This window comes from Anabas testudineus, chromosome 23 (genome assembly GCF_900324465.2).
Source record: "Anabas testudineus chromosome 23, fAnaTes1.2, whole genome shotgun sequence".
NCBI lineage: Eukaryota > Metazoa > Chordata > Actinopteri > Anabantiformes > Anabantidae > Anabas > Anabas testudineus.
In genome coordinates, this window is record NC_046631.1 from 12,149,158 (window position 1) to 12,210,105 (window position 60,948).

The 60,948-nt window shown below is 42.9% G+C and overlaps 1 protein-coding gene and 2 long non-coding RNA genes across 10 annotated transcripts; all 3 read right to left on the reverse strand.

Moving 5' to 3' along the window:
* Positions 1-3,988: 3,988 nt before the first annotated feature.
* Positions 3,989-5,774, reverse strand: LOC113164401. 3 transcript variants are annotated; one of them, XR_003298996.1, is made up of 4 exons: positions 5,747-5,772; positions 5,284-5,506; positions 4,813-4,932; positions 3,989-4,378 (listed from the first exon to the last, which is right to left on the reverse strand). It is a non-coding gene; the product is annotated as an uncharacterized LOC113164401 (long non-coding RNA). The 3 variants fall into 3 exon arrangements; XR_003298995.1 differs by having other exon boundaries at positions 4,813-5,631; positions 5,747-5,774; XR_003298994.1 differs by having other exon boundaries at positions 4,813-5,506.
* A 10,786-nt stretch (positions 5,775-16,560) lies between these two features.
* On the reverse strand, positions 16,561-27,351 carry gata3 (GATA binding protein 3). 6 transcript variants are annotated; one of them, XM_026363263.1, is made up of 7 exons: positions 27,058-27,351; positions 26,546-26,924; positions 25,127-25,603; positions 22,960-23,016; positions 22,757-22,803; positions 20,456-20,581; positions 16,561-18,123 (listed from the first exon to the last, which is right to left on the reverse strand). In XM_026363263.1, exons 2-7 carry the CDS (start codon positions 26,778-26,780, stop codon positions 17,833-17,835), a joined length of 1,233 nt encoding a protein of 410 aa, XP_026219048.1. In that variant the 5' UTR covers positions 26,781-26,924; positions 27,058-27,351; the 3' UTR covers positions 16,561-17,832. The 6 variants fall into 6 exon arrangements, with proteins under 6 accessions (XP_026219048.1, XP_026219045.1, XP_026219049.1 ...); XM_026363260.1 differs by having other exon boundaries at positions 25,070-25,603; XM_026363264.1 differs by lacking the exon at positions 22,960-23,016 and having other exon boundaries at positions 27,058-27,350.
* A 12,300-nt stretch (positions 27,352-39,651) lies between these two features.
* Positions 39,652-59,752, reverse strand: LOC113164123. Its single transcript, XR_003298972.1, has 4 exons — positions 49,974-59,752; positions 43,909-47,377; positions 43,259-43,346; positions 39,652-39,960 (listed from the first exon to the last, which is right to left on the reverse strand). It is a non-coding gene; the product is annotated as an uncharacterized LOC113164123 (long non-coding RNA).
* Between the last annotated feature and the right edge of the window lie 1,196 nt (positions 59,753-60,948).

Here is a 60,948-nt window from a genome sequence, read left to right on the forward strand (position 1 = left end):
GATGAGATGAAGAGGCCCCTGGGGGACAGAGAACTCTTTACCTCCTCCCTTCCTAGAAGTAGAGAGGTGAAGAAGACTGGGAGGCAGAAAAAAAAAGGAACAACTCGAAAACTCTTGAAGTTTTCTACGTCTGTGTTTGAGGGAACAACAGACAAAAGTTCAACTGTTTCAGGAAGAGCTTTACTCTCAGCTTCACTATTTTTCATGTCAAATCTTGCCTCATCTGTTGAGGAATGTGAGGAGTGTGTCCGATTTTCTAAGTGAAGCTCAGTAGTTCAACATTTTATTGCCACTTCAAAGCTGTATCGTATCATATCTGCATCAAGATACTGGATAAAACAAGATAACACACCTAATGGTATGTAATAATACACAGAGGCACACTTGCACTATATCTTTAAATCCTCACGCAGTTCATTCATTTTCCTTCTGACTGAATTACAGTAAGTGTGACTCACCTTTCACGTATTCTACACACCTGTGATGCAAGTGGATTAACATGCGTTTGTATGCATGTGGTTTGCTGAGTGTAGCTTCTAGGTTTAAAATGTAAATGCAGAATGTTAATGTTGCGAGTAGCCCGCAGCAAAGGGAACAAAATCAACCAATGACTCCTCTCTCTCTAAATGAACAGTTGAGCATTCCTTCATGCAATAGCGAGTACTTGTCTCTCCAGCATACATACACACCAACACACACCCGTCTTCAGTTTTCCCAGGTGTTCCTGTCTCTCTGTAGCGGCACAAAAAGGTCATAACAGGGCATTTCTACATTCCTTTTACTTGTTTAGATCAATGCAGTGGCTCTGAGATTTAATCATCTTTGCTCTGGTTTGAAATGCACAAGCTATGTGCTAACATGGATACAGGTAACCTGAATCAGGCCCACGCACCTGCACTGCAGGCCCTTCCCATTTACACCTGTCGCCACAGTGGCAGTAGGCAGGTAATGGTATGCATCAGCGGTGGTGATCGAGTTTTAACTACCGGCTTACGGTCTAGGTTGTGTGAACCTTGGCGTGACCCCCAGTGACCCCTCCACTGCAGTTCACAGCTCCTCAGAGCTGGCTCGGGCATCGCCCTGAATGCGGCTTTAAATGAAGGCCATTATCCAGTTGCACAACCTCCCAAACTGAAGTCCCACTGGATCTCCCCTTAGGGGCTGACAGGGGTGTCCATTATGGGTCTTCAGCCAGGAGTTAGAGGGGGAAGGGGGCATTCATTACGGCTCTGGGGGATGTAATGTCCAGATGGCCAGGTGCTACAGAGGAACCTGTCCCACCCCACAACAATCCCAGCTTTCATCCCCAGGCCACCTCAACCCTCCACCGACCCAGACCTGGTGGTTACACCGGGCTGGTCAAGCAGAGAGACGAGTGGAACTGTGAGGTGTTTCACTGATTTAAAGTAGATTTAAACCTCATGGTTGTGGACTGGCTGTGAAAATAATTTGCTTCGCAATGAGCTGGCTGCGAATTCTCATAAAATTATGTAAGGAATCTGTGGCAGTGTCAACAGTACATATAGAGATGTTCCTGGATCTTCAGTCTGTCAACAAGTCTATGTGCGGCACACTGACAGATAGCTGTTTAAATATACGACTTGCTACATCATCTTAAACAGTCATCCTGCTTCTCTTTGAGACTGGAATTACCCGAAGCAAAGGTAGAGGGAAAAGAAAATCTATTTTCGATTCCCTGTTGCTCAAGAGCTTGGCAAGTATAAAGCATGATACGCTCTCATTCCAACCCTTCACCACTCATGCAAATGCATACATACATTCACAAACTCGCACACTTCCCACCCACACGCATACAAATCCCACCCCAAAACACACAGGCCCTTTGTGAAGCCACAAAACAGAAACAACAAGCCGCTCAAAAAACACCCAGGGGACTCGCAATTCACTGCTCAATCAATCTAACCACTGTGCGAGCAGACGCACACGCTCACTCTCACAGACACTTAAGGCACATTTAAATGCAACAAATATGTTTTATGACAAATGAATGAAAAACATGCGCACACACATAGGAGCACTACACTGCATTGCCCTCGAGGGACAGGCCAGCAAGTGCAGATATAGGATTACTAGAATTGACGCTTCAGACTTTCCATTGTGAACGTGAAAATCCAATGAGGGGCCTCTAAGTGGATGCACTCACACAGAGAACCTGTTCTAAGGGAGCTAATTAAATCTAAACAGGCACTGACATTGATTTGAGAGGCCATTACTGTCCCCTTACGGTCATAGAGGCCTCATATGTTTTACAACTGGTGTTTGCAAGGCAGGTCATAGCACCACAGGGTTAATAGTGGAAAGGTGGCAACAGAAATAACCATATGTGGAAGTAGAAGAGTGAAATCATAAGATGAACGTGACATCAACCTAAAATTTTTCTACCCCATGAACTTTCTCATATGATCTCAAAAAAATTTTCTCAGAGTATCATGTCCCAGTCACTGTGTCAGCAATCCATCAGGTTTTCTGTACTTCCACAGAGGGAGAGGAGTTACTTGGTAAAAACACCAAAGGAGTTCATTATGCCAGAGATGAGTAATGCTTCCACAGAAGGGCGCACTTAAGCGACTGTCATTCACCTGAGGGAGGAGCAGGTGACGTGCTACGGAGCTACAACTTTTAGTTTCAAATTAAGACAAATTTGGACATGCAGAGACATCAAATTTGCACCATTAGAGCTTAAAGCTGGAGTTAGCACAGTGTTTTATTACCAATAAATCATTCTGCCACTGACTTTGAGTTGCATTCAAGTCATTTGTAAGAAATCTGCTAACAATGACTCATTTAGGGTACAAATTAAACATATCGCATTATGAATGGGGGTATTCTCTATGACAAGAAGCATTGCATTTTAGGGGAAGTCTTTTAAAAACACAACATGACAGGTGTGAAATAAAGGTCAGCAATTGTTTCCTCCATTTTATAAATATCAACCGGGTTAAAACTCATTTAACACATTCATAACAATCAACACCTCGTCACAGGTCATTTAAATTTTAGTTTCATGTTTTCAGTGAGTGCAGGAGGGGGAGAAGAAAGGGGGAAGGGAATGTGATCAGAGACTACAGCAAAGGTGCAAGTGTCACCCACAGTTTCAGTTGCCACTCCTGTAATTACCATAACATCTGACAGCATTCAGTTAAACTGTGACTGAGCAACGGTGGGTGTCTCAACCTGCTTTACAAACCAGACAAGAGGAACAATGAAAAAAGGGGTTTTGTAAGAGGAATATGGAGGTAAAAGACGGGTCCACTGGAGTTTCACAGTGAGGAAACTCAGTGGAGTGTGATGTGTTAAAAAGCCATAAATATTCCACAACATCTCCTTCTCATCCTTCACCAGGGTTACTTGCTTCGAGGCACTGACGTGCAGGTGAAGGAAAGTTCAGCTAGGTTTGTTTTCCCTGCCAGACAATGTGCATGTGAAGAGCACACATCTGGCACAGGAAGTGCATAGTGCACAGGAGAATACATTTGTTTACATGTAGAACATTCATTTGTTGACTCTTTTGTTTGTAATTACGTTTTAGGAATTAGTTTTTCTATTAATTATTTTCTATTGTTATATTTATTACTTTTAATATTTTATGACCTAATGAAGTTCATCTTTTTAAATTTCATTTTATTTTAATTTCAGTCTATGGAAAAGTTCAGCCAGTGACAGATCTGTCTTCGGCTGCTACTCTGGATCTTGCTATGACAAATGCCACAGATAACCGTCCATTCTGGTCTTCAGAACGACAACCTACTCATCTGTAGACTCTCCTAGAAGCATTGCAGAACACGTGCAGCTCTGTTAATGCTCTCCTGGTTCATACCAACACTTAAACAAGTTTGTGTAACTATTCTTGTTTAGTGTGGCATGTGGCTTATGTTAAACAGTTAGCTTTAGCCATTTTGGTTGGTAACACTATAGAAATAAAGTAGTGGATGCCAATGCCGTCTGGTTGCTCTTGCTGGGCACACAGGTCCAAAAACTTTCTAAAAAAATGCTCTATGATCCACACAAACATCTCTATATGAGACACATAACTGGTTGGTATTTTTAATTCTTTATGAGTTCATTGCCAAAAAATGAGATGTAGTATTTACATATTTTCTCCCTGAAGTTACAGTAAACACCAAATGTAAATTACAAAGGAGTAAATAAAAAATATACAATTATAGAATTGCAGCTCAGTCCTGCTTTGACTCCGGTTTCTTCCTCTCTGGTCTTGAAGGATGGTCAGTGAACGTTGTCATGGTAATACAGGGAGGACCAGGAGTCTTCAGAGACAGCTATGTGTCAAATGTAGGTAGTGTAGCAGTGCTGGGTCAGTCTGGCAGGTAACCTCCACTGTTTCAGGTGATGTGTTGTCCTGTACAGGAAACAGCTGTTTAGTCCAACGTGCAGAAACAATCAGTGCAAAGAAAATCATTTATTTTCAGATTGAACACAGAAACACAGTTAACAGAATATTTGATGTTGAGCAGAACCTGTGTTGTGATAAATTTAATCTACTACATTCTGTAAATGTTCCAGTTTAACAATCAGCAGCTGAGGAGTTAAAAGACTAGAAGAAGCTGCAGGACGACGACAGGACAAACACTGTAAATCAGTCTAACTTTGCTTCTTTAACATCCAACCTACTAATGTCTCTAGGACATCCTGACTGTCCCACTGTGTAATTAGTCCAAACATTTCTCCTGCTTCAGTCAGAGAGGCTAACATTAGCCACATTTAGCATTAATGACTACATTTAACAGGCTGATCCGGCAAACTGACAAGACATTTTTAAAAGGAAACACTTACAAACTGTGGATGAGACCCAGGATGAGGACGCAGTCAGAATAAGTCCATCTTTGAGCTTCTTGAAGTGAATCCAGCAGCTATGGTTGAACTTCTGTGCGCTTCGCTGCTACAATTTTCCCCCTTTCACAGAGCAAGTAGAACAAAGACCGCGAGTTTTCGTGGAGTTTGAGGTGGGAGACATCAGAACCTAGTCTACGTAGTCTAGGGGAAGAACTCTGAATGGAAGAGGATTGGACTGAACAGCAAAATGTGAAAGCGGGCCGTGCATTTCTAACATACTCTATGTGTCTACATGCACCCGAGAGTCAAATGTACTGAAATATCCACAAAGTGGATTTTGCACAATAGGTGACCTTTAAAGACTGAGTGGCTCTCTGACTGCAAGATGAAGCAGAACGAGACCCAGAAATGTCCACTGCATCTCCTGTCTGTTGAGGTGGCACCCCCATCTCGTCCAGTAATTAAACTGACCTCATAATCCTTGAAGTGGGATGAAACTCTCTCTTTCGCTGCTCCTGATGCTGGAAACTGTGGAACGCACTTTAGGTCGGGCTCCGGGGTCGAGTCGAGTTGGTGGCTCCATGCAGTGACTGAAGCCTTGGTGATGCTGCCACAGTCCCAGGCTGGGGTGGGGGTTTAGAGTCTCTCTCTGGCTCCAATCACCAAATGTGAGATCCTAGTTTGGATGGATACGCTGCAGTAACATTGAAAGACCCACAAATTGATTAGACCAGAACTCCCAGGATGAAACTTCATTGTCTTTTGTTTCTTGGTTGTTTGTTTTCCATGTGCCTTTTATACGTATGTGTGGTTTATGCTCTGCAACAAGAAACAGTTGCTAAAATATGAATAAAACATACATATTAACAACAAAAACACAATTATGAACAGAAATAAAGTGTGAAATTTAAGTCAGATAATAAATGATTCTTACTTTCATGGACAGACACAACACATGGCTGCAGTGAAAGACAGAACAAAGAGAGGAAGCCAGTATATATAACCTCTGATTGATTGCACCTGTGTGGAGTTGTTCCAGGTGGGAGCGTTGGATTTATCCCTCTGCTGTTTTGGAAATGGTCAGGTGACTTGTTAGTGGTCTGATCCTGTCAATGCAATCGCTAATGCTTGATGAAAAACAGAGCTTGAAGGATACTAATGCTCTGGGTTTTTATTTTTAACTCGGAAACCAAGACATTTTTTTATTTATCTACACAGAAATCTTTGTTTTGTTTTGTCTTGTGACTTGTAAAACCATATTTAGTTTTTCATGCATCATATTCGTTTGCCAATCCGTATTGGTTTTATAACTTAGAAATCTTCTGATTTCGGGGATACTGTGTGTGTTGGGAGACTACAAAAGATTTCCCATTTCCCAGTTGTTATTTCTGTTTTTCACATTCGCATCATTACCCATCATATCTGTTTAAATGGTCTCCTGTGGTTATGAAACAGTTCACAGGTGTCAAAATGTGTAACCACATAAACTTAGTGTAGGTAGTGGCTCTTATCTGCACATTAAGTCACATTAGGTCAGGTTAAGAGATTTCCAATGATTGATATGGTCTCACTCAACTTTCACACCTGATTAATTGCCAAGTGTGAAAAATATGGCTGATAACAAACAACCCGCCGCTGCGACAAGACGAAGCAATGAAAAGAAAATGCTTTTAAAAACGTCTGGCTTGTCCAAACCCTATTTATCCAACTTCTCGTGGTATGTGGGAGTTTTTCTTTTCCTTTCTCATGGGCCAACAATTACAGGAATATTTTCATCTCCCTGGAATTTAAAACAATACCTCAGAGAGGAGAGGAGCACATAATGCAGACACGTTGTTAATGTGAGGGGAAAAGCAGAGCAGCCCTTTTTAATAGAGCAGAAAACTCATGGAGTGATGGAGATGGATGTGATAAAGACAGACAGGCACGAGAGAAAAAATACTGTTGAGATGTATGTTGTTGTTATGAAGATTCAGAAGCTTTTCCTTCTTCTCTCCGTCTTTCCTTTTCCTCCCCTCGGGCTGATCTCACTCTTGCGTGTCCAGACTGGCTCCAGTCAGTCCCAGGTAAAACTGGTCACCTGAGTCTTCCAATTCATTTTACCCCACCTCTATCTCCCCTTTTTGCTCAACTACCCTGAGGCAAACCACCCACTCCATCTGGCACCGTGAGTAAGAACAGGAGAAACCACCTGGGTGCTCTACAGCATTCTGCACTTATGAAACAGTACATAAAACAATGCCCTCACTGTTGAGCCAAAGTTTAGTATGAAACAACTTTTTTTTCTAGTTGATTTACAGAAACGTTGTTCCAAAATGAACCCATGTATGCATTTGACAATCCAAACTTTTGTTTGTCCCACTGCTCTCATCGGTTGGCGACAATAGGCCAGCTCTCGAGGTTAAGCTGCAGATGTGTTAATGTGCTAAGACCGTGTGATCGGGCTTTTTAAGAAATTTAAAGAAACAGCCGAGTGAATAGCAGAGGAAGAAAAGAAAAGGGAAAGGATGAAAGAGGAAAAAGCTCATTTCTACTGACATGGACGGGCTGCTTAAAGGGGACAGCGAGCCAGAGCAGCAGAGAGTGACAGAGCTACAATGGGAACACAATGGAGTCTCTCCTACCCCCAACGCCAGCCATCTCCCCTCACTGGGTTTTTTATCCCACTGTTGCCCCTGCCAGGCGACAACGCAGGCCAGGCCTGTTCAGCAGAGCCGCAATAAGACAACACCAATAAATGCCAACTGGGGGGAAAAACAACAAACAGCTTACACTTTCAAATTTTACACTGAACTAGTCAGGGCTAATTCCTCCTCCAATGTTTAGGGGAAAACATCAACCCTCACTAACCCCTTCCTTTTTCTGTCAAACTACCCCATTCCAACCCCAACCTGTTTATCCACTGTCAACAATACAGGGCCTGCCGTTGGAGCGAGGCACCTGCTGCTTCCTGGTTCACGGCTGGTGATTGGGAGGTGTTCAGATAAACAAATTCTGTCTTGGTTCAGGTGTTGACAGCGACACATTCCCTCTTTTCACCTGCTCTCTTCTTACGCAACCCCCATGCTGCACTGGCGTTCTGCAATGCATTTTTTGACAGATTGGTTTCCCTTTGCTTGTCTTAAGCGTACTGTATTGCTTGCATGTATACGTGTGCTTGTCTTTGTGTGCTTTTACTCTGCTTATTCTGCAGCTTAGAAATTGCTTTCGCTGGCATCATTAAGTGCAACACTCCAGAACCTTCCCTAGAGCGAAATCAAGATGAGCTGTTAATCTGTCTATTACAGTACAAACCACACCCACCCTTATATTACTATCATGCATAAGGCCAAAGAATTTCCCTTAACTCAGAAAATCAGTAAACAACTGTAGCTCGGATGAATCATCAAAGACATTAGAACATAAAGGCCTCAGGTAATCCACAAATGAAAATGACTAATGACTTTAAAGAATGTCTTTAGAAATCCGTAGGACTCCATCCAGGTCTTTCGCTCTGGGTTTAATGCTGAGGAGATACATTTGTGGCTGAAAGAAGTTATGCTGGTTGCTTTGTGTGACTGTCACTGAAGGTCAAGGTCTATTAGTAACATTCTTATCTCTCCCTCACCATTTAGACTGCACTTAAGTAAATTAGAGGCCACAGTGAACACACACACTCACACATCTCTCTCTGTTTAACCTGGACACCTTCAAGTTCGTCTACTGTCCCAGACTGCTCTCTACAACATGAGGAACAGGACACACTTCGTGATTTATTGTGAAAAATAAAGCTTACAGCCGCCTGGGGTGTATGAGTGAAAGTTGGTCACCTATAATCCTCAGTACTCAAACATCTCCTCACAGTGCTTCTTTTTTTTATTCCCATTAACCTTTCTTAATTTTCACTTTCTGTAATAGCTTTACATGGAAACTATGGTATGTCTGAGGTTAGACAAACTGCGCTTAAGGCATTATTAAGGTTAAGCAACAAGCCCACTTGGTTAACGTTGGTGAATAACTGTGGCCACAATTATTTAAAGAAAAAAAAAGCAACGTTAATTTTTAGTTGTGGGATGGGAACACCCTTATTTTCAGCTGGCACCTTCCTTCCTGCAGATGCTGCATGTTTGCATTGGATATACATGCACATCCTGAGGCATGCAATCATCCTGTATGGACAGAATTCTTTTAGTTCCTGGGTCTAAACTGTTGTGGCCCTGAAGAAAATGTCATGGTGGAGAATTGTGGATGCCAACACAAGGATTTGTACATGTCACAGGTTTAAAAGCAGCTTTTAAAATAAGCATCACTGAAAACTTTTGATTTCTTCTTGTGATTGTAGAGATACAGAATCAACTGCTACAACTGTTGAACTGCATTTATTGTGTGCATGACATAGTGCAGGAGCACATGTTAGATTTTATTGTAATACATTAAGATCAGAAACATTATTATAAACATTATAAGCTCTGTGTGCAAAATCCTTTCACATACTAACATGACTTGTTAAGCCTGCCAAAGCTTAAGGTAGTGCAGACCGGTATTTGTGGCTGCTTCAGGCAACAGTACGCACTGGGATGGCAAACAATCTGTTCAATTATTTATCCATAAATTATTTTGTCAAGATCTTTTAATTTTGGCAGATGGGTCGTATATTTTGGAGTGATACAGAGTCTGGAATACAAACATAATTAATTCATGTCAAATAATATAATGACTATCATACTCATTTGCCTGATATAATGTTTTTTAAACATTTCTTGACATGTTGTGGCCCTGCTAGTTGTATCTCCCACACATGAAATTTATGTTAGCTGCAGAGCTTGTGAAATCATGTCATAGTGCAACTATCAGCTGCTAAACATTAAACTGTAGTGCTCCATGGTGATGTGATCACAGACCATCCGTGACCACTTGCCAGAGCTGCTGCTGGTCTGTACGTGCTGTAGCGGTCAACCCAGGCCAGCATTACCTCAGGAAAGAGATTTTGCTATGAAAACACCAGCCGTCTCCGCTGGCTGCCTCCAGTACAAACACTCCCAGGGCTCCCAGAGGGAGGTAGGGTAGCTGTGGGAGCAGAGTGGGGCTAGGAGATACAGGGGAGCATTGGACAGTGGCAGGGGCTGAGGGACCGGTTGGGTCAGGGAGGGCGAAGCAGACTCCCTCTGTTGTGTTGTTGTGCAATGAGGAGCAATATAGAAACATGGCTGCTCATTGCAAAATGTGAACGAGGTACAGATTGTAGCAGTGCTGTGAGCTGTAGCTGTGAGTTTTAAACTTGCACATAAGGTCTTTTTGGCTATTTGGCATCGACTCTCAGCATTACATCATCTGATGAATATAACTGCTGCAAGTAATAACTGGAAAACAAAACTGTTGGTCAAAAATTAACTAAATGAATACAAATAATGTGGTCTGAATTGCATACCGTGTAACTATGTTGCTAAGAAGAAATGGCCTGGTTCATATTGAACTCATCAACAACACACAAACAATCATCCAGTTTTAGGATGTTTGACCGAGACATTTTTATCACAAGATCGGCTTACTTGGTTTTTCCAGCGCTTTCAGCCACATCTCAGGGCCTTTAGTGACAAATGAGCAAAGTCAGCAGCTGCTGAGGAAGCTCGGTGTTGAGGTTCAAAGCTTCAGGTAAGTTCAGTTCATTCTCCTTAACCTTACATCAGTTGTGGGCATTTATCACGTACTACATCCTCTGATTCAAGTACATTGTTAACTATGCAATAAATCCAAAGAAACAAGGAAGTGTGAGCAAATCTGAATCTCCTGACTTCTTTGCTTTTCTCATCTAAACATCATAACCAGGATTAAATTGGGTTTGTTAAGCTGCAGGACAACTGTTTGTTTATTAGTTGTCATTGGAGTTCAGTTTTTTGGACATAATAGCATGTAAGAGGCAGCGATGTTTATCAGCCAAGTTGGAAAACCCACAACTTGGAAGTTCCCTGCATCACATGAAAACACTTTGCAGATGACACCTCAGGTGCATCATGCTGGAATAAACCCATTTCCTCAGCTAAACATTCCTGTGTTTTGGTCAGTGCTTCTGCAAATCTGAACAAATCTAGAGTTTTCTACTTCTCCAAATAGCTGATTTATTATCAGTGATGCTTAAGCTCTATGAAATTCATCAGCCACAGATGATGACCGAGCCGAGAGATATCAACCGTCCAATCAAAACAGAGACAGTCACATGAATTAAGTCTCTAATGAGATACGAGGTAGATAGTCAGAGGGAGGTTGCACTTCCCTCATCATTTCTCTCTCTTCCTGGGGTGCTGCAGATAACCAGCCCAGATCCCAGTGTGCTTGCCAGCGATTGGCTGCAGCACGTTTATTTACCTAATAAGGCTTGTCTGATTGGCCCACAGGAGACAATGGCATGTGTAAACAGCCCCAGGGCTCTGGACAGCCAACCAACACAGCAATCCCTTTGTTAGTTAGGTATATACTCTAACTGTTGGCAGTCGACACTTGCATGATCACACACGCACTCACTGGTTGTAGAACTTACTTACATGGGGCTTTGAGGCCAACTGTGAAACTGGAATTATGGGTGTGCAACAATCAATATTGAGCATCTTTAAAGGTGAGCAGTATTAAGAGTTTATGTACAACACTGGTAGTGTACCGTGCACATCACTGTTCCAAAAGGCTATGTTCCAATTGATATTAGCACTATATCAATAAATATTCATTGATTTCAGTGACACTGAAGTCCTGATGCAAAGCTGCAGAGAGCCTGTGACCCAGTGCCTGCAGAGTTAGAAAATGCAATTTTATTGCTAAATGTTCAAACTCATGGATCTTTTAGTAAATCTGAACTACCTGGTTTGTATTTCATTGTCTTGTAGTGAGTGCAGCAGCACTACACACAAACAAACACCAGCACACATGACCAGCCCTCTGCTGCTACTAGTCTATGTCAGCAAGAACTGACAGCGCTCATGTGTTGGTTATGTCTGCCGCTAAAATAGTTTGAAAACTTCTAGATGGATTGAGATGCAGTTTGGTAAAAACAGAAGACTAATAATCTATTACTTACGTAATGGAGTATCTACAGTAAATGTCTAACTAATTCCTGCAAATTTAATTATATTAATTAGCTCATCAGCCACAGTTGTACTTTGTGTTTTTTACTCTAACTAACATGCTTATGACAAAAATCCAAATTAAGATGGTAAATATTATAAATCTGCATGTTAGCATGTTAATGTTAGCATTTAGCTCAAAGCCCAGTCTCACAGAGCAGCTTCCTTCCAGTTCACCTTTTTACAAAATCATAATGCAAATTTAAACCAATTTTACCTAAATACTGTAGCCTCGATCTCTGTGAAGGTCAAATCTGACTACCACATCACTACATTTATTAATTTGTCTTTGATATATTAAACGTTATTTGTCTTTTTGTCATTTGGTTCTGTGCAGACTGGGATGTGTTGACAACTGGATAATAGGACATAATTTGCTCCATTAAACTATTGCATGTAAAGCAGATATAAGAAGTCATATCAACAGATCTGCTGTGCAGTGAGGTGTACAACTCTGCATCTTAAATATGATTTGTTTTATGCCAAGAAGCAAGCAAACTAACGCCTCAGTTGAAGCTTTGCTGAGATATTGTAAAAAGAGTTTGCAATCATGGAAGAAATTGGAGTGGAAAACTCTGAAATTAGAATAGATTAATAGTAAACCCCAGAAACTAAGTGCAGCTATAAAGCTGCAACATCTGTCCCCAGTTTATTAAAAGGTGATTAACACATAACTTGGCCCAGGTATAAACGCAGTGGTATTCAGCACGCACTCTTCAAATACACCTTTACAGATGGTGCCAAGATCGTGTCATCAAACACAGCTTAGCTAATGCATGTCCCTTGGCAATGCAGCCAAATGAACAGAACACAAACACCTGTCTGCTCTACTTTTCTGTGGATTTGTGATGTGGCTAAGAGGTGCCAGTCAGCTATCAGTTGTTGTGCGGCTCGGTTGATTTGGCTGAGTGCTTGTTCGCTGTGAAGAGCAGTGAAGGCTTCGTATGGCATTGGGTAAACCAGGGTGACAGTTTGTGGATGCAGGCCCATGCAAATGTGTGAGTTTTTGACAAGTGAGGTTCAGTTTGGCCTAGGGGCTGGGAGAGACGGTTGTCCGTTACACCGTGCCAACCTGGGGACAGACAGTAAAACATGCACTGAGAGCCATGTGGAACAGCAGAATATGTGGAAATACACTCGGGGAGGTGCTGCAGGAGGTGATCTCATGGAAAAAGTTTGACATCAGAGAACATCAGATGGACAAAGAGAAATCTTTGTAATGTTTTACCTGTTCAGTCAGGTCTCAGACAGAACTAACTGCATTGTTGCTGTGTTTTAGACAGAGAGCGTAACAGTGCACTGGTAACACGGTGTATTCTTTCCTGTACTGGTGACAACGCATTTCTCTCCTGCAAACTTCCATTCTCCTCAAATAAATCCCCCCTGTACCTTTGCTTAACCCAATATTTTCCACGCCTTTCCCTCAAACACATCACCTCACGTGTCTGTCACACGCTGATGTGTGTTGTTAAAGCTTCTCCCTAAATGAACTAGTGAACCTTATGACACCTGAAGTACTCCCAGTGCTGCGCGAAGGCAATTCCTGAATGAAAAACAGATGAAAAGTTTTTCACAACCACATTCTGATCAGAGCCATGAGAGCAAGTCTGGATGCTGTTTATGTGCACACATTCACATAAATACATCTGTTGACAAATTTCAACATAGCAGCAGCCGGCTTCCAAGCCTGTTGCAAATATGTGTGTGAGAGAGAGAGAGTCTATGTGTGAGTGTGTGTGTGGGATGAGGGTTTAAGCACGTTGTCTTCTAGGCCGTCCAAGAAGCCCCAGGGCACCTCAGTAAAGGAGATAATTATCTTTTATCTGCTATGTTGTGACGGGAGATTATGGTTAAAATTAACAATTGTTAAGGAGACAATGCAACACGAGGTTGCTCTTTTGAAAGTGGCGAGGAGGGTCTCGAACAAGTGTGAGAACTCCCACAATGCCGCGGCAGATCATCCCTCATGTTTCAGGCTTGAGGTCTTTCGAAACAATCGAAAGGGACAATGCAGAACCTAAACAGCTGAGAGGACTCTGCACCGTGCATCTCATACTGGTATCAGTGTGACATCAAAGGGGATCAAAGATACAACAGAATTCAATAAATAAGAGATATTAGATTAGACGTTTTGCAGGGTTATGCACTGAATATTTCTTGATGGAGTCCTCTGATTTTGTTTTTTTATAGAGTAAACAAATCCCATATTGTGTGTTAATAGCTAAGCTTTATTGGTGCTGAGAGGCATCTTGGTTTTACTTTTAGATCGAGCCAAGTGAGAGATTTTCCTTCGTTTCTAAGCCTCATGCTAAGCTAAGCTAACCACCTCCAGCTCCACAAGTGTAAGTCTTCTCATCAAACTCCCTGCAACAACTCAAATAAAGCAATCCTCAAACACGTCGCACAAACTGGTTAAACATCGGTTAACCGATCAATGAGTGACCCAAATGTGGCCTATAACATGCACTGCTGATGAGTCAGACAGACTCGTGTCACTGACATGAACATGCTTGAATAAAATGCAGGTCTGGGTTTGTATAGTGGGACAGGAGTAGAATCATTAACCCACAACACATAACATGTTTCCACACATCTGACCACAGTGACACAGACAGGCCCATTCTTCAAACCAATATCACTAATACGCTGTGTGTGTGCAAAAAGAAACCGTAGAACACCTCAACCTAGACGTGAAATGTTTGACGGAAGCCTTTTGTAGTGTAAAGAAAACTGTGATTAGACAAAAGACATATCCTGTGCAACCATGTTTCTACTTCCTGTGGTGTGATGTTCATCATTTTTAGCACAGAGGCGAATTAATGTTTCGAATTAATGTGAAAGGGTTTTATGTTTTGCAAATATTCTGTTCTCACAGTTGCCGTAAAAGATGCTGTGACTATTTCACAGATTCATGCAGGAACTTATTTTTTAAAAAATGGAAAAATTTGCATTTCATCATTTAAATTCACTAAATTCCTCAAAGATGTTGACCCCAAATTTGACCTGACCTCTGCTGATGGTGACAGCAGCCCTGCCTGGATGAAGATGGACTATTCCTGAGAGCCGATTACACCCACACATCTGTCATCGTCCTCACCTGAAAGACGAGAGGCAGACGCAGGAAGAGCGAGAGACAGACGGAGAGAGAGACAGAAATAAGTGGTTTGTGTCATTGATGCTAATAATGATGGAGGAAAGAGGAGAAGAGATCACAGAGAGTTCGCCTGTCCGTATTCATCCTCACCTGAGCCAGTCGCTGGACATCCAGTCACCCTTGGCAGACGTCCACAGCCAAACACCAGGATAAAAGGTCAGCCAGAGGCCACGGGGTCCCATCACGGGGCAAAGCTCTTCTCAATCCCTCTATACACAGCCACACATATATGCACACTATTCCCATCCTCATTCCACATGCTCCCTTGACCTCACTATTAAAACACAGGAGCAAATCTCCTGATTGGTCACAGCAGCTCAGAAACAAATGATGCCAGATACCTGACTTCTGCGTGGCCTTTTCTGCAGGCGGCATGAGAGGCCTGCCACCGCTGGATTTGACATTCCACTTGTCCAAATGTATTCCAGTATTGGAAATGTGGTTCACAACAGTCCACATGAGTGTGGAGAAGGAGATCTGTTGGAGGAAATGTGCAGGCTACATTTCAACAGTAGCTTCCTGGATAATGTGTGTTTGATTAGAGCGCACAGACTCACTGAGATCGCCGACGTGCAGAAGAATTGGCTGTGACAGTATTAGAGATCATCTAGTTGACTTGTAGCTCAATCAAACAAAGTAAATGAAGTGACATTGCAGTGTTTACTTCTGAATGTGTTTTATTTAAAATGCTAGAAAATGTCCTTGGATCTAATGAATCCCCGACGTCTGCTCAAGCATTAGGAGGCATTATTTCTTCCTCTTGTTGGATGTCCAGGTCTCACTTTGGATTGAATTTGCATTTTTGTTTTTATTTTTCAGTGAATATTTAGATTAATGTGTGTTTTAATGTCTGCATGCACACATTAAAACTATGAATATATGATATAATAATATTAATATTAATAATAATAATAATAATATAAGATATGCTTGTGTGGTGGGGTCTTTAATTAATATTTTAAAAGTTGCTTCTAACAAATTTAGTAACAAAAGTGTTCTAATTAGGAATGTATATAGTCCAAATAAGAATTCAAAATATATTTACAATACATTTCTATAGGTTAAAAGTTAGATTATTGGTGTTGAAAAATGTGCAGGTCTTTTACCTGAGGCCACAGAGTCTTCAGCAGGCTGACCACCAGCTTATAAACCCACATGATGCTAACATAGCTTTTAGCTGTGCATGAAATACTCTCACGAGAAAACCAGTGACCACCTAAACCTGACACTATTTTAATATGCATGTTGATTGGTGTGAATGTCTGAATCACTAGGATGATACAAAAGCCCCCGAGTGGCGCCTGATTAGTTCCTGACTTGCTGCTCTTCCTGTTTGTCCTCAATTGACTGAAGGAGCTGCTTCTCCGAACGCATGTAAGAAACAGCCTTAATTAATAAATAGTGATGGGGTGTAGCTGGTTGTGGTTGTGATGGGTGGGTGCAATGTGTCAAAGATCACACAGCACAGAAGGAGACAGAAAATACATCTCTCGACCCCAACGATAACATGTCAACAGAGATTAAACTAGTTTATTATTTTCAAAGAGGAAAAAAATTACGAAACAAAAAAGCAGTCATATTTTACACTAGTGATTATTATTAAATTTTTACAACCATTCAGTCTGCATAACATAAAGAAATAATTCTACATCTTTGTTTCTTTCGTATTTTTGGTACTCTGATTTATACATACAAATAACAAATACAGGAACTTTTTTCACAATGCATATAATCTGTGGGCAGGAAGAAAGTCTTTCAGGTGATCAGGTGTGTGTGTGTGTGTGTATGTGTGTATGAGTGTGGTGTGTGTGTGTGTGTGTGTGTGTGTGTGCATCAACACAAACCAATTGCCCGAGACCTATAGCACATCCAAAAAGAAAAAAAAAAAAAACAGGAGAGAGACACCTGCAGCCGGAGCCGCTGACTCTCTGCAAACTTAATGCAACACAATTCACGCAGGCGAAAACCGAAGCCTGCCCTTTCTCAAAAGTCTCTCCTCTCGTCTTCTCACCTCCTCCTCCTCCTCCTCCTTCCCTCTTTCTTTCCTTCGGGACTCAGAGGTGTCCTCTCCTCACTCCTCCGGTGGCAAGTGTCTACACCTGCTGCGACTCGTACCCTTCTCGTCGTTAGCTGCCCAGGGGCATGTTTCCTTTTTTTTCTTACTTAATTAAAAAGTCTTCATTAAATGTACTGTATTTCATACAATTTGTACAAATATATTCAACGTCTATCTCTCCTCATCTTCTGCAAGAAAGGGTGCGGGGGTTCCTGTTATACAGGTGCGAGGTGAAGAGAGGCAGGCTGGGAAATTAAGGGAGACGGCGTCAAAGTTTTAATGTCTGTTTTTGTGGTGTCTGCGTGTGGAAAAATGGCTCTTTGTACACAAATGGAGCTCCTTATCGTGTGGATCCGCTGGGAGGTCGCCCTCAATGTGATGGCAGTGGCTGGGGGAGAGAGAGTTCTTTCTCTCCCGGGTTGGAGGAAAAAAAAATATCTTTCCCCTTGGAGGTCAGTGCGCCACTGTCGGGTCAAGTCTGCAATGCATTCACGTCGCAGAGGTACGCTTTCATTTTATAAAAATAAGATACAACTGATGACAAAGGAGCCAGAAACCTGCCGTTCTTGCACCGTGGAGCGGCGGTGAGACAGGGGAGCTTAGGTCGGGCTGAGGAGCAGTTTATTGTCTTGTAGGATGTGGAAGCAGGTCAGCAGAGGTACCGAAGGGTGTGGTGGTGGCGAGGCCGAGGGTTCATGGGTGGTGCAGCACAGGGAGCTCTAACCCATGGCTGTGACCATACTGGAAGGGTGGTGCGGGGCGAACGGGAGGCTCGAGGAAGGGTGCATCGGTGTGGGGGTGGTCAGCATGTGGCTGGAGTGCGAAAAGGGGGGGAAAGACGACATGTGGCGGGACAGGGCGGCTGGGCTGAAGGAGCTGCTCTTGTCCATCAGGCTCTTGGAGAAGTCTTCCATGTTGTCTTGAGACTTTTTGCTCTTCTTGGACTTGCTGGACATCTTCCGGTTCCTGGTCTGGATGCCTTCCTTCTTCATGGTCAGAGGTCGGTTGATCTGCTCTCGAAAGGAGACAGAAGAGATTGCACATTAGTATTTTGTCACAGTGAATTAGAGATCGTCAGACAGAAATCTTACAGGAGGAAAACATCCACTTTTAATTTTAAACAACACAATTAAAATAAACCTTAAGTTGGGGGGGGGGGGTCTAAACAAATGAGAAGAATGTGGTTCACACTGTTTAGTTGTTTTCTTACAGGCAGATTTAGGGGAAACATAATAACATGTAATGAAGTCCCATCCTGAAACAGAAGATTGTTTGTGTGTGTGTGTGTGTGTGTGTGTGTTCTGGGGTGGATTTAAATGTTGATTCCTTTAAGCTGGACTGTATCTGAGACTGCGACTGTGCCAGCAAGAAAGGGAGAGAGAAAAAGAAAAGATGGAGGGGGAATGGAGGCGAGTATGAGCAGAGCAGAGACGGAGAAGGGTCTGGCAGCTAATGTGCAGCCGGTCGACCACAGAGAGACACATGGCCGTGACGACCACCGGCGTCAGCCAAGTCCTCCTCTCCACCCTCCTCCTCAACCGCGTGGCCATCTCCTGGCCAGAATGGCCCCAGCTGCTATATTCCAGCATAGGTTTAGCTGGGAACGAGAGCTGGATGATGGAATTCCGGCTGTGGGCAGGATTATGAAGGGAGGTGGATGAGGCCGACTGGCTTCCTGATCTTTCTGAGCGGTTCTTCCCGGGGAAATGGGAACAGGGATTTCTTCATCACTCTCTCCTGCTGTCTGAGACATTGCCATTTTTTTGCTGACTCTTTAAGCAGAATGGCCTCAGTGATTAGTGGAGGGCAGAGATCTGTGCCCCTGCCCCCTGTGATGCGGTTTCATTCTCAAACATCCACACTGGGCGACTTTCTGTGCCGTGCTTCCAGCTCTGAGGAATGCTGTGCCCACCTAAAGCTAGTCAGGCCCCCGCTCTTTGATGCTGAGATGTCTACTGTCTCACAGAGGAAGTCTCGGGCCTCCGGCCACTGCCCCGGCACATCAAACAAAAAACAAGCTAAACTGTCTGAGTCACTGACCGACCGCCACGTACACAGCGCAGCCTCTCACCTCGTCTCTCCCACCACTAGCAACTAACCACCTGAAACCTCAGCCCCCATAAAAAGGCGTCAAAGCTAAACACACTGTATACTACTGAGAAATACGAAGTTGAGAAAGACAAGTTGAGAAGATGTTTCACACGTGGTGAGAAAAACCCTGATTACTAAAAGACGGTGTCTATGTTTGGGGTTTTAACACGACCTCGTGTTTGTGGCAGCTTCTATGTTTTTACAAGCTCCTTATCAGGCAACACTTGTGGGACAACATACTACTACCATCAGGTGTATTAGTAGCGTCCACACACACACACACACACATCAGGAGCACATGCAGACCAGCAGGGACTCGGCTAAATTCTCCATGAAGAATGTGGAATTTGTTTCAAAGGGAGCAAGCCCCAACAGAAGTCTGGATTTACCAAAATAAACTAATTTCCCAATTATGCCAAGGTCAGGGTCGGTTCAAATGCTAATACGTAAGCGGGAAATATTATTCTTCTCTCCTTTTAACCTTGGTCTGAATGTGTTTCTGCAGAGCCCGAGTATCAGCCAAAGGTAACATGGGAAAGTGATTTAACAGGGAGCGCTTGCGTGACAAGCAGGGTAGCAGAGCAGGACACTGTTCACCTCACACACAGGGATGTGGAATATAGGCAGCCGGTGTGTGAGGGGGAAATATTACCTACATGTGGCCTCAGAGCAGATAGTCTGGTTATTATTATTAGTTTCAGCCACAATAGCTGTTTGATTAAAAGTGACAGATTTGTGCACAGGAGAGGAGAGAGAGGGGGAGATAAGAGAGTCCCTGGGGTTTTCAGATTGAGCATGTGAAATAATGTGGTGAGGCTCCAACCAACCCAAAACGAATCAGACGGATTGGTGGTCAGAGGGGGGACTTGGAGTCCCTGGCGCGCTTGGAACCAAAAGGCTAGAATAAGAAAAAGAAATGGGCCTGGAAATTAATGGAATTTTAATTAAGCCCCTTCTTTAATATTCAAAAGCAAGGCGGCTCCGGGCTTCCTTCACTTCGCTCTTCTACATTTTAGATTCCTACTTACTGCCAATAAATCATATTAATTCTACAGTATTTGTTATCGCCGTGCCCCGGAAATTCTCTGCAGGGACAAGTCAGATAAAATATTCAGGGGAGCAGGGAAAGGTGCCCAGCAGGACGCGGGGAGGAAGAAATGAGGAGCGCAGGGAGGATGGAGCTGGAGAAATAAATATTGAAGACAAGCTGGGATGGCTCAGTGAGATATCCTATGAAGGTTTATTACTTACATTGTGCAGTTTAAAGTAGAGGCCGCAGGCGTTACACACCGGGTCCCCGTTGGCGTTTCTCCGCCACAGCGTCGTCGTTGTCGTTTGACAGTTTGCGCATGACGTCCCTGCCCGCCTGGCTGCGGACTGTACAACGACACAGAGAGACCAAAAGAGGGGGGGAACCCGTCACATGACCGCGTAATAACCCAATCAACATGAAGGTTCATTCTGACAAATTCAACACCAGGATCCAGGGCTGCCAGTTCGGAGATTCCCACCATGGAAATGTAGTTTCAAATTGAGCTGTGTGTGGACATTTGTGGACTGTGAGTGCGCAGAAGCCCTGTGGCACGGCTTCGGAGCATTTCAGCAGCATCTAAGGAGAAATGTGGGATTTTTTTAAAAAGCGTCACGATAAATGTGGCTCTTTTATGTCTTTGTGTTGACTTGGCAGCCCTGTGCACATGGCGTGTTGCATGGTGGAGGGCCACATCTCCACATGCAACACAGCGAGGACGTTTGTATCCACATTAAATGCGTTCTTTATTTCCATCTACATGCATTGTGTATTAAAACATGTGCTGAATAAAGACTTTAATATAATACAACCTCAATTTCAACCATAGGAATTCAGTTTTGCATTGAGTGCAAGATGAAAATAGTTTAAAATAAAGCGAAATCCCCAAAACAGAGCTGCTTTCACTCAGGCTATAAATAGCGTCATAGAGCACATACCTCCTGGAGAATAAATATTTACAGAGGACATAAAAGCACTGCCTTGAAATGGGAGAGCTATTGAATCTGATTAGGTTTACCCTGAAAGTGGCTGTTTGTGCCACAAGGCTTGTTTTAAATGACGTTAAACAATCGAAATGAAAAGAGAAGAGATGAGATCAGATAGGTTTGATAGGTTATGTGCTGCTTTAAATACAAGGATAATATGGAGAGAATACGTATGAAGACATGATGCAATGAAATGAACCACATGGAAACTGCACGCCAATAAAAAAAAATCATTTCAAATAAAATAAAGAAGGGAGATGTGCGCGTTGGGCCCCGCTGCAGGCTTCTACACAATTCAGTGGAAGTCGTGTCCTGTCGTGGATTCAGCTGCCTCACAGCCCAGTTTGCTGCAATGGCCTGACATTGATGTTATAATCTCTAAAAACAATCAATAAGCAGGTGACCGCAGAGGACACACTAACGTAAAGGACTGAATTATCTCTGCAGGGATTTCCAATTAGACACATGAGGCGGCCTAATAACCTTGCTGCTGTGCGCGGTGAATAACCAATCAGACAGCAGGAACACAGCTTCTTATGTCTGTTAGTGTTATTATAACTCGATATTATCCGTTTCTTCACATTTAACTTTACTGCAATTTCATTAAATATTCATTTTTGCTGTTTTCATCCATTTTATTTAAATTACGCCGCTTGTGAATTTTTTATTTTTTAACCTCTATGAATATTTTCTGCACTGTAACATTAAATATGAACAATGCAAGCGATCAGATTGGGGTGCCATGCTTTGCTCCTGCAGCTGACCCACTTTCTGCCTCCCCAATAAGATGTTTTTCCTATTTGTTCTTCATCTTTGACCCATAAATTTAAAGCATGAGGCCAAATGTCGCGTGGCAATTCCCCATAGCCGACCCTCCTCGTGTTTTAACGCAGAGATTATAACACGAAACAATCTCAAGTCGTGACTTTGTGCTGACCTGGCTCCGACTCTGCAGCCTTTATGTTTTGACTGGGGAAGCGGGCTGTGTTGTTAAAAGCGACTTATCTGCGCTGCTCAGATATCCGGCAGCTCTTTCCTGGGCAGTCGGGTTTTCACATTAGAGGCGAGCTGGAGGAGAGAAGAGGCCCAGAGCAGGACTAGACTGGACAGCCAGGTTTGCCTCGAAAGATTTGCTTTCTTTCTTTTCCAGGAGAAGATAGGGGAACTCCTCTAGAGCTCTTAAGAGATGCAGCTCTGAAGAGAGAGGGGCTTTCCCTGAATATATCTGCACAAAATAGCTCCACTAGAAGCCTAACACTTGCAAACCTACCTACAGATCAAATGTATCCTGGATACATCGGACTGGACTAAATGATAGAGCTCACTGTGTGTTTTGAATGCAGGCCTGCAGCCACACTGCAACAAACTACAGCAGAGGCAGTGATGTCTCTAATGGAGGCAATGCATCTCCAAAAATACACACGGGGCCTATTGTTGGTAACAGACTCAATGACAATTTTAGCAAATAAAAATAGCATCGTTATTGCATAAAAAAAACTGTGCAGTTTTTCTATGGTAATATCTGAAAACAGAGACCTGCACTTGTCGAGTCAATTTCCTGCAGCTAAAAGGCCTACTTCTTCCTGGATAGGGGAAAAACAGAGAGAGAGACGGAAATGTCATCAATAGAGAAATGTTTTAGAGACGTACCAGCCGCCGCTTGGGTTTGATGAGAGGGCGATTCTGCCCGTTCATCTTGTGATAGAGTCCGCAGGCGTTACACAGATAGTGACCCGTACCGTCCCGCCTCCACAGCGGAGTCGACGTGGCCCCGCAGTTCACACACTCTCTACCCTCTGCAAGAGCCAACGCACACACACGTACACACACAAAACATGGACACATCACCGGGTCAGTTGGTCCTTAAGAGTAAAAATTAATTGATAATGCATGTAGTCTGTGCTGGGAATAAAAGGGTTAGTTTAATAATACATGAAATAATAATAATAATAAAACGATTTAAATCAATAACAGCAACGATCATAATGATACAAATAGAAGAATTAATGTTACTGCAGCATTTACACACACACACACGTAACACGTGGTTAGTTCAGGTGATGATACAACAGTTGTGATAAGGTCCATGAGGCAGAAATCATCGAAATAAAACACGAAGTGGAACAAAATTATATTAATAATAGTTTGGACACTTGTTTTATTTTATGTGTGAAACAGGTCTTCTTTCTTTCATCAGCCCCTCTCTCCTTTAAATAATAATAATAATAATAATAATAATAATAATAATAATAATAATAATAATAATAATAATAATACATTCTATTTTAAACTATTTAAACGTTTGTTTTGTTTGGGAGTGAAATTATTGAGGTGTTCAGGTTTGACTGGCACTTCTCTAGTGACACCGACAGGTGAGAAGCGCACTAACAGTTTGGTTATATTATGGGGGGGGGGGTCTGAAACTGAAACAAGGGAGCTGCACTTGCAGTCTGATTATTTGAAAGCAGAGACTCACACAGGTCTTTTGTGCAAAGACGAGAGCTTTTTGCATTTTCATGCAGCCGCACTTCCCCTTTTTTTTTCGAGCTGCACAAACACTCACAGGCCGACTTCTTCTTTGCAGAGAGGGAGAGAAACGCGTCAGTCCGCGTTTTAAATGTGACAGACATGCAAGCACCTGGACAAGTGTGCGTTTCTTTCGTCTTTTCTTTCTGTTTTGGCAAGAGACGACGCAGCTGAAATCAAACAGGAACTGTGTCGGATCCAATGCATGTGACGTGAAAAAACAGGCCTCTGCAATGCAGGTTCTGTTGTGCACAGAGAGTTGAAGCTGTAGAAAAAGAAAACGCTTCAACTCTTCTCTCTGAAATATGACGTCTCCATAACGCGCGCACTGCTCTGCTAACCTCATTAGGAGGAGGATGCTCCTCACATCGGGAAATATCTTTAAATGCACTTTATCTCACATTATCCTCAAATTAAAAATCGTTATTTGCATTAATGGTTCTGTGTATGATGCTGAATAATTCAGATGATATGCATCAACTAATCCACTGTTTTCTATACTCCCATCAAAGCCGCTGATATTAATCTCATTAAGGAAAACTGCTTTTCAGCTGCGCAGCAATAACCTTCGAAATAATTACCCTCCTTACAATTTGGAAACGTCTCCACTAACTCTGTCTGCCTCTCCTCTCTCTCGGTGGTTCGTGAATTCTGCCACGGCGACGGTTCACTCGCTTTTTCCCTGTGAATGAACGAGCAGCATCCGGTGCTCTAGCGCTGGGTAAACAATGCAACTGTGGCGTGCACTGGTCTGACAGTAATGGGATTATCTTAAACATATAAACGGGGCGACACAGCCCAGAGAGCTGGCTTCCCCTCTGTCTCTCTCCCTCTGTGTTAGCGCAGAGGAAGATGAAAAAAAACCTGACCTAAATTAATCTAAGCACTCAACTCTGAACTCAGTTGCGTCATGAGGATTTTGTTTTGTTAGGAAAAAATCCAACAGAGAGTCTGAGTAATAGTTTTGTCAGTATTTAAAAATGTTGTCTTATTATTTTTTTCCGAAAACACTCCAACTGAAAGTGTTTTTATATTTAGCTATGTTAAATATGTATTCCTATCCACAGATCACATTATTATTATTATTATTATTATTATTATTATTATTATTATTATTAGGTGATGAAAGAAAGAGCTTTGAGGCACTGCTGCGCCTGTTGACCCGTGTGGCCTTTAGCCCCCAAAGGAAGCTTGTTCAGCTTTTTTTTTTTTTTTTTTTTTTTTTTTTTTTTGTGTATGAATTTAAACATTTCTGATCATTAAGGCTGCAAATCTGGGGAATAATGTTAGATTAAAAGGGAATGTAATAAAGCGCACGCCTACCTGAACAGGACCTTGTTTTTGGTCTTGTTTTGGAACCATAACTAGAAGATGACCCACCTATCAGGCTACTTGGTGGGAAGAGGCCTGGGCCGTATTCAGGGACATAGGGTGGGTATGTGGCGATGGGGTGGTGGGCAGAGGATGACCCTGCTCCGATTGATGCCACGCTCCGGCTGTGAGCTGACTCCAGTTTCATACTCTCGGCCAGGGTCACCTGGTACTTTATGCACTCTTTATCCTCCTGACGCCCGGAGCTGCTGGAGCCCGGGGTGGATATGCCGGGGTCCGGGGATACATCCTTCGGAGGGGTTGGCGGAAACGTGAAGAGGTGCGGACTGGAGTGACCAGTGGACAGGGAGGAAGAAGAGGCCGGGGGGTAGACGGACAGGCTGGCCGGGGAGCCGTGGTGCAGGGGGTTCTTTGGGAAGGGGCTCAGGTTCCAAGGAGAAGTGCTGTGGTGCGGGGGAATGCCTTTACCCCCCTCCAGCCAGGGCAGAGAGCCGTGCAGTAATGAAGGACGGCACACCTGGCTACCTGAGGCAGCACACAAACAGAAGAAAACATCACCAATCTGCATCAACAGCTAAACACACATTCATTCATTTGTCCCCGAGCAGAGTCTGCGTCAACATTTAGGCCTAAAAACACAGATCACACGTTTACGCACAGAGGCACCGAGCACGGGCAGGTCGACTTTTACATTTCTAACATGGGTTCTAACAAAGTGCTGATTTAATTTCCCTCCAGTGGCCCAATAAAAATAATTTCTTTCACCATTTTGTTGTCCTGTATAAATCTAATTTGAGCCGCTCCTGGGTTGAGTTTCATGTGCATAATTTTACTCTTCGCCCTAATGACTGCACAGGCCTTGGTATGACCACAGAACAGTGAAGAACTACAGAACAAACTGAAGCGTGATTGACTGTTCAGGAAGTTAAGGCTTAAAAATAGGAAACTCCACACATGACTATATGCACATTATAACAAATATAAATACAGTGCATGCGCTCAGAAGTGAGCACATGCGGTACCAAAATATTCCAGCTGTATCTGTGACTTCGGTGCCAGAGCATATATTTGTTTAAATCCGCAACTCGATTGATCCAGAGAACAAATTACGCACGGGCTTTTGAAAACCCTTGACATATGAGTCAGCTGAATGTCACTTTTTGTTTGTGAAGTTTAAACGGGAATAGGTAGTGATATAAGCGGTAAACAGAAACCAAAGACAAACTAGAGGCAAACCATACATATTTACGCGGTGGTTTCACAACACTTGAGCTCTCATGTTTTTTAGGCAAAGTCATTTCAGGCCAAAACCGAAACCTGGTCTGGATCACAGTCAGATAATACAAATAATTCCAAACACTGTGACAGTAATTGAATCTTTGCTGCAGGGATAAATTACGCACAGAGGTCTAAACAGGATAATGTGCACATTATTAAATAAAAGGCCTAAACAGGCCGTTTACTTACTGTGTGGAGGAGGAGGGTACCTCTGGACGGCTCGGACAGAGTTTCCATAGTAGGGAGAGACGTGGTTCCCCTGTCCATCGATATTAAACAGTACATCCACATCGTCAGCGAGGGGATACTGCGAAGGGTCCATGTATGAGTGGCTGAGGCCCGGGTGATGTGAGCCGGGATGCTGCTCGTTCAGCACCGCGGGATGATGGCTCATCCATCGTGGCTGATCCGCACTTACTTCCATAGTGCTGTTGTTTCTTTTCTCTTTCTTTCTTTAGCAAATGTTCATGCACGCAGACGAAAACCGGTACAAGTCACAAAATAAGAAATAATCAGTCCCAAATCCGCTTTTGTTAAATCCACAGGTTCCGCGCTCGCTTCCGATCACCTGGAGACAGAGAGAAGAATTTAATATCTTATTTTTTCAAACGTGTTCACACACACTACGACTGAAACAGACAGGAGGCGCAAGCTAAAGTGAATTTAGCCGTTTTTAAAGCAAATGCAAACACGAAACATACCCCACATTACAACTGCAACAAAGGTGTTGTCATATAAATACGTCCAAAATGGAATCCAGTCCCACGGAGAGTTCCTGAACTTCTTCCTCTTAGAAAAAAAATGTGAGTGTTTCAGCCCAGCTCAACAAGTAGTGGAGGTTTGTTTTCAGTGGATGGCCTCGCTGCACACTGACCAGCACCAGCAAGTTAAACTCACTGATCAAATCTGTGTTTGTGCGCAGTTGTAGCCCTCTCCATTAACTCCGCTCCTCGCTCTCTCTCTTTCCCTCTCGGTCTGTCTGGCTCTTGCTCACTCACCCTTGCTCTACCTCTCTCTTGCTCTCTCTTTCCAGCCCCTTTTTTTTTTTTTTTTTTTTTTTTTACAGTGAAGGCATTCTTTCAGGATGGCGCCAGGCAGCTCAATGCTTGCAGACAGCTGTGGCGCGACGCAACTTAAGGAGGGTCTGTCAGTGTCATCAGTTAAGGGGAGGGGCCTGCCCCTAATTGAATATAACGTGGACCAGAAGAGACGCAGAAGAGCTGCAAGATTTTTTTATTTTTTATTTTTTGGTTCAAAGAACTTGTCAAAAATATATTATATTAAAATAATATTTTAATATTTTACTGGGCCTGAGCAATATCATCACCCCGTTTTATACAGGGAAACATATTGAGGTGAAAAGTTAGAGGTGTAGGAAGTTAAAAGGGATTTAAAATAAATCTATAAAACACTAAAATGTACATAAACGATATAATCTGTAGTTAAAACATTAACAGATCGATAAAAACATTTAATAATTTACCACTTATTCTATTTAATTTTATTTTATTTATTTAAAAACTATACTTTAAGTCAAACCTCACTAAAATAATACTGCAGATGTATTTTATCTTAATGTGTGCGTTCATCACAGCCACAGACTGAAGTCAGCACTTTCTCAGAGAGTCTGCTGCAGTTCGTACACTGCAGCAGAGCCTGTTGCTCCGGGCCAATGGCAGGTTGCGGGACATTTACGCTCTTAAAATTGTGACAGTGCGTCCTCTCGCGGTGACAGGCACATTATTCTAATGGCAGATCCAAATTGAGCCGATTTCCTCACCGTGAAGCAGCCGTGGACAAGGACGCCTGGGTGACTGAGCTTCAAGTCTCCAAAAAAAAGAAAAAGAAAAAGAAAAGACAGAAAGAAAAGGAAAAATAAATATCTTAATGTGTGTTGTGCTATTATGGGCTGTGAGCTCACTTATCGCTATCTGTGCAATAACCTCCTCACTGCAGCAAGTCAAACAGACAGGCAACAATGGGTTATGTCATTATTTATTCAAAACAGTGCATTAAATGTAACTGGAGAGCGCACAGGGGGAGTGATTTACCCCGCCGCGCTATTCACCCATTTCCAAGTTTATCAAATAAGCACTTATAAGTGAGAGAGAGGAGTCTGTCCCCTGGAACTCGGAGGAATTCACCCCGTGCGTCGAGAGTCTGAAGCCGCACGTCTCTCGCGTTATTCGGCTTCACTGCGCGCCGGAGCCCGGGCTGCTCCTTGGGGACGTGTTTTGTGTCTGAGGCTTCTTCTGGGCTCCTCCATGTACTTCGAGACTGGCAGTGGGTAACAGCAGAGTGGGACGCGCGCGCCTGTGCGTGGCAGTGACGTCACCGCGGTGTAAACAGTGAGGAAATGAAGCATTTCTCCGCGCGTTGCGGCTACACGGCGGGGGCGCGCACGTCGCTGCACCAGGTAGCACTAGCCAGTGCACAGTGACACCAGGTGCGGCCCGTGTTTAATGGTAAATTCACAGGCTGCACACTAATGCGCGAGGTGGGCAGCGCGGGATCCACAGCAGCATCACCATCAGATGTAATGAGTCAATTTAGAGGCGTTAGAATGAAGAGTTCTCAGTGTGAGAACCCACAAGGCCACAGGCTCAGGTGATGACTCCATTAGTGCGCATTCGTCTATATTCTCAAATTTTCTCCTCTTTGATATCGAGGTTGTTCTCAGCCGGGCGCGTGGGAGCGCAGACTGAAAGGAACTTGGCAAAGCGTCCTGTTTTTCCTCTCCAGGATAGCCCTACCTGGAGACACACACACACACACACACACACACACAGAAAGAGGGAGCGTTCCTCACTCAGGCAAACCTGAGACTGAACTTGGATGCAAACTGCTGTAGCTGCCATTGTCAAGCTGTCAGCGGACTCGTGTAATTATCCTCTCGAAAAGTATCGCGGAGCCATTATCCACAAAGTCCCCGTTATATGTGCTCGGAGGCAACACATGACGGTAAATGTAGCCTAAAATCCCGATTATGTTTTTTTGTTTCTTGACTGGATGTATCGAAGCTTAGAGAATGGGACATGGAAGCCATCTCTTGACTTGATTCCCAAGCCTCGGTGTCAATAACGCCGGAGCTTATTCAGCACGGTATAAAACTGGCTCTCTTAACGAAAAGAAGTCATTTATAATCCCAAACTGTCGCCACGATGGGAGAAATGGTGGCTCCAGCTCGCTCTCTTCCTCTGACAGCGTGTGAGAGAATCTAAAACGAGCCCTTGCATCAGTCTATTTTTGAAGTTAATGGCCTACAAATAGCAGCGCCGCTGTGCGTAAAGGTTTGATTCATAAAAAGTGGGCGAGGGGCCAGTTTTGATGGCAGAGATAATTTCTCAGAGAGCATGTCAGACGGCTCTGATTAAAATCAAGACATGGCACAGTTTCTTTTTAGACACTGCGGTTGAGAATTTAAGACACAAATGGCTTATTCCGTCGCCAGCGTGGGGGTGAAATGTTTTAGATAACGTCTGAGTGTGTGAGTGTGTGTGTTTGTGTGTTTGTGTGGCACCGTCAGTAATTTACAATCGTTGGTTTTCTTTCTAAATAATAGTTTCCTTCCACTAAATGTTAAAAAATTAGGTCAGTGAGATAAAGTCACACAATAAAAAAAAATCCACATTACTATTATAATAATTTGCTGTAATAATAAAACAAATAATAATAATGATAAGGAGATAAAAATAATAATAAAGCACCACAGTGTGTGCATTAATTAAATTACCAGCATTATTATCCGGGTCACTCCTGCGCCACACTCACTCATTTCATCATAATTGTCAGTAAACAGCCGCCACTCGTGTCAACATTTCCTCTTAATATAAAAAAATACAAGTGTTTTTTTAAAACACACACCGAGAACTAAAAACCTGAAGAAAAACACACAGGAAATGTGTTTTAATAAATCCTTCAGAGGCTGTGCAGCCGCTCTGATGCTGCATGTGCTGCAGTGACAGTGAACAAAAGCAGGGACTGATTAAAACTGCTACAGGCCAGTCATGGTGCAATTGGGAGATATTTGACTGACTAAACGCTCATTTAGACATTTTGAAACCTGTATAGCACCGCAAGTGGACTATTTGTTACATTTCATACTGTGTGAGTCATCTGGTATCTTTCTAGTCTAGAAAGTAAAAAGCTGCTGTTCTGTTCTGTGTGTGAACCAGTTCGGCTTCTTAGAACAAAACGAGGGCGTCAAATTCTGTTTGTCAGGCCGCGACACTTGAAAACAGAAGTGGATTTCCTAGAATGATTCAAATGAGACACAAGTCGCAGAATAAATCAGCTTTTCTTCGAGTTTAAAAAGTAGAAATTCGCATTTTGTGTCATTTCTCCCGACAAGAGAAAAAAAAGACAAACACAGCGTTGTGCCAATTGACTGACTGATGCTTATCGGAGTCTCTATCGCTTCTCGCCAGACGCACTGATGTAATCTTTCCTTTAACGCACAGGGCCTCTTCACCTCTTAGCCTTCACACCCCCAACAGAAACAAAGTCATTAAGATTGTTTTTGAATTTATTCATTCTGCTATGAGCACATCTCCGAGTATTTAACGCCACAATTTCACAGGATTTAATTCTGAGAGCAGAATTAAATCCACAGTGTGAAAGTCTGTGAGACACGAACCACGGGCTCGAACGAAATCTTGACTAATGTCAAACCCAAATGAAACCACACAGTGCGCGCTGCACATCTGCACCAAGCAGAGGCCGCTTTTTAAAAAATCCTAAGATTTTTCTACTCTTACAAAATTAAACCCAGCCTGAAAACTGGGTTCAGATATTTAAAAACACACAAAACAGCCATCGGAACCAGGACGAGGGGGGTCGAGGTCTTCTCTCGTGCACTTGCTCTTGGCCCGTGACAGCGCGCGTGGTGATGCCCTTTAGTTTGGCATCGTATTCTCTCGAGCAGCGGCTCTCTCCGCGCCATGTCAACACCATGCCGACCAAAGACGAGATGGAGGCGGCTAATAACGCGGGGGAACGCAGCCTCAGCGAGCCCGACTCCTTCTCTCTGACCCGCCGGCAAGGTAATCAGATCAATTTCACGGCGTGTATGAGGTTCTGCCTGTACCACCAGGTAATAGGTCGCTGAAAACCTCATCTGCGCTATTTTGGGGGCCGGTTTTGAGGTGGGGAGCTAAATACTCTAAGTACTGCAGCTGCCTTTTACATATCAATGCAAATCGCGCTCGGCTGATGTGTGAACGTGAACGGAAAAGAAGGTGCTGATTATTACCGAAGCGATTTTCTCCTGTGGTGAATAAACAACAGCAGGTCCAGCTCATCAGCAGCTGACGACGGCGTTAAAGGCAACAATGGCGCTTGTACTGGAGCTTGTAGTCAGTATTTCAACACCGCAGCCCCCCGTTTTCAGCAAGTGCACGCAGCCGATGGGGAGAGACATGGAGGTGGAACCGCCACCCAGCTCCGTCTGTGGCTTCAACCAACCCCAACCAGAAAGAACTGCACATAAACCAAGTCTCCTCTCGTTTTTTCGATAGACTTCGTTTTATTTTCTTGTGCAGACCCGTTCGCAAAAGTTTCACATCGTTCACAGACAAGTTGCATCAGCAAGCTGTCATTTGAAGAGGCAGCCTGCTGGACGCAGAGCAAATCTAAATATTTACTGACCTGTGGTGGAGGCTGGACGGTGACGGGCGGAGGCTTTTTTTTCTGCAGATGTGAAGAAACAGTGACATAGAGATGGAAGCGCCGATGGCATTTAGAGGGAGAGAAAGAAAGAAAGAGAGGGCGAGAGTGAGAGCTGTGCTGTGCACGGCGAAGGGAAGACACACACACACACACACACTCTCACACACTCTCACACACACGCACTGTGATGGTGGCGGCGGAGGTGCACGCGCCCTCGGTCCCGGAGTCACATAATCATAACACGCGCGCACATAGGCTACCGGGCAGGCTGTGCGCGCATACGGGCCAACCAAAAGACGTCCTTTTACCGTACATACTCTATTGTGCACGTCAGCTCTTCCGGGTCTGAATGTATTACACATTTAGAGGAATGGGGAGCGACAGGGATTAATTAGAGGGTTAAAAATTAAGTTAAGTAGTAGAAGGCGGCCATGTTTACACATTTAGTGGAATTTACCGGCGGTGACTCCACATATTATTTTAGTTTTATCATATGTTTACAGGGAAAGAACAACACCTGACCATACCTGCAGGTGATGCCCTGGTCTAAATGCTTTTCTACATAATGAGAGCAATAAATTAAAAGGTGTAAAATGTTTAAAATAGATTGAATTGTTGCACTTTTTGTAGGATTAATGTGCATTTTACGCTTCAATAATACTGAATTCTGCAGGTTGTGAACGTGGTTTGTTATTTTCTACAGCTCCTTTATAGAAGAGCACAGTTCGCGCTCTGCAGATATTTGCAGAACACACACAGAAAATGTGGCACCTCCTTTTGTGTTGGAGGAGCAGCCTTTTCTCTCCTCTGCCACAAAGGACAGATGAATATAGCCATAGCTGGTGTCTAATCAGCACTAAAGATCCGCACCAACCTCCACACCAAAGAATCGAAATGTTTCCAGATCCGAATGGTGAAATGTGATCGGACCTGCACTGTGGCCCGTGGTTTTGGCAGTTGTTCTGAAAGGTTTCACATACATCCAGCACTAACCCGGAGCATATAGAGGCCTGCTAGCCTGCTTATTGACACCACGGTTGACTGAAAGAAGCACCAAGCAAATCCGATCCTTCTCTCTGTGAAATGCACTGAGGAAGAGAGAGGAGGGAGCGGATTGGAGAGGGAGGATGCTGGAGGCTTGGTATCGCTCATGTTGCGCCTTGACTCTTTGAAGGAGAATGTAAACTGATCACACCCAAATCTATCTTTGGGGGAAGGAATTCAATTAAGGTAATAAATTAAAGATAATTTGGCGCAAATCTCGTTGTATAAACTTACGAATTTTAAACCAGTGAATAATTCGGTGTTTCCACGCAGGGTGAGCGGAGCTTTTCATTTATGGAATTAGTATTTGAACATCTAAATAGAATTACAAAATAGCACATCCAGATAGTAATGATTTATTAATCTGCTTTGACGTAAATAAATTGCTTATTTGGGGAATTATTAGCTTTTCCATTCCAGTGTAAAGGTAAAGTTAATATGCGTCTGCGCGCACTGATGCCTTTGATAGAAGCTAATGGAAAAACAACGGTTTAACCAGCATTAATTAAAGCACATTACAGGTCTAATAAAAAAGATTAATTATGAGGAAAAGAACGAGAATCAATTTAGTCGTGTTGGCTGGGATAGGTTGAAGAGGAGGAAGAGGCGCGTTTGGATGAACTGTGGCCTGGCTGCTTTGTGTTTCTAGGCCACACTGTCCCACATTAGGGGTAAAGCCTCCTCTGTTTTTTATTTATTTATTTTTTATTATTCTTTGGTGAAGATCCGGGCCATAACGGGAGCGCGAGCGTGTCCAGAGTCACGCTCCTCTTCTCCCGCGTGCGCCCGCCGCCGTGAAATCGCGTGATTAATGTAGAAGTTGACGCGAGCTCCCGCGTGACAGCAGAGGCTGACAACAGCTGAGCAGAGAGCCTCCGGTACACCGGGGCCGTGACAGCAGCCGGCGGAGCCTGCGCACACCGGCCTGTGTCCCCATCAGCTCAGAGGATGTTTCCAACGCGAGCTGCGGATTGAATGAGGAGTCACAGCGTCACGTTTGTGTTCTGATTAAACACTGCAGCGTGTTTAGTCCCACGCAGCTCACCTTCTCCACCCTCTCCACCTTCTCCACCCTCACCTTCTTCGTTAAGAGTTAATTTTGCTGCTGCAGTTTGTGCAGCATCCAGCGCAGCAGCGCTTTATCCGTCTCCCACCCCTGCACCGTGGCTTTTCTGCCCCCTCAGTGCATTAACGGAGTAAATCATTTACGGTCACCCGCTTTTATAGCCTCCTGGTGGAGACTAAATTTTATTAGACACTTCCCACTCCAAATGTGAAATAAATGCTGCAGCGTATATCTCCCTTTTCTCGCTGCCTACATGATTCCTCGCTGTAAATGTCGGAGGAGATGACCCTAATTTGAGACAAAACATCTCCAAAAATGTATGGGCCACGTATTATCTATTTACTTATTTATTTTCTCCATGTGTTTTATTATTCTCGTCCTGTGCACCCTCCAAACGTTAAGCCAGTGCGTTTTCTTTTTTTACGGCGGCTTCTCCCTGCGATTTTATTTTAAAATATTAGGCCGAGGTGGGGAGAATTATAAACGACTCTGCTCTTATCTGCTCCCTTCACGTATCCAGGATCACAGAAGCTGATTAAGAAAGAAGTCACAGCCAACGCTGGATTCATAATGATTTGGAATAATGAATCCTTATCTCCCCTCTGCAGATTATCAGCCTTTCAGCTCGCCATGTTTTGTTACATGGGATAATTTATTGCATCTAATACATCACAATGAATCTGATGGGGGAAAGTGATGGCCATGTTAGAAGAGAGGCTGCTTTTTATATCCCGGGGCAATGAAATGCCTTTGCGATTTTTAATTGGTAAAATATAAGGGGGATCTGATAAAAAAAAAAAAAGAAAAAATAGAAGCACAGAGGTATAATCTTGCCTGCTAGTGTTCCAGCAGCACTCTGCTCTATAATTAGTGTGTCAATTTCAACCTGAAATTAACAGCATCGACCTGCCATCTCAGCTTACGCCGGTGGAGTCAGCTAGATCCCAATTTCGCATGATTTATTTTTCACCAAGAGGAGATAATTAATCATAAACACTGAAAACAGTGCAGTAAAGTGGAGATAACCAAATATTTGCATCTAAAAAGATTCGATGAAGCTAATTCGTTCTCACTCCACCTCTTTCCCACCTGATGTAGCCACTGCTGCAGCTCTCATGAGCACCTCCAAGATTTTTAATTTCCCATGATTAATCTTTGGGTGGCGATGTATCATTAATCACTACATGAGGTGTGGGGGAAACGGAAGCATGCGCCCCCCCCTGCGTAAATAGAGGCTACAGTGTGGGGAACTGTAATTGTTGGATTGTGGATGTGTAGCATCATGTGCACGCTGGTGTCACTGTTGTTGGGAAGCATGCCATCCTTCTTTTTTTATTTAAAGGGGTGGGAGGTGCAGCCCGGTGCTCTGAAAACCACCAGGATGTGGTGCGCGTAATAAAACCACCACCACCAACAACAACAACAACAAATAATAATAATAATAATAATAATAATAATAATAATAATAATAATAATAATAATAATAATAATAATAATAATAATAAAGGCCACTTGCTGTTGTTGTTATTATTATTATATTGAATAATCAGTCTTTGTTTGGAGTCGTCGTTGGCACTGTGCCCGCGCAGCTCTGGATTTTTGGATGGCGCTATGTTTAAACTTGGGCACGCTCACCGTGCCAGGATAAATTAGCATTTTATTTGCAGCTGTAATTAGCTGATCAGCATCTCTCTGTCTCCCCTCACTCTCTCCATCTTTCTTCTCATTATGATTTTGTATTTTCGCCGCCTCTTTCACTGCCTCTCCCCCAGCCCCTCATTTTCCAATGTCCTGGCAGCGCCACCAGATTTTATCGGCTTTATACCCAGGGACACTGCCATGTCAAACAAACCGGGGATGGACACTTACAGGCGGCTGGGTATCCAGGCAGGCCCTCCCTCCCCTCTCCACCTCCTCCTCTTTCCTGGCTGAGCAGAATAAGCCTGGACTGGGTGGCCACTGGGAGTCCAGCGAGGGTTTCATATGGAAGAAAAACAGCCAGCTCACGTTGGCTGCTGCTTAAAGAGGGCTCCAAAATAGCCTGATTTAATTCGCCATGTGAAAGGAAATCTTAATCTTTTGTATATACAGAAATAGGCCATAAAAAGGGTGGATGGGAGGCTGATGCTGCGGCCCAGATAGAGATGTGGAGATAAGCTCATAATGAGATGCACGTCTGGGGACTCGGGGGACAAACATCCAGTCAGGAGTCCTCCCAGGAGAGATCCACATAATGCAACCTGCTTGTTATCTGCACGGGAATGTACTCTCCCTTTAATGAGGAGTCGTTTATTAAAACACACAATATTTTAACCTCATAATTGAAAAATGGCTCTGCAGGAGCAGGAGCAGGAGCAGGAGCAGGAGCACAGCCCCCGCCCCCTGCCCTCCACACATGCACACTCCAGCTGTGCAGCTCCACTACAGAGGACGCAGACAGCAGCTATCTCGGTGTAAATCACCTGTGTTGCAACAATCACAATAACACGTTGGATGGTTTTGCAGAGCTCCCGCTTGGCCATGATATACAAATATTTATCCACTGATAAGGAACCGCCAGGATGGCAGATAACCTCATATTCCACTGCGTCAGGACTCTGTCTGTACAGTCTCAGCAATTACAGAATGCGCATCCTTCCCTTCCTCTTGTCACTCCATAAACTTCTCCTTGCTTTTAATTCGTTAACGCGTTATTAGGAGACTCCCTAAGCTGCTTTATTCAATGGCTGTTTGTGGGGTTGTGGAGAAAAAAGAGAAAGCAGAGGAGGAGAGAGGGGGAACCGGAGTGGGAGGAGGGTTTCCAAAAAAAAAAAAAAAGAATGAATGAAAGACTGGCTTGATTTTCCTCACAATCCACAGAACAAATAGCGAACATTTAACGTTTACACCCCGCCTGGCGACTCACTGGCGCTGCGCGGCCGAGCCGAGCCGGGCTAAAGTGTCCCGAAAGCCTTTGGAGGGGTGTAAGTCCCCGGCTATCGGGTTCTCCAGATCCCCTTTAAATGACTGTCAAAGAGGCAAATATCAAATTGCATGGGGTCTCACTCCCCTCCCACCGCCCTCTCTCCCGCGCTCTCAGCAGTCTCTGCCAGGCTGGCACCAGTAGTGCGTTACTGTAATGTGATTACTTCTCCAAAAGCAGGCTGGGAGTTTCCTGGGAATTCATTATTTATTTTCACTTTGTAAATATAGCTGTTATCAGTGAGGAGGAGCTGGAAAACAAATTCATTTTTGAAAGAATTTTATCCTATTTATCGATCTTATAATTAATCATCATCGATTTATGCGTCAAACTCCAGATGAGAAGCATTAATGTTAAAATTAAATTTAAAAACGACATTTATTGTTTTGTGTTCATGTTTGCTGTAGGTTACTACTTCTAATCCACGTCTTCTACCTTCTCTCCACAGCATTCACTAATGCTCCAACACAAATATAAACCTGAGTTTACTTTTAATCTGGTGGAATATACATCTATTCAATATTCATTTTAGCACAGTTTACCTTGAGACACACTCCCAAGTTTCCCAAACGAGACACCCCGTGGCGCTGGAAATAACACATCCCTTGAACAGTGCACAGCCTTATCTACAGAAGGCCTATGCATTGTCATTAATCTTCACCGGGCTAATTAAATTAATCCATCGCCTCTTGGCATTGGAATATAACGACCAGCACTAAATCCGCTGCAGGATAACAGATTTGTTTTTAAAACGGAGACTTCTCTGCTTTAATAGCGCGCACAAAGCGCCGGGGCCGGATTCATTATCAGCTGATTGATATGTTTTATTATTATTTCACATTTCTTTTGATTGGTTTTAAAGAAAAACACCTTTTAGGTTTCACAGTGGGTTTTTTTTTGGAGAGTTGTAGCTTTGAGTGACAGTCCATCTCCGGGATCATGTTTAATCCCTGCCTCTCTCGAGCCTGTTCAGAACTCATTTCTCCACCGCGAGATGGGGGACTCAGATGGTTGCCAGGGCAACGGCGATAGTGCTAAGCCATTTCCATTTTCTGCGAATGAAGGGTTGGGGGGGGGGGGGGGGGTGCATTTGCAACAGAGGTCGTCACAAAGTCATTCACAAACACAGCGGAGGAACGGATTACTCGTTACTTTACGCACATGGTTCACATTCATTCAGTGCACTCATCATGGGCCCTGTGCGTTACTCGTTACTTTAGTGGTGCAGGAAGTTATTTAGTTCACACTGTGAAAACAGCTGCATTCAAAAAGTTGCTGTAAACTAACTTCAACTGTAAAGTTACTTCAAGTATCACCATTAAAATTAGGCCAAATAATGCAGGATGCGTAACTAAGCAGTACTTTACTTTGAAAAGCCACTCATCATAACAACTGTATATACCAGTTCTCTAATAGATGCTGCATTTTATTTTTGTTTTATTGATTTAAATTAACTATGCACCTTTGTCTAACTTCATGCTACTCTATACTCTAAGTATAGAGTAGCATGAAGTAATGCTCAGACATGTCATATTTGTACTTATTCTTGCAGCATTATTGTTTTTTAATTGAACAATGTCAATGTGAAAACTAAAGTTTATTTACAGTAAAACCTTCTTGTAAACTGTCTGCATACTACACCGCTTTAGAATCAGTTGTAATTCTGTTACAGTCACAATAAATAATTGTAATTTGGAAATTGGTATAATTTCCAGATTTAGTTTGAATTCAGTGTTTTGCTCCAAAATCTAACAACAAAAAGAAAAATTATATAATATTATTATTATTATTATTATTAATAATAATATTATTATTAGCAGCATCTGCTAATCTAGCCATCTGAACTTAATTTTTTTAAAGTTAAGTTTTCAACAGTCGTCAGATGTGTTTGGTAAAACATGAGGGAAATTTGTACGAAGTGATGCAGAATGAATCTGGACTTGTTGCCATTTGAAACACTGGTTCCTTGGCTTCAGTATTTCACTCAGTGTAAATGTCACATAGCTGTAATGAAGAGCTGGAACAAGCGGATGCAGCGCGTGTGATGCTCTCAGTAGGACTTTAAAGATATGAAAGTTAATCAGGAGGAAACAAAAAAGAGGAAAAGTGCACGTTAGAAGGATTTAAGCTTGGTAAAACTGAGTCGTTACATTTTTGCCCCTGCACCTTATTTCCTGTCTGAGCCTTCAGAGGAACAGGCGACGGCATCATCAGCATCCAGTGACAACGTCCATGAGAAGATGAACTGGCCTTTCTGATCAAAGAGCCTCTTTATAAAGCTCTGGGCTGGCCTTCCTAGGCGGGTGTGTCACCTTTATTCAGAGGACACACACAATCTTCTTCTTCATCCCCTTACAGTGAAAAACGCCTTCGCTTTCAATCAGAGTGCACAAACCTGCCATCTTCTTCCTCTTCTTTTATTTTTTTTTTTTTGGCATTTTAAATCAACCTGCATCTGGAATCCTGCACACTTCTCCCCAGGGTGCTGCTTACATATAACCAGGTTTACAGTGTCAGCGTGCCGGCAGGGTGTTAATGCACTGCTTGTTAGTTTTAATTAAGTAGCCTATAGCGTAGTGATCAGCGAGATCAAGGGCTGTTATTTAAATAAGAAGCACACCAGGTCTTCAGGAAACTGCAGGCGAGAGCGTTGGCTCCAGTTCTGCTCCTTTTCTCCCCTCACTTGGTCTCATTAATTCCAAACGTCTTTGCCTTTCGGTTGACATGACACCACACCTGTCAGAACATAGCCCACTCTTCAGTCAGTCCTGGCATCAGTGGACTCGTAATTTTATTTCCTCAACCGACCAACTTTGCTTCTCAGCGGAGAGCCACGGGCATCTGCAGAGCTTATTTGGTCTGTGTCTACACGATAAAGAGGAAAGTTTGGTGAAGGACAACAATCTGGTAGAGGAGACCGATCAGGAGGAGTAATGATAATAAGGCTAATAAGGTATCTCTCTCCAGCACATTGTTGAAGAGTTTGCATGTTGCCTATGAGGCTGCTTAAATTAAGCCACATCCAGCAGGTTATTTTTAATATATATATACTGAATATGCAAACATATTTGACAATGAATGGTGTAATTGCAAATGATGCTTTAGGCCTGTCTTTAAAAAAAAAAAAAAAAAAGCTTTCAGAATATTCAAACTGCCCTCCTTTCACATCACATCCCTAACAGCCTTTGAAAAGCTGATGTTTGAATAGAATTGATAAAGGAGGGAGAAGATCTGCAGGCAGAGGAGATAGAAGAGTTGCTTTCAGGCCAAATACAGTCTGACGCAGTCAACACATCTGATGAAAGGTCGGGAGATTGTTTGAGGAGTAGGCAGAATAAAACTATAAGTTGGAGAAAATTAACTTTGAACTACTTTTAGAGGAACGTTTATACTAAACAGCCAAGTTCCAGAGCTCTGTCATTTAAGACCAATTATTAATTGAATTTTTATGTTGTGCCATCCAACATCTCCCTTCCTAAAACATCTTTTGAAAAGCAGGTAGACCAGGACCACACCCTCCACAGTCAGAGCAACATCCTCTAAACTGAAAACTCCCCTAGTTGAGTTTAGACCCATTGGAAGCAAGTTGAAAATTAGTGGAGTTGCCCTTTAGTGGAACGCTGTTGGGAAATATAGGGTCACCTTGACTTGAGAATTTCTCATGCTCAACATGGTTTCAAATGGTTTCTTTCTTTAAACAGGTGCCCTGTGGAATTGTTGGCCGCTAGTTTTTGTGTTACGCATGCTAATGAAGATTCATGCAAACAAAGTCGTGCACATTCTCGCCTTCGGTTTCACACTGTTCTGCAGGCAGAAGCTTTTCAACGAAAGCAGGGAAGACGACTTTCAGCACGTTTGTTACACCTCAGGTGAAGATGCATCTTAATTTAGTTCTAATTTAATCATTTCTGGCACATGCAGTAGCAGATTCAAGGCGATTCGAGCTCACATTAAGAGTCAACACATGCTATAAACCTCTATTAGTTTATTCCTCAGGTTTACAGTTGAAGTGCAAACCCCTCACAGTATTACCGACGATCAAATACACTTAGAAAACCACTCCTGAGCCAACTGAAACACATTAAGACATTATACAAAGCAGCCACTGTGATTACAGATAACATGATAAATAACTCTACTAGCAATTATTTAAATATCAATTAGAACCTTCAAATATTTCCCTTCAAACTCTGTGACTCTGCTCAGACGTTCAGGATAAACTAAGACAGACACTCAGGTCCCTCTGGATGTACTTAGTCTAATGGTTTGACTTTTCATTAGAACCTGTGCAGGGTCAGGATCAACCAAAGCAGGTCGGCGCTCATTAGACACTTTCATCTTATCTGCTTCTCTTCCTTCAAAAACATATCCATCACAAACTATTATCCACGATGAAAACAGATAATGTTGTTGTTAGATCTCCGCGACCTCGAAGTATTTCTTCCAACGAAAACAACAGGTGGAAGATGAAAAATGTGAGGTCTGATAGAGAAGCTGTTTTTGTTACCGAAATGTCCAAGAAGGACTCGATTGAAGTGTTGTCTTTTAACCTCATCAGCGGGGCACTGTGGCTTTCCTGATTACAACCGGGATTACTTCTTTTAATTCGTTTTTTATGAAAGCAGAGAGGCACATTTAGCTCCCACCTAACGGTCAGTGAACTGCTGCTGTAACCGTAACATGTACATCAGCACACAAATGTACAGGCTTAACAGATTTGGCCTGTTTCCTCGCAACAGCTAATAAACGTAAGATGAGAGGAAAATACTCAACTACAATCAGTGCTGGAGTCATGTGGAAAGCATTCCTTATCGATTCTCCAACACACAGCAGCAAACTGCTACCGTCTGTCCGCTTGGGCCAGTGTCATGTTTTGAGGAAACAGGACGAGATCTCATAAAAAAAAAATAAATAAAAGGCTGCAATTATCCTTTGATTGGTCTTATCATACACCCATCTTATCATAGAGCCATGTTCTGGCCCCATCATTAAGTCTGATCAGAGTTTGGGGATATTGCAGCCAAATGTATGAAAGGTTATGAGAGTGCAGTGATGTCATACGCTGCTGGGTTTAGTGAATGAAGGATTGGGCAATTTAGATTTATCAAAACAGCCCGAGCAACAATAAGGGAACAATTTCTGCCTCAGGTCGGCTGTTTTTGTATTCTGAGATGTCAACACACCACAGAAAAGTAGAGGGAGATGGATGAAGAAGGAGAAAGACTGAATAACTAGAAGCCCCAGAGGCGTCTGCCACTCATCTGCCACTCAGCCGATGCAGATCCAGTTTGATTTTTAACTCCTTCAAACTTGATTGTATTATATGAGGCGTGATAAAAATAAGTCACTGTTTCAGCCGAGAGCAACTAAATGTCAGTCAGAAGCCGGAGCCGAAGACTCGCTAAAAGGGTTTCTGTGCCTCTGGCACAGACAAGCAGATACGGAGCAGATTATGCTTTATTAGCTGTTCATGGAGACTTAATTGTGAGATCAAAGTTAACGGAGTTCTATTGGTGCGAGGCAGAGCAGATTTTATTAGGCTGAGAAATATCAGTGCAATAATAGAGTCATCTGCACAAACCAGGTTCAGAACTCAGGCTATCTTCATCATATTATTGAACAAACTGGAACAAGACACATGAATAGAATAATATATTAAAAACTACAAAAACACACTGTGTCTAATTGGAAATCAAACACAGTTAAAACATGCTGGGTGAAAGAGGAATGGACGATAGGAAAAACAAAGATGTGGCCCGACAATTACTCATAGATGAGCAGGTGACGGTTCTGAGAAATGAGAGCTGTCAGTAAATCAAAAGGCGTCATTACCAAAATTCTGGTAACGATACAGGAAAAGGAAAAAATATGTTCATTGACACCATCTATACTGAGAGCATGTTAGTGTGCAGCACGTTTCACGTCATGTGGCTAAAAGAACCGGTAGCAGAGAATTTGTAGCTGCAATAAGAAGTCTCCAACTCCAACTACGGCAGTTTGTAGCAGCATTAGCTTAAAATTGATAACAGATGTGGAAGCAAAGCACAGAGGTGATTCTGATGCTGACAGAAAACTGTCACTGGCACAGGTGGGTGGTCACAATGAACCTGACTGAGTCTATCAGTCTTCTAATAACACACACTGTGGATCAGCGTAGTCTTACCTTGGACCACCGTTCCTTTTCTTTACATCCTTCTCTTCAGCCGCTACAGAAAGTGGGTTCTTGAATTACACAAAGGATTTAATTCTTCCTGGAAGAGAACACACTCAGTTCAGTTCACATCATACAGAAGTAAGTTAGGTAACTTCTTTATTTGTGATGTTACATGTGCCATTGTTTAAACTATGATCCAGGTAACAGTGTGTCTGGCAGCTCACGTTCTAATATGAGCCCTTCACAGGAGGTTTGGCAGACTGCCACTGATGCTGTGGCGCTGACCCCGTGTGACCCCAGCTGTAACTGGCCGGTCTCAGATGGCCGACTCATTTTTTACGCCTTATCTGAGCGTCGACGTCCGTTTTCGCTGCCTCAAACATCACGCACATACATATCGGTTTACGCAAAACCCTACAGAACACTCAGCTCAGTGCGTCTGACAGCTTTCTGACCCACGCTGCCACTTCTCTTCATCATCGCCCGAGAGGAGTGAATGTGGGCGAGCGGGTTGCCTGTTAAGAAGCTGAACCGGTGACCCCTTGACCTCATAAAGCTGCAGGTTAACACAAGGGCTCCCGAGGCTGCTTCTGCTATTGAGTGGCATCAATAGAGTGTTGTTTTGAGGCGTAAAGAGAGGAAGTCTGACACCTACTTACCTCTGATTCACCAAGTCAGGAAGCTCCTTGTAGTCACTCTCTCTTCCTTACTTTCTGTTCCTGAGCTGCAGTCAAACGTCCTACAGACCGGTGCCAGCAGGAGATACAATGAAGATTAAACCATTAACATGCATGTATTTCTCTATTTGTCTGTTCAACCAGGATCAGACAACATTAACAGATTCAGCTGCGATCTAGTTAAGCAGATTTTAATATTGTGGTTTTGAACTTTGTTGTTTAATTACAGAACCTACCTTTAATAAACGAGCTTGTTAGGCTACGTCAGGTGTTTAATAGCTTCAGCTTCATCACTTATAAAACTGTGGCTTGTTAATGTGACCAGCTTCTTTAATGAAATTGTGGTGAGCTCAGGAAATATCACCTCAACAGGGGGCAACAACGGCTATAAAAGCCCAGTATCAGCTCCTTATATCTCCCCAACCTTAGTCCCACACCTGCATTACCCTCGTGTTTGACTTCATTCTATACATCAGACGCTGCAGCAGGTGATTCTGCTGTATACGTGCAACAAGTGTGTAACAATGAGGCTAAATGAAGCGGCCACATGGTGAATCAAAGGGCACAAGACCAAGGGTGTAGACTGAGGGAATAATGGTGTTGTGTCACTCAGCGGTTTGCAGAAAAAGATGAAATGGGCTTTTAGAAGTTGAGGAAACTGAGGGAATCAAACACTTCCTGGCTTTAAAGTGGAAACAGCAGAGACTTCCTCCCTCATATGCAGGTAGAGGAGGCACCATCAGGGAGGAACAAAGACGCGGAGTCTAAACACGAGGCTTTGCGTCGTCACCACCTCTGCCCTGGAGGACACAGAGAGAGCTTGTGTGTGTGTGTGAGCTTGTCGGCCTCTCTTGGGGTGGTAACACACACCACAACAGTAGGTGGGGAGGGTGGGAGAGAGTGAGAGGCTCAGCGGTGATTTCTGTGGAGCTCATTCCATGACCGGTCACAGGGTTAAGTGCCGCACTCATACACACACATGCAGACGTGCACACATATGAACACTGGAGCCATTGAGTCCAATGTACAGAGTAGACGCCACAGGAGGGGGGCTACACACACACACACACACACACACACTCACTCTCATGGTAAACTGGAGCTGAATGGAAAGTGTGACCACACAGGCTGCAGCAGCACTATGACCAATATCCTATAGTTTTATGTAATCCTGAGCTATTGTCCACACTGTGAGAGGAGGGAGAGGTAGACCTGGTTAAAGGGTTAGTTCACCTAAATAATGAACAAACACAGTGCTCTCTAGATATGTAGAAAGTACAGATACTTCAACCTGAGCTAATAAAACAAAAACAGTGTGTGTGACTAGATACCACTAAGATGAAGCATTATATGGTAAGTCAGTGAGTGAGTCAGATATTACAGACTGGCCAGCACCCTGCAATCAAAACGTGCTCCACCACAGCTAATGAGTTCAATAAAACATTTCCTTTTTACAATATAGACACTAAATGAGTGTCCACTAACACTATTTTCTTCTTTAAATGAAATATTAAACTAAAGGTTCACATATTTTTGCAATCTAAAAAAATACGATTGGATCATCTAATGTGTCACACTCTCATTTATTTTTCTTATCTATCATTCGGACTCTGATTACGTCTTATTTTGGATTTTCAAGCATCAGTGCACCGAGCACCATCTAACGCCCCTATCAGCAGAATGACACGGTTCTTCTTCACTTTCCAAAACTGTTAAATGATAAGTTATGTTATTGTTGACAAATCACATAAAGAGACTAAAACCAACCATGACTTGTGTCTACCAACCATACAGGAACTACTGTCCAGGGACTGTGAAAGTGACGGCCGTTATTGGTCTGTGGAGCTGTTTATAGATAAACTACGCGGCCCATATTTTTTGTTATGAAGAAACATGGCACTCAGTGTAACGGTGTGACTCGCCAATGTGTTAATAATCGTTTTCAGACAACAGTGGAGCTCTACGGCACGGATGAACGAGCCGGATTCACAGACCTTACAGTTAGTAGATACAATTCGTTGTAGGTTTTTGTCTTTGTGTGACAATAACATAAATAAAGAAACTGTGCTTTGATTATAAATACACCTGTTTTATGATGTTACAATGCTATGGTCAACATTAAGGTTAGGGGACCATCATGGTCATGCTTTCATTACATTCACTGACTGTCGGTTAGAAACAGGAAACCAACAGCGGTCGGCACAGCTTGGTTTTTCTCTGGTTGAGGAAAAGCAAAACAAAAAAATCATCTTGAATTTTACCAGTTAAATCATCTTCCAGCTGCCAGTGGAGAGCCAGTGTGGCGATGCTGCGTTCCTCCTACATCACATGATGATGCCTTTTATAGCCTGTTTGCTGGTCTAACAGCTGGTTATTTGGTGTATGGATGAGGTGGTTGCTGCTGTACTGTTACAGACTTTGTGGGATTGTGGATGTGGTTCCACACAGCTCCACTGGAAGCTAGTGTGGTACTGTAGCTTGGCTGGGCTGCAGAGCATCTGTCTTTGTGTCTTTGTGTCTGGGGTAAACCCCTGCTGCTGCTGAGCTTTTGTCTCTTCCTGATCGGCTCTAATGCTGCAGCACTAATTGTTTAACACAGAAACACGTCTTTTCTCCGTTTAATGTTTTTGTTTTTATTGTCGTCGATGCATTTATTACAAAACCTTTGTGGATTTTGAACACACGCCTCCCTCAACCCTTCCCCTCCATCCATCCCTCCCCTCCTCTCCTCCTCATCTTCCTCCTTTTGCTCTCTCTCTCTCTGCCTCTCTTCCCCTCACTCCAAAATGCCCGCCCTGAAAAAGAGAGGGGGTAAAAAAAAAAAAGTGAACATCAGCAGAAAAACGGATGTCTGGCAAGTTGCATCATTTTCAGAAACAAACAGTGTGAAACCGTGTTAGCCAGCCTATTAGCATATATACATAAAGACCGTGTGTGCGTGCCCGTCTCCAAAATAAAAGGAAAACACAAAAAGGCAAACGTTACTCTCCGCTACCCGTGACGGAGGTTTCTCAAAGAGATAGTGCTCTGGGTAAACATGTGATCACCACAGATCCAATCAGCTTAAACAAAGGGGATAAGCAATGGAGCTGAGTGAATTTTATCATGTGTGTGTGCACTGTAATGTAGGTGTGCATCTGTCCTATAATGTGCTGTGTTGTTCATAGTAAAGGTGCAGAAGAAAAGGGAGAAAGAGGGAGCCAGGCACCACTGTTATCATTTGCATCATAATGGTAAACTGATATGAATAGTGCTGCGTCGATGCTAAGCTCTTAACGTGCATGGAAATTGCTTACCTTCAAGAAATGTGTCGGCACATTTGTGTTTATGTGTAGGTATTGTTTTGTGGTTTCATCATATTTTTTCCTCACAATACAGGAAAAAGAAAAAAGTCTCGCAGAGGTATCGTAGGAGTGATTTAGGAGACCGCTGGTGAAGATGAAGCCGCCTCCTGAAATAGGTAACACAAATAGAAAGAGCCAGAAATTTGAGTGAATCAATTTGTTCGTTCCAACTTTGAAATAAACTTTCAGCTCAGGAGAGAAAGAAAAGCACAGAGACAGAGAGAGATGAGCAGTGCCCAGATATGGTAAAGTGACAGCTTCCTCTGGTTGTTCAAGGTTGAGATTTAGCAAAAAGGACTCAGAGACTCATGATGTCTTCAGACAGGTCAAAACCTTTCATCAAACCTTTAACAACTGATAAAAAAAAAACATATAACTCTTCAGAGAGAGCTCCTGGAACAAAACCATGTGGATAAAAAGTAGGTAGCAGGAACGTTGGACACTAAGTTTAGATGCTAACATCTTTTCTTTGTTGCATTAAACTGAACAAAGTGATGTCAATATAAACATCGTTCAGCTGTGATGCTTGAAACAAGTGTCTAGTTTACTGTCTGGCACATGCACAGTTGTTGCAATGGCTCTGCATACAGTCTGCATGGACACCAACAGTCCACAAAGCTTGGGAGGTGACAGAATTTACATCACAGATTAGTGGACACGTGGACGCGGAAAATGTTTATTGACCTTTAGTTTTGCAGGAATATGATCATAGATTTATTTATTGGTTGAGCTGATTAAGGTGTTGCATGAAAAGTCGGCAGGAAATGGACGTGAATATTTGTACAAAAGCACCGAATCCTGTAACTGCGTTTGGAAAAGTATGAAGAATATAAAGTTTATTATCTAATATTATCATTCCAAAGGCATAAAAATATTAGAGGACACATCCAAAGACACAGAGTGTTTAACAACTGGATCCCCACCCCATCTTTCTTCCCTGCAGTACCCACCTCAGCCTCCTCCCTCCATCATCTCCCCAGGAGGCTACAGAGGCCCTGTACATCCCTGATAAGACCTTCTCAGAGGGAGAAAGGAGGAGGGAGGGTAGGATGGGTGTTGGTTGAGGAGGGTGCGGGTGCTGATGGGGGTGGGGGCTTCAGGGTCACTACAATGGCACGCTCCTGATAGTGCTATCAGCTTATGCTAATCACCAGCTAAGTGTTTCAGGACGAGAGGGAACGGCGAGGCGCCATCCTAAAACACGCGCCTCCTACTTAACCTGCGCCGTATCGCGATGAGCCCATTCAAACACTTCACTTAAAGAGTGACGGCGGTGACGAGACAGCCTGAGAGGGAGAGAGAGAGAGAGAGAACATCCAAATTGATTAATCATGCCACAAATTGATGTTAAGCGCCATTGTAGATATGGGCCCTCTTATTTTTTAATTTTTTTTTGTGACCAACTTGGCTTTTTGAGGGTATTGTTCTGCCAATAATGGCGAGAACAGGAGGGGTGTCGGAGCCGCTTTGGATGTCTGACTGGATGGCATGAATGCAGAGCAGGCCTGTAATTTAATGTAAGGTGCCATTGTTAACGAGGCTTACTGTACATGACAGGTGAAAGATAAAGACGTGTGGAGGCCAACCTCTACTCAACCTATATTTCAAGATGAAAACCGCGGCTGATAAACACACCTCAGGAACAGAAGATTTAGATAAAAGTCCCAGTGAACGTAGGATGGAAGACTTCAGTGTCTAAGTGAAGCATTCACCTGCCGCCCTGAGAGAAGGATGAGACCTTTTGCTCGATCGCTCAGTGCATTCATCTTGAATCTCTCAGTCAAACCTCCTCTAGCTCTCCACACTCTTTGTGCCTTTTTCTAACTCTGATTTATGTTCATTTCATCCTCCCACTCTCTGCCTGTAGTAGAACTTCGAACTAAAGAGACACAGTGAGATCAGGGATACTTCAAACAAAACAACAAGCCACATCTTACATCTATATACGGCCCTGTCTGTAATATAGTACCAACTATAGGCCGCAGAGGAAGAAAATCACAGTTTTGAATTGGTGACACTTGATATTTAACTGGGGGAAAAGCCAAGACCTCGATTTGCATCATCACATGTTAATTTCTAATGTATATTTATATATTTCTATTTGGCAGTAGCTGTTTTTATCACTATAGTTCCCTGCAGTGATGCTGTATTTATCATACTAGCTTTTCTCTCCTCTGGATCTTGTCGCTGGTCAGTAGGAGGACGAATAAATTAAATCGAAGTTGTAAAAGTCACTGCAACAAAAACAGGATTTGAAAAGTGAGGTGGACCTTACTCCCTTGCCGTCCTCTGACAACCAGCTTCCCAGTAAACTCTGAAAATGAATTTTGGTGTGGCGCCATATCTTTTCCTCCTCCTCCCATACATCTGTGTTTTCTCCTCCTTCCCTCAGTCTCTACTCCTGTTTAGATAGTGGAGCTTTGGGAAACCCGGGGGACAGGAGGTGAGGTCCACAGATAGAGGACCCCATTGTGGTCCAACGGGAAATGCATTGTGGCTGGATTTGTCCAGTTTTATGTAAAAGCAATACTCTTTTCACCTGAACTAATACAAGCTGTGGCGTAAGCCCCTTACTGCCATGTGCTGCATTTTTCCCCTAATCTCTCTGGATTCAGCAGCGTCCCCACATACCTCAGGGCACTCACTGATAAAGCCTTAACTCTATACTACTCCCTCTCTCCCTCTCTCTCTCTCTCAACTCACCCAGTGTCGTCTGCAGTCTCTCGCCCGTTGGCTTTTTCCCCTTCCTCCTGCCCCCTTCCTCCTCTTTTCTCTTTCCCAGGACACCGATGAAGCAGCCTAGCAAAAAATTAAAGTGATCAAGAGATTTAGAGGAACGAGGAGAAAATCACTTTGTGAATTCCATCTAGGAGAAGAGATGAGAAATGTTGAGGGAAGAGAAGAGAAATGAGGAGAGTGAGAGAGCGGTGGAGAATAGAGGGGATGTGGGATTTCTGAACTCAGAGTAAATCAACTTCAGCATCATCTGCTCTTATGGGGTTCTGCACACTGTGTTCAGCTGTGGGTCAAACATATAGAAAAATTCCTTAAACCTGATTCCATCAGTCGCATAACTGACAGTTTTCTGCTTTTCTTGAGTGCGTTACACTTTAAATTAAAGATATAATATCATCAAGTCACAATACCTGACATAATAAAAATATGTGACTCTGTGTAATTAACAAGTCTAAAATGGATCATTTGGTTCATCTCCTTCCACACTGCACCTCTGCATTCAGACATAAATGGGACAAAAATAGGGACTGGATCTCACTGCATCATTTTTATGAATTTAATTTTTAGTGCCAAACCTGCAGCACATCCCTCACACACTTATCATCCACTTTGTTTGCAGAACACAAACTTTCCCCGTACAAAGGAACAGCCTACAGCCGTGCTGATCGCTGAAGTCTAAACTGAACGTAAACAGACGAGAAGGAGGAAAAATCACGATACATAAATTATGCAAAAGTTACGGATACAAAGCTTTTTCTCATTCGTTTCAAAAATAGCTTCCAAATCTTTTTTTTTTTTTTTTTATGGGAATATAACACATTTCAAACGATGGTAGCATTTTTTCCCCATTTCCAACCACACACTGGACACATTTCAACCTTCCTCTGCCAAAGCATCAAACCTGTTTCACGAGACGAGCCAGTAAATAAAGCCACGTAGCACTAATATTATTATTTATCAACTGTGCAAAAAACATCTTCTGTACGGTGCACAAACCTGCCTCCACTCCCTGTGACCCGTCTTCCTCCCTGCATTTCTACATCTGACTAAAATCAGCTAATCAAAGGAAAAAAGCTCAAGAACTGGAGCTGTAAAAATAAAAAGGACACGCAGCCTTTTTTTTTATTACATGCCTAATCTTGCGTTTAAGCTGCACTAATGTATTTGAGTTGTGTTTTGCCGTTCTCTCCATAGATCCCTTCAGATTTTGAAGTTCTGCTGAGGTGTTGCCATCACAACATGTTTAGCTATGCACAGGTAGGAAGGCACCCTTCTCCCATCAGCCATGATCTGTCAAAGCAATTTGAGTTCTTGCAGGAGCTTCTCTAGGTCCTCCTCTTAAGCAACTAAAAGCACATAGCGCTGACAGAATCTTTATTCAAATGAAGATCCTGTCAAGAGAGATTAACTGTTCACGAGCCCACACAGGGACATCCATGCCAAAAACTACAGATATAATAACACTGACTGATGCTTTAATATCACTCTATGTCCTCAGAGGTCTTCCTCCTTTTCCTGCTCTTGAACACGACTTATAAAATTTATACTTTCTCTTATTTTCTATATCTCCCTGATCTACCTGGTCGTCCTGGTGTTTCATGTTTCTCGAACTGGAACTGTGTTGGTGGGTAGGTTGAGCAGTTTGCTGCTGAAAGGACACACGGCTGAGTTTTTCCTCTCTGGCGCTAAACATGACGATGTAACATCGTCCTTCTCCTTCACCTTGTCCTTGCTTTGGTCCCTTCCCTTCCTCCTCGCTCCTGCTCTGTTTTATCTCGTCCTTGCGCTCGTCCTCTCCCCTCATCCTCCTTCTTTTAGTAGAGACTAAAGTGTCCTCTGAAGCTATTTTTGTTCTGTTTCTTCTTTTGCAGTTTCAGGTTGAACTGGAGGTGTTAGACTGTAGTTAAAGCTGGAGATGAAGTGATTACACCACAGTTTGTTTTATAGTGATGCTACTGAAATGACCAATTCATGTTATGTAAAGACACCCGTCTCGTATCACTTCATCCTCCTGCAGCCTTCACTTGAAGCACTAACTTGTCACCGTCTGCCAGGTTGAAATTTGGATTAGCAAAGTATTTACATGATATTTCAGGGTAAATTTGTGCAGAGGTAATATGAGATTATGTGATGTTTAATCCAGAGTTTTTCACTTGTTCTGGACTCAACCTAATACTGAACACTTTACAGTAGACTGGTGCTTCTCTTGTAGAAGGTGCAAGAAGTCATGTAGTTGTTTTAGTCTTGATGAAAATCATCTAATTTTCATTCTGTATTTTTAATATGTGCGTCTATTAATACGGTTCATTTTAAATTATTATTATTTACCATTTAAATGCTGCCTTTTCTTTGTATCCTCTAATTCTCAATGAGCTAAAGCTGCATATTATGATGATCTAACCTTTTAGTGAGTGAGCATCACATTTAGCTTCCCTGGAGTCACACTGTCATTTAAAAGATGTCTTTTCTCAATGCTCTTACACTAAAATAATATTAAAACAACATAAAGTCACTGTTTCTTGTGGGTGGGAAGCTACCGCTGTGGGTGGGCGGTGTGTGTGTGTGTGTGTGTAGGTTGGAAGCCGAGCATCCACATATCACTGCTCTCCATCAGAAAATTTCTATCAGCAGATAAAACAAGGAGGAACAACACCTCAGACAAGATACGCCTACACTAATCTCCAACACTTATCAACATTTCCCTGCTAATATCGCCTCCTCTGGTTTTCCCTCCGTCGGCCTCACACAGTCCCCACACACCTGACCCCTCCCTGAACACACACACACACACACACACACACACACACACACTTTGCCCAACTCCTCTCCCACCCCGCCATTGTGAGCGCCGGCCGCCCTGGCAATGTGCTGCTGTGTGATACTGAGAGAGGGCAATTCAGCTGCTCATAAAGACCAGGCTATAATCTCCTCCCAACGACAGGTCCACCTACCCCACCCACGCACTCACTCGCACACACCTCCACGAACACATCACCTCCTCGCCGTGTCCTCGCCATGCTGCACCTACACACATACACAGCGACGACTCAAAGCTGCACCCGGAATGACACGCACCATTATAAATAGTCTAATCTATATGGTAATAGTGTTGTATTCTACAAGCAGAGAATAGGGATAAGATAACATTGTGACTTCAGGGTTTGTACTGCCTTCTATGGTAATTGTTATCAAAGGTTATTTGGGATGACATCGGCGGCTCCTTGTGATTGGCTAGGCCCTGTTATTTACGATATGAATTATGATAACCATGATGTCTCTCTGCTTCTTTCCCTCTCTGCTGCCTCGCCGGCCGCCAGATACAATAAATTGCTATCGTTAATCATGGCGCTTTGTTCTGCCATGATTACCCCTCCACCGCAATAAGAGTTTTATTTAAGGAAGAATATGGATTTGTCATCCTTCTGGCGGCAAAATGAAACTGACAATATTTTATGTCCTGACATTTAATTTGTAAAAAGCGGACGCAGGCTGCATTTGCATTTTATAACACTCTCTCCTCTCTCTCGCTGATCTCTCTCTCTTCCCTCCTACCTCGATGTCTTCCTCTCCTTTTATACATAGAGTGGAGGTGACATTTGTGGATCAGGTTGGGGCTGGAACAAGAGCAGAGGAAAGGAAAAGGCGAGGCGATGAATGCTTTTGAATGTTGGCCAGAGTTGATGCGTTTTATTTGCATGCTGGTATTTTGCTCCAGCGCCTTCACCAAGCCAACAACATCAACTAAAAATAGTTGAGGTGGGAAATCAGTGTTGCAGATTTACATAACACCATAGTGCAAAAGGTTTCTCTTATCTCAACTGTATCAATAAATTTTTCTAGATGATAGACGATACAGCAGAAGGTGGTTATTCAAGTGTAAACTAATAAGAAAAATCATGTTCATCTTGTTCACACACACCTGACACCACCTTCCTGTAAGCCATGACGCCTACACAGTGATGTTTTACTCACAGCTGCATTATAATCATGAGATTATCATTTTTAAAATCCCGTCAGTAAGAATCAGTCCACTCTGCTCTAAGTAACACTTCCTCACCCAGTTCTGCCCGGTGCTTCAGGTACAGTGTAGTCATCATCGTCTCTGATTGGTTAGAAAGGTGAGCCTCTAATGAGTCTGGATGACAGTAGACTTTGCAACACTGCATTCATCTATGTGAACGCTATTAAACTCTCCTCTGCCTCCCATGCATTAAAATATCCTTTAGCTTCTTGTTGAAAAACTCCTTCAGATGACCCCACCTGAACTGAAAACCTTAATTCAGAATGATGTACTCCTTAAAGTGGAACCTTAAGAAGCAAGTTGACCTATAAATAAACATTTAGAGTGATTTATTGATTGATTATCACTCTAGTTTAAGTAACAGCACAAGCACACTCTTTTAGAAATATATCTATATCATATCTTTTGAATTCTACATTAACAGGTCATTTGAATGGACTCAGTTTTAATGAAGATGTTTTTAATACACTGATCCACTCTTGTTTACTGTTGCACTGCCAGTGGGATCCATATTCAAACAGCTCTTACAAATACAGTACACCAACAAACTCCCTCTCTCTCTCTCCTGCACACTGTGAAGGCTCTCCGGGAGATAACCGTAGTGAAGTTGAGCTATTTCCTTTTCTTGTTTGTGTGGTGCCAGGCGAGCCACCCTGCTGCCACCGAGGAATGTTGATAATGCTGCCTTTGGGCCCTAAAGCACACTCGCTCAAGCCCACATAAACAACGCCGCACAGACACTAACAGACGACGCCCATTATGCCACCATTGGCAAAAACTTAATGCACGTAAACATGACGGGGAATAAACTCCTTGAAAAGCAAAAAAAAAAAAAAAAAAGCCTCCAGAGGAGACGAGACTTTGAACGACTTTGACCCGGCGTTGCCTTCGCCGACTCGAGCACACACACTCAACAGCGTCCCCTTCCTTCTCTCCGTTCCACCTTCCTCTCACTTTCCTGACCTTCCAGTCCAGGGTGGATGGAAAGAGACAGCGAGCCCACTGGAACCTTGGGCTGAGTTATGCAGGAGTGAGCTTTGAATAATTGTCCCGCAATATGAGTGTCTCTGATTAATTGCCTGAGATAAGGTCTGCTTTCCTCCCCACTCCTCCCTTCTGTACCCCCCCTTCCCTTCATCGCTCCCCAGCTTCAGCTCCCAGGCCTGCCTGCCTGAGCTCCCATAATCAGCCCTGACTACTGAGAGAGAGGGAGAGAAACTATTTAACTGACCCTGTCATCTCGGAGCACGATGATGGCTGTCCTAATTACTCAACAATAACAAAGGCCCTCATTTAGCTCTGACGGCTGCCTGCAATCAGCAGTTCTATGAATAACTTAACAAATAGGAATGAGGAGGAAAAAACGTATTTACAGGCACATTAATTCAAGGCCAAAAGACAATACATGTCACCTCCGGCTAACTCGGGATTCAGGTGACAATCAGTAGGTGTGCGTGCAGGCTTACATGTGTGCAGAAAATCTTGCACATGCATGTGAGTTGGGATTTGACTAATTAAAAGTGTGATATCTGCTGTGTCTGTTCATGCTAACGTCATATTTTGTATCAATAATGTGAAGCAGTAAAATTATAAAATAGCATAACATAACACAAGTCTATACAAGTCACGAAGATTTAGAACAAAATCGTCTTTCACCTTCATAGATAGAGTGATATTTAAAATATTTAGCATCATCAGTCTAGTTGCTAGGTCACTCATGCTAATAATAATACTACTAAAGTTCATTTTGTTTACTAATTAAACTACATTTAGTTAATTTTCAGATGAATAAAAACAAAATATAACATAGAAATAAACACAAACTATTCCAGAGTGTATAATACATTTAGTATTAAAATAAAACTAACTGCACAACATGTATATCTACTTTACTCATATGTATATTTTGATACTAACATCTTTGTTCTTTTAATTAAATCACTTGAATGCACGACTTTTACTACAGATGAGTCTTTCTACACTGTAATTCTTCCACCCCTTCTTTTTTTCCTGTGCAGTTACACTTACAGATTGATGCAGGTATATTTATTTATGCATAAGTGTTACAGACACCTGTGATAGTAATTCTTTAAAATGGTTTTTACCCTACCAACCCTCGTCCTGACTCTTCCCACGTCCCCTTTGTATGATCTATTTGATGATACATATCTATCATATCAGAGCGGGGTGGCACCGACTAGACCAGATCAGATTTTTAATTAAAATATTAAATTTCAGCCTAACATAGCGGCCTGAGCTCACTCTGTGCATTTAATTGTGTGTCTGCAGGTTTCAGAAGCCGAGGAAGCCATCCGCTGCCCAAAGTATCAGCTTCTGTAACCACAGATAGCACCTGGGCTTTGTTGAAAAGACTATTTACATATCAAACACCCTCCTGCCTGTTTTTGCACCCCGCATGGAAGACAGACAGCAAAGAAGGACATTTCCTCTGGAAAAAATATATAAACTAAACAAGGGGGTGAAAAGAATCAGAATAGAGGTGGACAAACTGTGTGGAGCTCCGTTTACTGATAAACACACGGGGCCTTTATAGTGTTACAATAAAAATGGCAGACCTGGACACAGGCACATAAACAGGCCAGTGAAGACGAGTTGGATAAAGTTTGACTAGAATTTCAGAGGGTTTGGGGAGAAAAGATAGAGAGAAAGAGGACGGAGGAGGGTGGAGGAGGAGGGAAAGTGAAGCTGAGCGTACACTTGACACTTGGCTAATGGTAAATCCTCAGCTTTATACTGTAATTTACTGCAGGGCCTTGGGGCCAAACTGTCTTTGAAGTGCTCCGAAATGTCAAATCAATTATTAATTAAATGAAAAAAAAAGAGAATTCAATTTACGCATTTCATGATAATCGGTAACATGTCCTGATAGAAAAGAAAGCAAAGCTATTTGAGATGATTTGAGCGCGGGCTCCATTTTCTGTGCGATTCTTTTTTTTTATTCATCCTACTCAGATATGCTGATTGGAATATAAAGTTGTTGATGATTGCGTCTTTTCTTCGTCTTCTCCTTTCTTGTGTCATCCTGATCGCAGAGTAAGGGAAATCAATTTGGCGGTATAATACTCTTCATCAATTGGAACTGGTTGATAATGATGTTCTACACCTGTGAGTGTGTGTCTGAGCGTGTGCTTAGTGAGCAGTGTTAGGAATGCATGGAACAATACGCCTTCTTCATGATTCATTACGTCCTAATGTCGCAGCGTGAATGAAGACGGCGCAGGCCCTTTGAATTACACACTCCTCACGCTAATAGCTCTGAAAATAGGCCAAAGCTGCGAGCACGCAGCCGTCCAGGTAAAGCAGACAAGCCGTGAAGAGAGCAGCTTTTCTCAGTGACATGCTGCCGATGATAATATAGCCGGTGACATCTGCGTTAACACAGGGTGGCTCATAAGAACCTGATACTTTCTCCTTTCAACGGAAAGTACGAGTGCTAAACTTTTGTTTTATTAATAGACTTAAATAAAAAATCCAGGTCAGGTCCAGTTGTGTGTGTGTGTCTAATAAATGAACTTTGTTTTGTTTTGTGAAGCAAAAAATCTGATCTAGCGCCTGCAGAATGAGGCAGAATGAGGCAGAATGAGGCAGAATGAGGCAGAATGAGGCCTGCGGACACATTCACCGACTTCCTCCTTGTCTAATAAAGTTTCCGTTTGTTTTTCTGAAAGCAGCAAAGTCAGTGTGGTTATATTCATCATAGTAGAATGATCATTTTCCTGCAGTTCCACCTGAGGGCTCGAAGGTCAAGGTGGTTTTCACCTGTGGTCATGTTACCCTCACCAGTTACCAATGAACCTAACTTATTCTTAGCTTATTTTCAATATTATTTTTTTAGTCTCTGTCACAGTTTCTTCTGAGTGTGTTGCAGGTTTTGCACTTGGAAATTTAATGAAGTTGGTTCAGTGCAACTGCTGAAAATCTGCAAAAGCTATAAATATAACTAAAGTTTCAAGATCAGCTGAGACCTGTAACAACTAGGCCGTAAGTCTGGAGCCTGAGTTAAGACAAAGAGGTCCAAGAGGCTTAAAGTGAGATTAAAGTGGCCAAAAGGTTCCCTCTGAGATCTGAATCAATACCCAGCCAATAACTCATCATTGGCCACAGGATGTCGAGCACCCTGTGTGGCCGCTCCGTCTCAAAGACTCCGTCCAGTCAGCTGTAGACTGAGGGGGGTTGAACATGAAATTGGGAAGGAGGGAGGAAAAAGGGTAGACAGAGCCGCTGCCAAGCACCCACATCTCTTTCTCTCTTTGTGTACCGTGTGGAATAACATACCTTTTATTCCCTCCTCCCTGCTCTCTGTGAAGCGATCAGGGCCCCTGATAGTGATGGTGATTACAAAACCGCAGGAGAGCCTCCCCACCAAAACAACGTGTTTTGCAGCTCCTGTTTTTTCAGGTCCTGGCGCCACCCGGAGCACCGTAAACAATAAACATGGGCGAACACTGGGCGCTTTTTTTTACCTGATTCACTTCAGTGCTGTGTACACACATTATGACAGGTACAGTGTGTCATTGTGAGCAATTGCTGCTGCATTCAGAGGCAGAGCGTGCAGGGTTGAGTGACAAGTATAAGTCTGCACACTTCCTGTGAACTCTCAACACTAAACATGCACACGCAGGCTGTCTGCAAAGTTCAGCGTTTCCAGCTCTTATCTTCACCTGTCTTTTGTCTACAAAACCCAAAGTCTCGTAATAAAGACTTACAAGCATGCATGTGCTACCTTTTGTTGAATCGAGTGTTAAAAGAGCGTCCTCTCCATCAGTACGGCCTCCCTATCTTTCCATCTGCTACGTCCAGCTCGCAGCCCCAGCTTGCGTCCAAGCAGTTCTGTTAAACGGTGGACTCGTAGCAAATTGACTATTACTTCAAAGCGGCCTGTGATTATGTCCCTGAGTGATTAGGGGGGCTGTTAAGAGGGAGCCACTTGAGTATTGCCAGTGAACCCGTGAAGGAATGCCGGCTCGGTGCCGGCCGGCGAGGGGAAAACGCCGCCAGAGAGCTACAAATCCCAGAAAGGCAACTGCCATGCAATGCTGCACAGAAACCAGGGTGGAGAAGCAGGAACAAAGAGAGAGGCGGCTGGTACAGTGCAGAGACAAGAGTAAGGAGGAAGCTGTGCAAAGTTAAAAGTCAACAGAAGACATTATAGGGGTGAAAGAAAAGACTTAGATATAGAATTCAACTTCCAGAAATAATAACTTCACCTAGAAGCAAGTGAAATGAAATGGAAATGTTATGATGTGTAGACGCACACTCGTAACGCAGGGTGCACTCAGGGCGGCGAAATCATTAGCTAACCACATCAGGGGACAAGACCTCCAAACACTTTCATTACTTTCCAATTGTTACCAGATTTTCCAACTTTTCAGCACCAAACTGTTCTTGTTTGCCCTCGTTCTCCTTCATCTCCACATCAAACGGACAATAGAGACAAACAGAAAGCAAAAGAGGAGGTGGAGGGATGAAAGAGAGGGAGAGAGAGAGACTGTGGCAGTGGCGAGACCCGGGGAGCGAGGCCCTGAGCGCCAGTTTTAAATGGAAATAATAAGCTTCTATCTCAGGCAATTAGGTCTGCATTCGATACTTATCTCAGAGCAGAGGTCCACTGTGCCATCTAAAGAAAATGTTTGCGTTTGAAAAACTCCATCACATAAACAAGATAAGGAGGAGAACACGTATGCGTGCCGCCTATCGCATCCGACCTCAGCTTTGTTCTTGCAGGGATAAGTGACTCAGAAGCAGGTTTTCTGGACCGGTTACTGTTACACCACATGCTGCTAGTTTACAGCAGAATTACCCATCGGGCAGATATGATCCTAGTTATAGCTTAAATTTTAATGCTTTCAAAATAAAACACCTACAAAATTTGGTGAAAAGTACAAAATGTTAAATGTTTAAACTACAGCTACATTTAGTTTAACAGGTTTCATCAAATAAAACTGTATATTTCAGTATTTTGTTCACTTAATTACGTGTATATATGATAAATATGGTCACTTAAATCAACAAACCAATGCTAAAATATTAGATTTTGTGTTCTTGAACAATGTTTTTCTTTCTTTTTTAACCTGTTATTTATTTTACATCCCTTAGATTGTATCCTGTGACTGATTACCAGACTCCCAATCTGACCACTAATTTAAATGCTGTTAAAATGATGATTATACTATATTTAATCTAGACGTTTAACAATGTAAATCTCATGTTAATAATAATTTACTTTATTTCAAATTACAAAGTGCTGCACAAGAGGTTATTTAAACACCTTTTGATCTACAAATGACCAAATTAACACTTTATGGATTCTCATAAATGCACAGGTAATAAATCAGGAAAATAATTTGTGGAAGGAATTATGACGTAAACACTTTAACGACTATACAGCTGCACAACTACAAGGATTCTATTAATTGCTTAACAAGTCGCTGTCAATATGTGTGCAGACACAAATGCAGGAACGTAACTGTGTTTTCATTCCTGTCACTTTTTCTGTGTGCATCACATTGAAACTATCACTCAGGCACATCTCGTGCTTTGTTTTCACTCAGGTCATGGACTGTACCAGCATAGTGACACCGGTCACACCCTGTATCCTGAAATGCAGCATTTCAGACATTCTAAGCGTAAACTACAAAACCTGACAGTTGCATCTTCACACGCACACAGTGAAGCTGCAGGAACTTTGTGATTTGTCAGTATATTTATCAGTATCTCATCAAAACTCAGATTTTTAAATTGAGTAAGAGTAAAAAAAAAAAAAGAGAAGAATAGTTGATAATGAATATTATCATTATTATTAGTGCACAGCATGAAGAGTATTAGTAGTAGTAGTGTTGCTACGTTTACGTTTGTGCTGTTTTAAAATGTTTATTTTGAAGGTTTACACCCCGTCATGAT

Coding starts and splice junctions, on each gene's coding strand:
- gata3 (XM_026363259.1), bottom strand. CDS start 26,780: ATGGAAGTAAGTGCGGATCAGCCACGATGGATGAGCCATCATCCCGCG. Junction 20,582..22,870: donor TCAAACCCAAGCGGCGGCTG/GTACGTCTCTAA, acceptor GTCGTTGTACAG/TCCGCAGCCAGGCGGGCAGG. Junction 18,124..20,455: donor TCTACTTTAAACTGCACAAT/GTAAGTAATAAA, acceptor TTTCGAGAGCAG/ATCAACCGACCTCTGACCAT.